This window comes from Pinus tabuliformis, chromosome 3_1 (genome assembly GCF_031772625.1).
Source record: "Pinus tabuliformis cultivar Carrire ecotype Pingquan chromosome 3_1, CPIR1, whole genome shotgun sequence".
NCBI classification, from domain to species: domain Eukaryota; kingdom Viridiplantae; phylum Streptophyta; class Pinopsida; order Pinales; family Pinaceae; genus Pinus; species Pinus tabuliformis.
Window position 1 is genome coordinate 791,650,642 of NC_142301.1, and position 72,089 is coordinate 791,722,730.

The 72,089-nt window shown below is 37.9% G+C and overlaps 1 protein-coding gene across 1 annotated transcript; it reads left to right on the forward strand.

Annotated features, from left to right (window-relative positions):
• Window positions 1-27,054: 27,054 nt before the first annotated feature.
• Window positions 27,055-55,478, forward strand: LOC149189822 (ABC transporter G family member 22-like). Its single transcript, XM_089410353.1, has 9 exons — window positions 27,055-27,150; window positions 27,280-27,542; window positions 27,651-27,806; window positions 27,946-28,129; window positions 28,266-28,688; window positions 31,482-31,757; window positions 32,837-33,121; window positions 33,408-33,515; window positions 55,170-55,478. Exons 1-9 carry the CDS (start codon window positions 27,055-27,057, stop codon window positions 55,476-55,478), a joined length of 2,100 nt encoding a protein of 699 aa, XP_089266479.1.
• Window positions 55,479-72,089: the final 16,611 nt, after the last annotated feature.

A 72,089-nucleotide genomic window follows, 5' to 3' on the forward strand; every position in this document is an offset into this window, starting at 1 on the left:
CATGTGATATTTAAAACAAAAAATATTTTACTGACAACCATAAGTAAAATATTTCAATGTCCATATTAAATAACATAATTTTATAGATACTTTATATAGAGAAAAGTAAAGTAATTTAAATTGAAATTTTTCTTATATTTTCACTTTAGTGAGAAAGATTGAGAAAATTCTTATTCCATTAATAGTTTCTTTCTAATTCAATGTATGAGGGATATTTGTAATTATGTCAATGTTTAATATGGATTTGATATATAATATATTACAAAATATTAATAATTAAAATAATTAAATGTATACATACAGGTAGATATTATGAGAGGGCATATTTTAACATTTTAATGTGGAGAATGTGAATTATAATTAGGATATTTCAATGTCAACTACATTTATATTATACCAATCTAAATCCATATCATCCTATTATATGAGCTTAATTTTACAATCATAGTTTCAACTATACTAAACTTTGTAATTTATAAAAGTATATTTTCATTTTTTTTAAGTCGTTTTGCATGCAATTTCATATATAAAACTTTGATATGAGGCACCAATAAATAATCTATAATAAATATTATTTCATAAAAATAAGCATCATGATGATAACCATCTAACAATTATAAACATCATCTAAGATACACATTTGAATTCACTACCATCATCTAATTATATACACCTCTAACACATATAAATGTCATTAGCTAGCACACAAATCTAATAATCTAATAGGGCATCATCATCATGATCATATCTAACAAAACACAAACATTATAATCTAACATCATCACCACACACATCCTCAAATTAATATAAATCTCATGTCAAATAATTTCTATCACATACACATCTATCTGCAAACACATTAAATGAAAATATCTAACATGACCTAACAATATACACATCAACACCAACATATAAATTAAGTACATAAACATGAACAAAAAAATGATATATATATATATATATATATATATACACAAACAAGTCAAATAAGTGCAATCAAATATCCAATAAAACAAACGTAGTGCTAGGCTGGTTTGCAGTAGAAGACGATGGATGGTCAACTACTATATGATCAACGTCTGTCGAACTTAGCTGAGGTGGAGAAGGACGTGGTTGGTCTACATGAGTAGAAGACGATGGATGGTCAACTACGTATGCAATGCAATCTGGAGAACTATGAGGTGGAGGAGGAGGTAGTTGGTCTTCTTTGTCAGGAGAAACATGAGGCACATCCTCTAGATCTGGAATCTCATTACTAAGCGACTAACGAGGAGGTGTACTATAGAAGGATCACTGACACCCTAACGACCATGATCCAATGGGGTGGTACTACCAAAATCATCATGATCACCACCCTCATGATCATGATCATGATCATGATCATCACCTTGATCATCATCATCACCACCCTCATCTGATGTATCTATAGCTACATGATGTTGGCCTACATCCCTCATCATTGTCAGTACCCTAATAGCTCTGATGATATGCTGCATAAGGGACATCATCTCGCACAGACAGTACCCATACAAACTCGTGAAACTAGGATTTGTGGTGATATCTCGAGGCCTCGCAAGGCGGATTCCCACATCAATCAAAACTCTAGCCAATCTATCGTAGTAGTCCATCTGAACTCACAAACCAAGCCTATGGTCCTGGACGCCCACACCCCCCTGGGGATGTGCCACACCCTCTTGGGCCTCGCCCATCTCCTTATCTCCTCCGGCATCCGGTGGGGGAGGAGCCATGTCCCCATCGAATGTTCCAATATATACAAAATATATAGTACAAATAAATAATTAGACAAATTCATTAAATAATTTAATAAAACAAGTTAAATAACATGCTAGAATAATTTTTATTCTAGTTCATTAAAAGAAGAAAATGAAACTAGTTGATTAATTTAAAGAAAACACTAACATTGCCTCTATCATATTGAGGCTCAACCATTGTGAATAAGATGTTGGGACACCCTCTCTAATCAATCCCCACGTACGGGAATGCCAACATGACAAACACATGGCCATCCTCACTGGACAGTAGCACCAGTGTCTCGGGAGAAATCATGGTCGAATACTCTGGCATGCCCCTCTTGGGCATCATCTACCCCCAGATGCACATCTAGACCTTAGTGTTTAACCTATGAGGGTGACGGTCAAATTTAGGCCTCGTCTCTGGAAACCTCTCAAAAAATAAACAAAAAGCTCAGAAGCGAAAGGGAAGGTCTCCCTCCCATGTCTCAAAGCACGACATCTATCTAAAGCCATGCAAAACTGCCTCAATAAAATGGAAAACCATTTGATGCAATGTGAAACCTAAATCAAAGAATCAACATAACACAAAAGAGGGCAACTAATGTGTTGCTCATCACTAATAGAGTGTGCAATTGTGGTGACTAATAATGAGAGGCACCTAACCTCCTCTGCAGCAAAAGAAGAAATCTTTAGCTATCCACCACACACCTGAAAATATGATGGACGAACCGCATGAGGCCCAACATTTCTCTAAGTGTATGCAAGTGGAATCTTAGATGCAACCCCATGGGGGACATAAGGGAACTTGGGATAGTGGTGTAGAAAACTTGTGCATTGGTGCGCACCGATAACCTTTTCACACCGATAGGGAACGTTCAGGTTATTGAACACACCGAGCTATGCCTATATTTTTAAAAATTAAATTTTCAGTGTGTTTGGTAAATATAAATGCACCATGTGTGATGCACTAACGTACAATTTGTCGCATCAATCCTAGTGTGTTTTAGTTTACAAAACGCTCTGCAACAACGGTAGTGTGTTATGTTCATGCACCAACTTGTGGTGCACCCTATAAATTTACAGGGCGTACAGACTTGCGATGCACCCTATAAATTTACAAGGCACATTGCTATCAATGCGAGCCAAACGTATCGAATGCACCACACAATGAAAAAAAGAAGTGGAAAATTTAGCCTAATTTACAATTCTAATCCGCTAAAAAATAAAATTGCAAAGAAACATAGAAATTACTTGGACATTTTGTCGTCGAGGGGGTATTGTGAACACGTAATGGAGAAAAAAATAGGACGGTTTGAAAATTTTGAAAACTCAAACAGTGAGCACGGTACAGAAGGATGGTGAGCAAGTGAAGCATCGGCGTCAGAACGCTTGCATGTGGCAACAGTGGCATCAATGCTTCAAAGCTCTCTCGCACTACAGATTGTAAAAATGAAAATTACTGTTGGGAGGGTTTTTTTAATTTAACCCTCCTCCGATGCATTTCTCCAAATGCACTGGTGCGGGATATATCCAAAAGCACCACAATTTTTTTAATTAAAAAATATTGTGGTGTTTTTCTTGAGACACATCAAGGTGTTTCTATACAGGTACCGCACCGATGTTGTGTTTTTACTATAGCACCGTTATTTTTTTAGAATTTAAAAACCACCTAGCGGTGCTCTTTAGAAGATTCCCCGGGGAGTTTTGTTAATTGTACCACACTGGGGCTTCATTGGAAATAACACCACATGCCTCTGAAATTTAAAACTATGGCGGTGATCCTTATTGGTATGCATCGAGACATTTTACTATGTGAAGGGCACCAGTGTTATCGACTATTCAAGCATCAGTGTGTGATGTTATGTAGCGCATCATGTTTTTTTTTTTTTATAAAAATAAATTATCAACAGTGCACCATTTTATTGACCATACCAGTGCTTGTATGGATAGTAAAGCACCAGTTTGTATATTTTAGACGCACCGTTAAAAAAACATCTGCCTGCCTACCTCCACCAGTGACCTCCACTACAAATGGATTTTTGGGATATTTTCATAGGGTCTTCCGTAAAAACCTCTACTAGAGGGTCTTTTCCTTATAGTGGCACAATGTTTTTCATCTTTCACGCCTGAAAAAAAAGCTTTGTGGTAGCAGGTGATAGCTACTATAGAGTTACCACTAGTGGATGATGAGGGACATTTGATTTTGACACTGAAGGTTATCTTGCAGGAGATGGAAAGCAAGCTTAAGAGCAAAAATATTAGGGAATTCCTTGTGATGTGGAAAGACTTGCCTGAGGAGGATGGCACATGGGAAGAAGAAAAAAAAAATCAGCATCCAACACTACAGTTGCTTGAGGACAAGCAACATTTGGGAAGGGAGGACAGTTATATCCCCAGCAAATAAATTTAGCTAAGATGATTTCCCAATTTTGTAATTTTGACACTTGATAAATATTTTGGCATTTGGACTTAGGAGAAAGGAGTTAGGAGACTAAAATTTATTTTTACAAAAAGGAAGAAGGGAAAATTAGGATTAAATGATAGATTAAGAGGCTGGTGGGTTGTGGGGGACACACAAAGAGGGAAATTGAACCCTTAGGAGGAATTCGACCCATAAGGATGGAAAAGCACATAGGGGTTTGAGTTAGTGGGGTCCACAAGGAAGAGAAGGAGCGACAACTATAAAGAGGAAAAGTAAGCTCATCTTGGGGTTCCTTGTTTTGTGCATCTTACATTGAGAGTTTCTTTGAGTTGTTTAGCCAAGTTAACTAATGTTGTTTAGCACAGGGATTTCCAAGCAGAAAATCCCAACTCTCCTTTGGAGAACTTAGAGTGTCACCATAGGAGAGATTTTTGACTTGATTGGACAATTGATTGTGGCTTGTTGTGAGCTTATTCGGCCATTTTCTCAGCCAGTTTGAGCTTCCAAGAGGATGCAGGGTCAGAAATTTGTACAACTAAGTTGAGGGCATTTCGGTGGAGTTCCAGCTGGAGAATTTGGAGAAATAATCGTTGAGGGAGGACAAGTTTTTGAAGTGAATTATAGAGTTGGGAACCACTACTATAGGGAGAACCAAATTCATCCTTCCTAGGACCTGCACAATAGCTGTGTTTGGTCAATTTAGTGAGGTCTAAATTACTACTTTAAAATGTCAACCCGGGGTTCGTAAACTGACGAAGTGAAGTGTACTATATGTACTAGATAACCATTTCCTTAGTCTTTTGTCGTTTTTCGTTTTTTAAGTTTGTTTTTGGATTTATCTCTCCCTAATGTGAGATGATGAAAAGGTGATAAAGCAAGTGAAACATGGATGATTATGGTGACCTCTAAGTGGTTTTTTCAAAACTAAAAAGAAAGCAAGCTTTAAAATGACTGAAATGAAATCAATTCTTAAAAAGAAATAAAGACATCAAACAATGAACTAATGACATCGGCCCAGTATCTTTGTTGCTGAATGAAAATGAAAGTGAAATCTACACTAAATTCAATTAAAAGCAAAAACAACTAATCCACACTATTTCAACTTTTCAATTCAATCTTCCTTGTGAAAATATATCATGAAATGTTAAGCAATGTGAAATCTAAAAGAAGTTAAACTGCATAAAAGAACTAATCACACTACTTTAACTCTCTTGACCTTTTGCCTTTCAGCTTAATTTACCCTGTGAGAAACAATCATGAACAAGTCAAGCAATGTGAGGTCTAAAGTAAACTAAATCAAGCTATAATGAGTGATATTCTGGTTCCTAATAAAGTTACTTGATTATAGAAAGAGACCATTAACAGATGAATAGCATGATATCTAAGAACAGAAAATAAATGTACTACTCAAGGAAATGACAGTACTGGAAATCAAACTTCAGAAAACAAGAGTCAGCAACAAAGACAAGATGATCTCGTATGCCAATAGTGATAAAAAGAAAAGGTGAAAAATTGCCCCAGGCTGCCTAAGAAAACCTGCAGAAAACACTGATCAGTTGTAACCATAAAAGAGTAGCAATGAAAATATAAATCAACAGAAATCAAAAAGCTTTGTTATGTACAGCTAATATACATGATGAAATAAAACGCAGCATTTAAATGACAACTGTACAGCTAATATACATGAACAGAAAAAAAAAAAATGCAAGAGTTAAAGGACAACTGTACAAGGCTTTAGTAAGCAGGGGCCCTCTGCCACTTCAGCCGATTCAACAAACAGCTATGAGCGTAAGTTTAAACCAGTCTTCTCATATATTAAACAGCAACGTAAAAGTGCAGTGGGGGAAATACAACAATCTTCAAATTACATTAACAAAGATTAACTTTACAGCGTTCATGGACGTGTTATTTATAAGGAAAGAAAGCTAAACAGATTAACTACATCTACACTATTAACCACGCTGCCAGAGACACGTAAATCCTCTTTAGCCCGAATCTAGGTAACTGTCATCATGTTTATTAAATCCGAGAGGTATGGCTGTTGGATTCGCACTACCAGGATGTCTTCGTGGCTAAAGACTGTGCCACGTAGCTTCACGTGCTCAAAAATAGAGCTACGCAGAGCCGTGCCACCGCTGAGCACTTTCGTTGACTATCCTTTGCCCCCTGTTTGACCTCGGGCTTTTATGGTCGTGCTGGATGATCTGGAGGGACACATTCCATGTCCTTGACTCCTGGAACTTTCCCATGTGGCTCGTTCCTTCAGAGGACACCTGTAGCATGGTGTTTGACAAAACGGCTGCGGAAACCTGTGTCAGCTGCAGAAACCTGGGTCGGCTGCGGAAACCTATGTCGGCTGCGGAAACTGAGAAGCTTCCGCAGCTGTCTGAACAAAATTTTAAACCAAACAACAGTCTTCAGCGTAGCTAGAAAATCATGTCAAAAGCTCCTTTTTAAACTAAAATACAATGATTTAATCAGCTAGGTGGATGAAATGAGTGGAAAAAGAAGGCTGAGAGGGTGTATAGGAAAGTGCAGGTTCGAGGCTCAACATACCCCCACTGTGAAGGTGTTGCATGTCCTCATGCAACCAAAACTTAGTTATTTTCCTTTAATCCATATGCTCTGAGGCTTCTGCAAGAACATCTAGCCTTCTTCTCTTTCTCTTTGATGCTAAAATGGTCCTTGGTTTTCTGACTAGACATTTGAACTTAAGATTAATCAATTCCCTGCTCAACTTTTTACACTTTCTCTTCAGTTTCATGTTCTTCTTTTTCCATGGTCCTAAATGGAGCATAGTGTTATCATGGACAATCTTGTCTACCTTACTCTGCTCTTTGAGTGCTTCGTTTTCCTGTTTAATGTGCCTATTTAGGAATTCCAATTCAAACACTTCCTGTTTTAAAGACTGTACTTGTGCATCAAGTGGCAAGGTGGTGCTTGGTCCTGCAGCTGATTGTTCCAAGGACTCTAGGTAGTTATATACCTCTTGCTGATTAGGATCTAGTTCTGGTGTTTTTCTTGGGCTAGGCTCAAAATCAAAATCTGGTGGAGGAGGAAGACTATCCTCTCTTTCTGGCCGAAAAGGGCTTTCATCACGTGGAGGACTTGACTCAATGTCTGGCTGAGCTGGAGCTTTTTCAGGTGTTCCTTCACCTAAATCAATAAAGTGTGATTGTTTTTCTTGGGTTGCACTTTTCTTTCCTTTTAGCCTACTGCTCCTCCTCACATGTGGACTAGTGCTCTTTTCCTGTGCACTCTGTTTTCCTTTTTGTTTCTTTGCTATGGCAGCAGCTTGAAGATGTGCTAATCTTTCTGCCAAAGTTTGAGATTCTTCCTCTATGGATGGTTCAGGGGATGGATAGGTTTCTTGAATGATTACTTTGCCCTTGTCCTTCTTCTGTTTCTTGTTTTTAGCTCCCTTTTCTTCTTCTTTCTGAATAGTTTCCTGAATGTCTATTGTAGGAGAGTCTTGGGTTGTAATATTCTTTTCTTTCCTCCTACTTCTCTTTGGAATTTTTGGGGGACTGCTTCCAGAGGCTTCAGTCAGTTCTTGGAAGTGGTTTCTTGTCAAAAACTTTTCCCAAGTATCCTTAGTGTTTTTCAACTGTTCTTCAATAAGGATTTTTATGAACCCGTGATGGTAAAGATGGGGTTCAATATTGCCTACGTGTTTTTGAACAGTAAAGCTCATTTTCTTCAAGCTTGATAACAGAAAATAAGGCAAATTAAGGGTATAACCTTCCATAAAATTCATCATTAGCCTGGCATGATACATGTACATGGAACCAAAACGACCCTAGCATGTGATAAATTTCTGGATAAGTAATAACAGAGGGGACCATTCTTCTTTTATTGTATGCACAGGGATTCCTTTTGTAAATATAGAGGTATCCATACCTGGGTTTTGTAGCATTGTTCTCCATATTTGATCTTCCACACTTCTGTTTTTGAACCACCTTTCACCTTCTTGCGGAAGACTTGTTGCAGCTGCTATTGTGGCCTCGGTCACTGTAAATTTCAAGTCTCCAACCTCCACTGTTTGTCCATTAAAAGACCTTGCAAAAGATTTAGTCACTTCTTTGTTATAGCCCCTGAACTTTTGAATGAATTTCAGCCACCTTGCTTTCTTCAACGACTCCTTCGTTTGAGGATAACCCTCCAGGTATTTTGGCCCTTCCGGTTCAGCTCTTAGCAGTTTTCCCATTCTCGGCTTTAAATTCCGACTGGAAATTCTACTGCGTATGACGGTTCAGGAAAAAAAATGGGCTGATTACGGGGTTCTTAGGGTAACTGGAGTGGCCGTAATCGAGGTTCGGAATGTATGTGGTGACTGTGGCCAGGGTTTGGAGCAAGCCGTAATGGATGCAGCGGAAATGGAGAACAGGGAATGGTATGAGTACCGAGGGAGTAAACAGTAACGAGTTCAACATCGAATGCATGCGGGAGTGAAGTGATAAATGGGCAGAATAACGGCTGAGTCCTTTTGGGTCGGATGACTTGCGCACACGTCTCAGCAGACAGCTGCGGGAATTATGGTGAAGGAGAGTCGTAGTACAGTCGGTCACGTCTCCAAAGTACAGCCAATAAATGGGAGAGCAGTCCATCTCGAGTTTAAATTTAGAATGATCGTGGGACCGTTGTGGAATGACATCGTGGAAGAGGAGTGATATGGGGCTTGCCGTATCAAATCATTGCATTTAGTGGAACTTGCCATGGTTAAATAACTATGCATAATAATGACATTAAATTGTTATTTGGTAGAGATTTTTGATCATACCTTTGGAAGTTTATCATTTCTTGATTAAGGTTTCTGACCCATTGTTGTTCTCTAATCTTGAAGATGCCCCATGTCTTTGCTGCACTTGGTGATGATGACACTAACCTTTGACTGTGATTTTTTTTTTAAAACAGCGTGATGCCGGCTGTAAAGACAGAGTGATGCTGGCTGCGGAAATCGTTTCTGGCTGCGGAAACTGGTTCTCGCTGCGGAAACGGTTTCCAGCTGCAGAAACTAAGACAACACCCCTTTAACTGCACAAAGATAGTTAGAGAAGAACTAACTAAATAAAATAGTCCTGAGAGGGACTTTTATTGATGGAATGAAATGAGATGAGTGGAATGAGATGGAAATGAAGTGGAGTGAAGATGGAGATGAAAATGAGATGGATGAACTGAAATGGCAAATGAGGTGGAGTGAAAATGGAAAGAAAGAGAGACTCTTTTTTTTTTTTTTGGAAAATATAGAGTGTCAGGTGCCCCTGATTTTCACTCTACATTTTCTGTATAAGACTGCCAATCTATGATTGGTTTTCAGGCTTATACAAAAGATTTTTTTTCTCTTTTTTTTTTTTCTTTTTTTTTTTTTTCAACTGAAAGAAACAAAGACTAGGCTGATGGAGGAGAAGGATTCCTCTCCACCAGCCTCATTGCAGAATTTTCTTGAAACATTTTGACAAATTCCTCTTTTGAGAGTGGCTTATGATAAATTTTCAATCGATGGCCATTCACAATGAGAGGAGTTTGAAACTCATCAATGGTCTTGACTCGAACTGCTCCATTGCTAAAGACTTCGTCAATCTCATATGGTCCAAGCCAATGAGTTTGAAATTTTCCTTTGAAGTCTTTAAATTTGGAATCAAACAGTAACGCCCAATCTCCCTTTTGAAACTTTTTCTCTTTGATATATCTATCATGCCACTTAGTTCTTTGGTGCTGAACTAGATCAGTCCTTAAAATTGCATCTTGTCTTATTTCATCTAGCTCATTTAGCTGCTCCATTCTGTGCTTTTGGGCTTCTGATAGATTCATCCCCAACTGAACTACCATCTTGAAGGTCTTGACTTGAAACTCAATGGGGAGCAGGACTTCTTTCCCATAAACAAGTTCATAGGGAGAATGTCCTGTTGTATTCCTCCATGTAGTTCTATAGGCCCATAAGGCTTCAGGAAGCCTTTCTGCCCAATCTCTTCTATGTAGATGAACAGTTTTGGTGATGATGTTCTCAAGGACTTTGTTTGTAGACTCCACTTGGCCATTTGCTTGCGGATGGTACGGAGTAGATTTTCTATGCTTGATTTTGTATTCCTCCATCAGCGTCTCCATCAAATTAGATGTGAATTGACTTCCCTGATCTGTTACAATTTCTCTTGGGACACCAAAACGAGTAAAAATATCCTCAAAAAGAAATTGAACAACTGAATTTTCAGTGGCAGAAGGCAATGCCTTGGCTTCTATCCATTTAGTAACATAATCAGTGCAAACCAATATATACTTCTTTTGTTTAGATGGTGGATTAATAGGTCCAATGAAATCAAAAGCCCATTTTTCAAAGGGTTCGATGAGTACCTGTGGCTGTAATGTCATTTCATTTGAAAGAGTTGGTCTCCCAATTCTTTGGCAGCTGTCACACCTCCTGACATATTGTTTTGCATCTTTGAAGAGAGAAGGCCAATAATATCCTAAAGAAAGGATTTTATAAGCTGTCCTCTTGTCAGCGAAGTGCCCTCCGCATGGCTCATCATGACATGCCTTGAGGATGTCAGGCATTTCATCTTCCCGAACACATCTTCTGATCACACAGTCTAGCCCTGTTTTGAACAATTCATTAGAAATCCATGAATAACTCGAACTCTCCTGAATAATTCTTCTCCTTTCATTAGGAAATAAATGTGGAGGTAGTTTCCCTGTAACCAAATAATTAGCAATATCTGCATACCAAGGAGTTTTAGTAGTTACTGCAAACAAATATTCATCTGGAAACTTATCCTCTACAGGAGAATCTTCGTTAGTATTTTGGATCCTAGACAAGAAATCAGCTACTGTATTTTGTTTCCCTGGTCTATCTAACATAGTAATATTGAATTCTTGTAAAAGTAAAAGCCATCTTGTAACTCTGCCATTAGTAACAGGTTTGTTCATGAGATATCTAATTGCAGAATGATCAGTATGGACAAAAGTTTCATAGCCTGTTATATAATGTCTAAACTTGTTGATTGCATGAACAACAGCTAAGAACTCTTTTTCAGTCATAGTATAATTTAACTCGGTGGGAGTCAAATTTTTATTGGTGTAGTAAATGGCATAAGGAACTAAATCCTTTTGACCCAACACAGCTCCTAGAGCTGTATCTGAAGCATCTGTAGAAATATGGAAAGGAAGTTTCCAATTCGGCCCTCTCAAAATGGGTGCTTCAGATATTCTTGTTTTTAAAGTTTCAAATGCAGATTGACAGTCAGGATCCCAATTGAATTCACAGTCTTTTGTAAGTAATTTGAAGAGTGGAGATGCTATCTTAGTGAAGTTTTCAATAAATCTTCTATAATATCCAGTAAATCCAAGAAAACTTCTAACATCTCTTTGACAATTTGGAATAGGCAACTTGGAGATGACTTCAACTTTTGATCTATCAACTTTAATCCCATCTCCTGAAATATGATGTCCTAAAACAATCCCTTCAGTAAACATCATAAAGCATTTCTCATGACTTAATGAAAGGTTTGTTTCTTTACATCTTATAAGGACTTTTTCCAAATTCTCTAATGCCTCTTCAAATGAATTACCATAAACTGTAAAATCATCCATATAAACCTCTACACAATCATGAATTAGATCAGAAAAGATTCCTAGTACTGCCCTTTGAAATGTTGCGGGTGCATTACATAATCCAAAAGGAAGTACTCGGTAAGCAAAAGTTTCCCATGGACAAGTAAATGTGGTCTTGTCCTGATCTTCAGGTGCTACCTGAATCTGATTGTAACCACTAAAACCATCCAAAAATGAGAAATACTTTTTGCCTGCTAAAGTATCTAATACCTTATCAATAAAGGGTAAAGGAAAGTGATCCTTCAAAGTTGCTTTGTTTAATTCCCTGTAATCAATGCAAACCCTCCATTTACCATTCTTTTTAGGTACTATAACCAAGGGAGAAACCCATCGGCTATCTGAAATTGGATAAATGAAGTTTGCATTAAGTAACTTTTAGAACTCTTCTTTCACTATCTCCCTAAGGTTTGGATTCATCCTTCTTTGAGGTTGTCTGATTGGCCTACTGTTTTCCTCAATGTAGATGTGATGAATGCAAGTCTTAGGGTCAATACCTTTCATATCAGTATACTCCCATGCAAATGCAGTAGAATGTTTTTGCAAGATTTTGGTTAGCTCTTCCTGTTGTGATTTTTCCAAGTTTTTGTTGATATTCAATGTTTTTCCTGGAAAAATCTCAATGGCAGAACTACCAAACTCTTCCATAGAGAAAAGAGACATTTGTCTAGATGATAGACACTCAATGTCAGAATCCAACTGAAATTGTGTGTGGTCATATTATGAAGATGGTTCAAATTTTTCTAATGTGTTCAGAATTTGACTATCTTCACTAATCTCAGAAATGGTAAAGATAGGTTGTATAGTATCTTCATCATCGACCCACTCATCTTCTTCTATTTCTGTTATTGCCTTTGTTGGAGGATACAGATTGAAATTCTTTATTGAATTACCATCCGAAATATACATATCCCCAGACCTACAACTGATAAAAGCATCAGCTGTCGCTAGCCAAGGTCTTCCTAAAATAAGAGGATGTCCTCCTAGATTACTCTTGGGAGTTAATATCATGAAATCGACTGGATATTCCCAAGAGTCTAAGGAGACTGGAATGTCTTCTAATACACCATCTGGTTTGATAATTGATCGATCTGCAAGTTGCAGTAAAGTAGGTGTAAAGAGAAGGTTAGGAAGTTTTAGTTGTTCCATAGTCTGTCTACTCATAATGTTGATAGCAGCCCCTAAATCAATCAAAGTATTTGGTATTTCTACCCCATTGATATGTGTTTTGACAATTGGACTACCGGGATCTACATATTTTTGCATAGTAATTTTTCCCATCATGATATCTACAATTTTTCCTACCAGGTGGATTCTTCTTGTGTCTCTTGGTTTCTTTCCTGGTCTTTTAAGGCTCAACTCCTTTATTGTTTTTGCTAGAATAGGAATCTCTTTAATGGCTTGTAACAAGGGAATCTTGATACAGACATTCTTCAATTCATCTAGAAAATTATAGTCAAGCAACCAAATTTGTTTTTCCACTCCTTTGTCAATTTGTAATCTTTCAGGAAAAGGAGGTGTAGATAAAGATGCAGGTTGCTCAACTATGGGAGTTGTGGGGGTTAACTCTTTTTCTTTTTCTTTTTGAGTACTTGGGTTTTGAAGAGATGCTTCAGAACCCTTATTGGCTTCAAGAGAATCTTCCTCAAAAATGCTTTGCTTTTGAGCATTTATAGAAGGCTTATCTAAGACTCTACCTGATCTGAGTTGTACATCATTGAGAGGAACAATCATATAGGCAGGAAATTGTTGACCTTCCATCATGTAAGCATTTTGAGGGTTTTTGTTATTGGGGTTTGGCAATGGCTGAGAGGGAAGTTGATTTGACTTTTGTTGGAATGGAAGCAAGAGTTGAGAATTTGGATTCTGTTGAGAAGGTTGTTGTGGAAATGGCAATGATAGTTGTGGATTTTGATTTGGAAGTTGTGGAGCTTGTTGGTTTTGAAAAGATGGGGGATATTGATAAAATTGAGCAAATCTCCCATAAGGATTTTGCATACCTTGTACCCATGATTGAAAAGGATTTTGAGGTTGGGACCAAGGTTGTTGCCAAGGATTCCAATTTGGTGGGGGTTGAAAATTCATAGAGTTGCTAAACCCTTGATTTTGTTGCCCCTGCCAAGGTCTCCTTGCAACAAAACAGAGAGATTCGATTGTATTTGGATCTTCTTGAAAGACAACTTTGAGCCCAGGAATTGAAGGACAATCCTTGGTCTCATGATTCTCTGAACAAATTACACATGTTTCTACAACTTTTGCATCCAAGGGACATTCCCTTAGAGCATGTTTCTTCCTACACTTTGGGCAAAAGATGGCCAAAGCTTCAGCTTCTGCTTTCTGCTTATTGTGAATCTTAAGGGTGTCTAGTTGCTCACTAAGACTCCCTAAGATGTCAGTTTTGAATTCATCAAGCATGTTGCCAATCTCAGCCCTACTTACTGATCCAGTTGCAAATTTGTCTGCTCTGATGAGAGAAGGATCTCTAGGCCCTTTTTGAGTTTTAGATTTCCCCCTTGAGAGATGGACACATAACTCTGCTATATCAGAAAGTGGAAGTTGAGATATATCTCCCTTTCCCATCATGTTCAAAATATCTATCCATTCATCTCTAATGGCTTTTAATAGAAGGGCTTTCAAGGTCTCCTCATCTAAGTTACTCATTTTTGCTCTTTTCAGGTTGTATTAAAATCTTTCAAGTAACTCCTCCAAGTTTTCATCTTCTTTTTGCACCATTTTGAATACCTCATCCTTGTGATTGGTGGGCATACAATAGTCCAGGTACCTATCCAAAAATGCTTGTTTCATATCATTCCAAGTCCTACTGGATTGAGTGAGTAATCCCATGAACCATTTCAAGGCTGCTCCTTTCAATGTTGAAGGAAACAATTTGAGTTTTTTAGAGTCTTCCAGATAATCATAAGTTCGACACACGACTTCAAACTCAAATAGAAATATTTCAGGGTCCTCATTCCTGAACCCATGGAAGTTTTGGAGGACAGATGGTGAGATGTTTTTCATTGTGGCTTGGGAGTCCTCATCGACTATAGGAAATCCGAATGAGTTATCCCCATCCCTATTTCCCCCAATGTTACCTCTACCTCCTCCATTGTTTCCTCCTCCTCCTCTACCTCTACCTCTACCAAATCCAGTTGCTCCTTCCTCTATCATGATAGTTTCCCTGGAGACCTCAGAGTCTTCTGGTTCTTCTACTAAAGGTGAATGAGAAGGAATTTCTCCCTCTTCTTCTTCAGATGATTCTACTTCTTCAATTACAATTTGTCTCTCTGTAGAAGGAAGGAAAGGATTTCTTTCTAGTTCAGATTCGATGGAAGGTGTGGGAGAGTCGACTCCTGCCTCTTGAATTCCAGGAATCCTAGGGCTAGGAGTGTAAGTTGGAGATGATGGAGGTGTCTCTTGTCTATTCCTTGAAGTAGATGGAGTTGTAAAAATCGAACTTTTGGCTCTAGCTAAAAACCTTCCCCTAGAATCTCTTGCTCTATGCATGTCATTTTTTATTTTTCTTCAAGTCGGGCTAATAATTCTCTTTCTGATCTTCCAGGTCACTCTAGGTGCAAGAAGAGAGCATACTCAAGAAACTATTAAACCAATAACTTTCTCTTTTCTGATCCTCCAGATCACACTAAGTGCAAGAGGAGAGCATACTTTGAGAGGTTATCAATTTTCCTTTCTTGAAATTTTCTTGTTTTTTTTTTAGAAATTGGCTACCTAATTTCACTTCCTCGGCAACGGCGCCAAAATGTTTGGTCAATTTAGTGAGGTCTAAATTGCTACTTTAAAATGTCAATCCGAGGTTCGTAAACTGACGAAGTGAAGTGTACTATATGTACTAGATAACCATTTCCTTAGTCTTTTGTCGTTTTTCGTTTTTTAAGTTTGTTTTTGGATTTATCTCTCCCTAATGTGAGATGATGAAAAGGTGATAAAGCAAGTGAAACATGGATGATTATGGTGACCTCTAAGTGGTTTTTTCAAAACTTAAAAGAAAGCAAGCTTTAAAATGACTGAAATGAAATCAATTCTTAAAAAGAAATAAAGACATCAAACAATGAACTAATGACATCGGCCCAGTATCTTTGTTGTTGAATGAAAATGAAAGTGAAATCTACACTAAATTCAATTAAAAGCAAAAACAACTAATCCACACTATTTCAACTTTTCAACTCAATCTTCCTTGTGAAAAGATATCATGAAATGTTAAGCAATGTGAAATCTAAAAGAAGTTAAACTGCATAAAAGAACTAATCACACTACTTTAACTCTCTTGACCTTTTGCCTTTCAGCTTAATTTACCCTGTGAGAAACAATCATGAACAAGTCAAGCAATGTGAGGTCTAAAGTAAACTAAATCAAGCTATAATGAGTGATATTCTGGTTCCTAATAAAGTTACTTGATTATAGAAAGAAACCATTAACAGATGAATAGCATGATATCTAAGAACAGAAAATAAATGTACTACTCAAGGAAATGACAGTACTGGAAATCAAACTTCAGAAAACAAGAGTCAGCGACAAAGACAAGATGATCTCGTATGCCAATAGTGATAAAAAGAAAAGGTGAAAAATTGCCCCGGGCTGCCTAAGAAAACCTGCAGAAAACACTGATCAGTTGTAACCATAAAAGAGCAGCAATGAAAATATAAATCAACAGAAATCAAAAAGCTTTGTTATGTACAGCTAATATACATGATGAAATAAAACGCAGCATTTAAATGAAAACTGTACAGCTAATATACATGAACAGAAAAAAACAATGCAAGAGTTAAAGGACAACTGTACAAGGCTTTAGTAAGCAGTGGCCCTCTGCCACTTCAGCCGATTCAACAAACAGCTATGAGCGTAAGTTTAAACCAGTCTTCTCATATATTAAACAGCAACGTAAAAGTGCAGTGGGGGAAATACAACAATCTTCAAATTACATTAACAAAGATTAAATTTACAGCGTTCATGGACGCGTTATTTATAAGGAAAGAAAGCTAAACAGATTAACTACATCTACGCTATTAACCATGCTGCCAGAGACACGTAAATCCTCTTCAGCCCGGATCTAGGTAACTGTCATCATGTTTATTAAATCCGAGAGGTATGGCTGTTGGATTCGCGCTACCAGGATGTCTTTGTGGCTAAAGACTGTGCCACGTAGCTTCATGTGCTCAAAAACAGAGCTACACAGAGCCATGCCACCGCTGAACACTTCCGTTGACTATCCTTTGCCCCCTGTTTGACCGCAGGCTTTTATGGTCGTGCTGGATGATCTGGAGGGACACGTTCCATGTCCTTGACTCCTGGAACTTTCCCATGTGGCTCGTTCCTTCAGAGGACACCTGTAGCATGGTGTTTGACAAAACGGCTGCGGAATCCTGTGTCAGCTGCAGAAACCTGGGTCGGCTGCGGAAACCTGTGTCGGCTGCGGAAACTGAGAAGCTTCCGCAGCTGTCTGAACAAAATTCTAAACCAAACAACAGTCATCAGCGTAGTTAGAAAATCATGTCAAAAGCTCCTTTTTAAACTAAAATACAATGATTTAATCAGCTAGGTGGATGAAATGAGTGGAAAAAGAAGGCTGAGAGGGTGTATAGGAAAGTGCAGGTTCGAGGCTCAACAAGCTGTATGGGCAAAAATTCGTGAGTCAAGAGTACAACAAGTGAGGGTTGATTTGGAGCAGGGATTTTGGCCTAAATTTCCATAGAGGAATTTCAAAGTTTTTCCAGCCATTTGGAGGGAGGAATCAAGGGTAAACTAACAATTATTCATTAGGTGGGACGCAGAGCCAGTGAAGGAGGAATTTGCACCAATTTTGGGTAATTCTGAAAGGTCGAAATTAGCGAAAATTATTTATGGGTTTTGTTGGTCTGGTGTCAAGGAGCTTATATCTAATTTTGCAGAATTTTTGGAGTTTTGGGGCCCCAAACCACAGGTTGCCTCTAGTAGCAGTTGCAGAAATTTCTGGGTAGAATGCACAGCCAGAGTGAGCCATTTTGGGAGGAGAAACTCACTTATTTTCACCAGGGTATTTGCTTGCTTGTTGTAGCAAGCCCAAGTGCACACTTTCCATCTCATTTGTACTCAGATTTTCCATGGAGATTTAATAAAATGGCTCAAATTCCTTATTTCTGCCCAATGGAGTCCTGATTTCTAATTGCATGTGTGTGTTTCAGATTTTGCATGCTATATATTGCTGCAACTAGTTCATGTTTTGTTATTTCACTAAAAAAGTTCTAGTTTGAACATTACATAAATTAATAATGATAATTATCAAATATCAATAATTAAATCAGTCATATCCATCTTAGTTCCAAATTTACCAAGTGTAAGAGGGATCAAATCTCTTGAGGTGCAAGGAGATTTGATCCTTCTCGACACTTGGTAGATCCAGAGTTAAGATGGACCTAGGTTGGTATTTATAACTTTTCCATTTCAATATGTTTTTATAATTTTGGATACAATTTGTTTTAATAGTTATTTGTAATTTCTAGATATTTTGTTGTTAATTAATAATTAATAAAAATTAATATTAGTAATTTTGATATGTTATTTTCCTATCTGTTAATATTATTAGTTTCTATTATTTAATATATTCTAACTTCATATTAAATAATAATAATAATTAAAGTTAATATTTATGCGTAGGTGTTGAATATATATATATATACACACACACACACAATTTTATTGCACAATAAGTTTATAGATATCTTCAAACCATTAACATACATTTAAACATTTTTATATTCAAATTGTTTGGCAGGGACTACGTTGCATGTAGCTCTTGTTATTGGAATACACTTATCATGCCTCTCCTTTTTTCAACTCATAACCTCTCCAATGATGAACAGAAATAGGGTTTGAATTTACTTAATATAGCTTCTTTCGTAACATGACCGTTTTTTTTATACATGTCTAAGGTAAGTTATATTGTTTTTATTTTTGGTCAAAAAAAATTGACTTTCAATTAGTTTTGAAATTTTTAAACAAATTCTATGAAGTTTATTAAAGTTTTGAAAAAAATAATGAATATTTAAATATATATATATATATATATATATATATATATATATATATATTTTTTAAATGTAAATTATTTTTTTCTAATCGGTTAATGACTATTTTTGCATGGTTTAAAATTGAATTGTCAAATATAAAAATTATAAAAAGGTCTAAAAAAGTTTATATTCGTCAAATGTCATATATAATTTAGGCTTTGTTACAATACCTTAGGCCAATACCATGGCTTATTATTAATGCATGCTCAAAAACCATAACTCATTTCAAAACCAAAATATTTATTAATATTTTATTTTGATTTGATTTTATAACATTTTTTAAATTAAAACTTAATACTTACAATATAACAAGATTCTTAACCATGGATGTTATTAACTTGTAAATAGGCTTTGTTACAATACCATGACTTATCAATGCCACTTGTCTAAAAATCATAACTCATTTCAAAATAAAAATATTTTATTTTAATTTTATTTTAAAATTATATTCTCTAATAAGTACACAATCTCTAGCAATATGTCTATTAACAATCTATTATATGAGTGATTAAGTTTTTTTTAATTTAAAATAAAATTTGATATATATATATATATCCAAAATAAAGTTTGATATATATAAACTCCTAATTAAGTTGTAGAAAAAATTCTAATCTCGCAAAAGATGTTAAATTTTTATATTACTTTTTAATATTTTATTAATTTAAAATTATATTAAAATATGTTTAATTTAGCTTTTATTATGTTAAATTTTTATATTAATTTTTGATATTCTATTAATTTATATTTATTATGTTTTATATTTATTTATATATATATATTCTAACTTATAAACGAAATAGTTTTTTCCAAGGTATTTTTTTTGTTCATGTGTCTGTGTCTTTGTGTTGTGTGAAGTGTTCCTTGTATCGAAGAGTTGACTAACTAAATGTTTTTATTGATTAGTAAATTTTGGTAAAAAAGTGTATATTTGTGAGTGTTATAGCAATATTTCAAGTTTCTATAGGTGATTATTATCCATAAAAATTCTTGTTAACCATATTTTAGGAGAGTTTTAAAAACTTGAGTTTAAGTTGTTAAATATGTAGAATTCGAGTGCCCCAAGGGTTTTTCAGGGCATTGGATAGATTTATGCATTCAAAAAATTATTTAAAATAACAAAAAATCACAATCTTACTTGAAGTTGTATCACCGGATTCCAGTGAAAGGATGGCATAGTCCAACTTTCACTGGAATCCGATGATACAACTTCAAGTAAGATTGTGATTTTTTGTTATTTTAAATACTTTTTTGAATGCATAAATGCCAAATTATATATATATAATTTAAAATTATTAATTATTTTTTACATAAGAGGAGCTACTAAGTAGTAATTTTGCATATTACACTTGTTTGAATGAAAATCAAATTCAAAACAAAACATGTGTCATCTTTTAATTTGCACTTAAGTTATATGCAATATAACATATTCAACTCTCTTACCCACTAGCATTAATTAATTGTTAGAATTGCATCAAAATTTGGATAAACATATTGTGAAGGTAAGGAAGGAAGTTTTGAGATTAATTAGTTTACCTTGTAATTGTTAAGAAGTGGCCACATGAATAGAACATTTTCTTGTTTGAGGCAATGAAATTTGTTTATATATATATAAACACACACACACGAAAAACATTGATCAAGCCTTAAATCCACTATTAAAGGTAATCATTTAACTATTTTTTAAAATAAATGTTAATGTTAACACAAACGTTCTAGTTTTTTTTGTGATGTTTCTTGTCACAAGAATATTGGTCAAGAACATGAGTTCTTCGGTTTGTGAAAAGCATGTGTCCTCATTTTATTTGTCTATTTTTTTTCTTGAATATGGGAAATGAGTGGATTTAGCTTATGCTTGTAGGGTGTTAATTAATATTGATTTCTATTTTTCATAAATGGTTACAATATGAAGAGAGGACCCAAGAAAACAAGCATACTCACCTAAAACCAATCAATGATTATGTTAGAATGAGGTATCAATCCCTTCTCGTTGTCTCTATTAGCATAAGGATATGAAGACTCACTTTGTGAGGAGAGGGGAAGGCAAAGTATCAAGCACACACCCTACAAACATTCAACCATCATGTTTGTGGAAAACACTAGGCACTCCCTAAGGATCATGGCATATTGAAGTTTATATCATAATGTAGATCATGTTTTTAAACAAAACTGAAAATATATTTATATTTCATAAAATGTGTTGGAGGGCACAACTTTCCAGTCTTTACAAATATTTCTTGTTTGTCTAGATTGATCAACACTATAGTAAGAGACCAAATTCTAAATTGTGATCCAAAAGTATGCGTTGGAGTAGGCGTAGGGGCATTATAGTGTTCTAAAAAAGTTGACATGTACATCCTCCAAAAAAAACAACTAAAACCTGACATTTACAAAATGTGGTTTATAGGCAAGCTTAAGGCACTGGAGTTAAACTTAGAACCCCATCCACTTTAAGGTTTTATTTTGCTAGATGCCCCCCCTCATTCGCAAAGAGGTATACCTACCTATTGTTGTACCTATGGACATGAATAAATGATTTGGAGTTGAAGCTTCCTAGCATATGATAAATCATTTTTATAATAGCTTGAATTTTGAGGTGAGACAGAAGAGAGTCATTGATAAGGTGGCACAAAAAAAGGGTAGTCACCAATGATAATGAGATCTTGAATGTTTCTCTTCGTAACCAAAGAGAGACGTTACATAAGCTTGTAGGCTTCTACTTAGTTGTTTGTGCCTATTCCTAGGCCCTATGAGAAGGGGCATTCTCATTAATCTTTGGGCTGATAGATCAACCCCTCACTCCTGCCACCCCTATAATATAAGTCAATTATATCAACCTTTGTGGGATAATGAATTATTGAAATAAAGGTATGTATGTTATAGAAATCATTCGAGATACATTATAATTAAACTTATAGCATTTAAAAAACATGTGAACAATTCATAAAATGGAGTATGGTTGGTTAGACATTTCTATTTTTAGGTTAAGAGAAAGGAGGTGAGGGAGGCAAGCAGGAACATAGTCACCCTACAATCAACCAACCATTAGTTGTAGAAAACATTATTATAAAAATTTGTCAAGCACTTAATTGTGTAAGATAGCTAAAATGTAAAAATCCATCAATTGTGTAAGATAGCTAAAATGTAAAAATCCATCAAAATGCCATGATTATGTCCACCAAACTCTTCAAAATTAACAAAAAGTAAAATTGTTTTTATTATTTATATAAGATAATAAAAACTTTTTAATATAATTCATCAAAACTAATTTACTTAAATTCGAGCCTTTCACATCTTATTTATATAAATATGAAAAATAAATATTTAATGAAATAAATAAATATATATATAGTAATGCTTAGCAGGACCATCTGTTTTCTATTATATATATAAGGCAAATTTACACCACACAGTTTTACTTGGTGGCCTCAACTTGCCTATATATATATATATATATATATATATATATATAGTAATGCTTAGCAGGACCATCTATTTTCTATTATATTTATAAGGCAAATTTACACCACACAGTTTTACTCGGTGGCCTCAACTTGCCTCGAGGGAGAAACCAAGTCTGTTGGCCATCGGTCAGCATTATAGGTCATCCATAAACATAACTTCTTCAGTCTTTCTAGTAAGGCTAGATAAGTTTCAGTCTCATGACCACAAACTGTATAACTAAGACAACTGACATAGACAACTGGAAATCTAAATGTTATCCGCATAAACAAAAACTAAGTATAGGAAGACTAATCTTTCTTGACATTCTGCTCCTCAGAGTCTGAGGCTACTGGGGCAGGATCATTAGCAGTTGCTTTTGGTATTCCGAAGAGCTCCACAATTCAAGGGATTTGTCGGTCAATACGGTCCATCCTAATGTCCTGTTTGTGCAGCTGAAATAGGATCTTCTCCATGTCTTTTTCGTATTTTGGAAGGCCCTACATTGTAACTGCCTTCCCCACAAAAATTTGCTCCATTGCTTTGCCGAGCAGACTTTTCATCAGAAAATATAGGTACAGGGTGTGCTTGAATTGTGTAATTCGCCCTCTTGTGGTCCCTGGGTCAGGCGCCATTGTTCTCCAAACTTCTATTTCATCATCTGGTTCCAGTTCATGCTTTACCTAGTCTTCCCAATTATCTACCAACTTTTGGATACCCTCATCTGTTTCCTCCTTGTATGCAGTTGCTTTTGGCATTCCTGCATTGTAACTGCCATCCCCACATAAATTTGCTCCATTGCTTTTCCTAGAAAACTTTTCATCAAAAATTATAGGTACAGGGTGTGCTTGAATTGTGTAATTCACCCTCTTGTGGTCCCTAGGTCAGGCGCCATTGTTCTCCAGACTTCTATTTCATCATCTGGTTCCAGTTCATGCTTTACCTGGTCTTCCCAATCATCTATCAACTTTCAGATACCCTCATCTGTTTCCTCCTTGTATGCCGCAGCTGCCTCAGCTATGAAGTGCTCGGCAAACTTACGACCTTTCGTCCTACTTGGTCGTTTGGTTACTTGGGGTTCCGGGCCCTTGTTGCCACGACCACGACCACGTCTTGTTGGAGCCATACCTCGTCGAATTGTAACCTGTATACATTCCAACATTGTTAGTTTCACTAAATCATTCATCTCATCACAGCGCAACTACAATAACCATACTTCGTTGCCATGCCTAGCATGTTACTGGAAAAGGTATCCCTATGCCCACAAGTGGCCAGTGAAAGAGGGATTCGAGTCAGATTCCCCTGGTTTATTTCCATGCCTCTCGCCCTTACTAAGGTTTAGAAATTGGTCACCCCCTTGTGGCCATGACCTGGCTCTCAGACCCATCTGGAGCTAGGTATTGCTAGTGTTATCATACTTGCAATTTCCTGTCCACTTTCTACTCGCCTCTCTACCTCTCGGGCCCACCAGGGTCCCTGAATACTCCCGGATGGTTATGCATTGCCATTTTCTCGGGTTTGCTCAGCCAATTGCCCACCCTGCTAACGTCCCAACCCCCTGCCTGCAACTCTCCCTTGCCTCGCTCAGCTACACACAGTCGCCCAAGCGGGGCTTGCCCTTTAATCCCTATACCCTCAGGCTGGTCGTTCAGGTCAGGTCTTGTTTCTAGGCTCTGCTCAGTATCAATCATGCCTTCCCTGATTCCTCCCTAGCTGGGCTAAGCTTCAATGGGGTGGCCTTGCGCCTCTCCCTCCTCGCCAGTGACTCTCCCACCAACTCATGGAATTTCCCCTTGAACCCGACTAGAACTTATGAATTGAACAAGGCCAGGACCAGTCTACATACCCGAGGGTCGTCGCTTGCCCGCAGACTTGGTTGCTTCACCTCCCTTCCGCTTTGCAGTTCCGGCCTTCTCCGTTATACCATTCACCTTCCCTACACATCGAATACCTCTCCCCACTCTGCCAACTTCCCTTATGTCCCCCTCTGTCACCTTGCCATCCCACCTCCCATGCATTGAAGACAGAGGACACCGCACTCCTTACCTTGAGCATGTGAGGTGCAGCTGTAATGAATTCTATTGTACTAACCATGTCAACTCAGGCCTGGCCCTCTGACACCGCCCTTATCACGATCTAAAAAATGAAATAAATATATTTAATCACAATTATAAATTTGATATTAAACATATCATATTCAAATTTAAAATTGGATATATATATATATATATATATAATTTAAAAAAATATCAAATTTAAAAAAATTAATTAATTTATAACAAAAAAAAATTAATTAATATATATATATATATATATATATAATTAAAAAAATATCAAATTTAAAAAAATTAATTAATTTATAACAAAATTAACTTATTCTACAAAATCAATTTACAATAAGTTAACTAAATGTTTGTAAATAGATTTAATCAAAAATTATAAATTTAATATTAAAAATATGATATCTAAAAATTATTTTATTTATAACAAAATTAAGTCAAATTAACTCACTCTTCAAAATCAATTTACAATAAGATTAACTAAATGTTTGTAAATAGATTTAATCAAAAATTATAAATTTAATATTAAAAATATGATATTTAAGAATTAATTTATTTATAACAAAATTAACTCAAATTAACTCATTCTTCAAAATCAATTTACAATAAGATTAACTAAATGTTTGTAAATAGATTTAATCACAAATTATAAAGTTAATATTAAAAATATGATATTTAAGAATTAATTTATTTATAACAAAATTAACTCATTCTTCAAAATCAATTTACAATAAGATTAACTAAATATTTGTAAATAGATTTAATCAAAAATTATATTTATAAATAGATTTAATCAAAAATTATAAATTTAATATTGAAAATATGATATCCGAATTTAAAATTAATTGAAACCTTTATATATTAAATATTTTGATTAAATATAAATTTATAACAATAATAATAATAATATATATAATTAACCTACTTCTCCCTTTTTAACTAAATTTTATCTTATCAAACTTGAATAATCTATTTATAACAAAAAAAACTCAAATTAACTCACTGTTCAAAGTCAATTTACAAGCAGATATTAACTAAAATTAAGTCACGCGCCTCGACATATATTGCATATTCAATTGCATGCAGCCGTTTTCCCAGTCTTACACAACGCTCGCAACAAAATTAACTCGAATTAACTCACGACTCTCGACATCTATTGCATAGTAAATTGCATGCGGCCTTTTTTCCACTGCCCGTCTTCCACTCTGGATCATCGCTAACTCCTGACAACAGTTTCTGCCTCTCAATAGTTTTAGGGAAACGCCCCAGAAATAAATTCAATAAACCCATGCAGCGTAAACTGACACTCAGCATGCTGGTTAAATTTAGCATGACTCCAGAAACTAGAAAATAAAAAAATATAAATTATGCGAACTGTGCTAATTATCATACACCAGATAATTGTATTGCAGAAGCGCGGAAGCGACGAATCATAATTATCATACACCAGCTAATTGTATTGCAGAAGCGCGGAAGCAACGAATCATACCACCAGGAAGGATTCAGTAGCAATTGTACTGCAAAAGCGTGGAAGTATTGCATCGTCCCACCTGAAAGGATTAGGAACACACGGTTAGTAAGCACAACTCTGCTTTAACTTTTTTGTTAGAGAAAATCGATTTAGTAGCAATTGTGGTATAAAAGGGTAGAAGTTATGGTTCTTTATTTAAGCTAGTGTCATGATCTGTCTTTTCATCGAAGATGAAAGATATAGATGGTTTAAAACTGGTTAGTAAAAATTCTTCTATATGATTTCTATCAAAAGTTATTTTTAATTCAATGCGGATTACAAAAAAAACTGAATTCAGAAAGTATAAATCATCTCATAGTTTTTGTATATGAATCACAAAAACATGAATTCAGAAAGTATAAATCTTCTTATAATTTTTTATATATGTAGGAGGTTTTGCGAGACAGATTTCAGTTTGTGATGCTGGTCCAAAATACATGTTTATATATCTTGATCTGTTGTACAGAAATAATGTAACCTCATAATAGCTAGTACTTTTCTTTGTTAGCTTTTTGTCACACAAGTATCTGGACAGATTCAAGAAGAATGTATAGGTATATGTAAAATTAATTTTTCCTCCCATATGAAGAAAAGTATGGTTTTCTTTGAAAGAAAATTAAAAAATTAATAATAATGAATCATCTCACTGAAAAGGATTCAAAATCAATAGGTTGAAGAAGATCTACATCTATTTATTTGTTAGAGAAATTCGATTCAGTTGCAAACAATTAGTGGGCAGAAGCAAAATCTATCACAGTGAGTGATTTCTTATTTCATTGTTGGGCAAGAGGTGCAGCCAAAGATCTCATATAATTTATTAATTCTCAGTGGGATTTATTGTGGCACAGCAGGTAGACAAAACGATAAAGCTTGTCGATTGTGATAGAGTTGGAAGAGTATCGGAAGACACAGAAAATACGAAAAGAACCCTCCGTATAGTAGTTGTTTGAACAAGTTGGTACTGAGCGGAGGAAGAAAAATACCGCCTTTGCCAGCTATAATTCATTGGAAATCTTGACTGAGGAAGTGTAGGTTATACACTTTTCAGTGGAAATCATGGTAGGTTTAAATATTTTGCTTTGGAAACTGTTGAAGATTCATTTTTAGCAATGTTTTCAATGCTAGAATATGGTCAATAAATTTGAAAATTTTGTTGGGATATATCTGAGCGATAGGGTGTGGGATTTCGCAGTTTCAACAATCGGTTATGCCTGCTGACAATCCTCACAATGCGGAGGATGACTTGGAAGCTGGAGAAGAATTTGTTTTCCAGAACAAGCCCTCTGTTCTGCTACATCTCAGAGTATGATTCAGAGTGATTTTTTTGAATTTTGATTATGTGCAAACTTTGTAAACACTTGAAAATTTCGACAACAGATGCATTATGACCATCTTTATTGTTGTGTTTTTTTTATTATTCTTATGTTTGCAGTTTCATGATTTGAACTACAAAATAAGGGTAGAAGCAAAGAACAAGTCGTTTATAGGATCTGATCCTAATAAGAAAGTATATGAAAAGCAAATCCTCCATGACTTGCATGGGTCAGTAGCACCAGGAGAAATGCTAGCTCTCATGGGTCCCTCCGGAAGTGGAAAGACTACTCTATTAAACTTGCTGAGTGGAAGATTACAAAACAGCTGGAGTGGCACAGTTACTTATGGAGGACATGCATACAACACAGGCCTCAAAAAAAGGTACAGCATTTGATCTAGGAACTTGAAATATGTTATATGCATTGATTTATTTTTATTGCAATATAATTTTAAGCTCTGGATTGATAAATCATTTTTCCAATTGCACAGGATCGGTTTTGTTGCACAGAATGATGTTGTGTTTCCTCATTTGACTGTCAAGGAGACAATTGTTTATTCTGCTCTTCTAAGGCTTCCTCGAACACAATCCAAGGAACAAAAAACCCAACGAGCACATGAGATATTATCTGCACTAGGCTTAGAAAGGTACTGAAATTCCAGTTTTGCTATTAATGTTAAAGTTATCCTATGATATGATCATCTTAACTGGGATTGTTTTGTATAGGCTTGTAGTGGATATTAGTTTCAGCTTTTAAATTGTAACATAGAATTTATGGATATGTAGGTGTCAAAACACCATGGTGGGGGGTATGTTTGTTCGGGGAGTCTCTGGAGGTGAAAGGAAGCGAGTCTGTATAGCACTTGAGATTCTAACGGAACCTTCCATCTTGTTCTTTGATGAGCCTACATCTGGTTTGGATTCTACGATTGCCTTGCGTACAATTGAGATTGCAAGGAGTCTAAGTAAGGTTGGTTGGCAAGATGATCATGAATTTGTAAAAATATTTATTTTACACTCATTTTTTTTCTTATTAGAGGACTACACATTTTTAAAAAATTTCAACCTTCATGGCGTTTAATCAATTGCTATAATTCATGTTACAGTGTGGTATGGTTGTTGTGATGTCAATTCACCAACCATCTAGTCGAATGTACGAGAAGTTTGATAAGCTGATGCTCCTGTCAGAAGGACATTGCACGTACTTAGGGCAAGCACAGCATGCCATGAATTACTTCTATGGACTTGGGTTCAAGCCATTAATAGAGATGAACCCACCTGAGTTTTTCTTAGATTTATGCAGCGGAAATGTATCTGCCATCCAAACACCAGAAGATTTGATTGGCAAACACAAAAGGAATTCACAAAGTGATGACAGTCCTCTTTCGAACAGAGAAGATTTGAATGACAGAGAAGATCGAAAGGTCGAAGATCCTGAGGATTTTACTAACAAAGGCAGCAAGAATTCGCAGAGGGATGATAATAACCATTCGAATAATGAAGGTTTAAATGGGGAAGAAGGTCGAAAGGTAGGCATCTCACTTTCATACTGTTCGATTTTATTTCTATTTATTGAATTTAATTTAAGATGTTATTTATTTGCTTGTGAATAGTTATGTCATTGTTTAATTGGAATTTCTATGTCAGTACCAATCTCTTCCAATAAATTTATTACAGTTAAATATCTTTTAAGAAATATATCTTTGAATTTGTTATATGAAATGAGTTCAAACATTTATTAACTTGTTGTAAACTCTATTTTAATATATTATATTAATATTTAAAGGCAAAATCAATAATAAATAATTAGGTGTCCTCAATCTTTCCATTAATTCTTTTGTGATCAGTTGACTTTTCGAAGAATGAGAGCTTATTTGGAATATCCAACTTTTCCATAAACAGTACTATTATTTTCCAAACTCTTATTACCTTTTGCCTAATCAATTATGAGTTTGAAATCTTCGCAACACTAGGAAATTGCTAATACCTCTGTCCACAAGAAGTTTGAACTTTGGGTTTGAGTAACAACATACTGTAATAGTCATACTATATAAAACTCATTTTTATTGTTACATTCATACTATATACAACTCAGTTTTGTTGTTAGTTATAGGCCCACATTCTCATTTAAATGAGAAAGAAGGCACTATTCACCCTATTCTGGCCTCTTCTGGCCTCTGATACGGATTAGACCATACCCTTATTTGGTTTCCTAGGAGTAGACCTTTTATCTACTTATTAGTAGACAAATACTTGATATCTCCAATTCCACATAGTTTTGAAAACCTTGGGTTGCCATGTCAAAACATCCCAAAGCTTTAAAATATTTATTAAAACTTTAAAATACTTATTTATAAAGTTTTAGGAACTCTAGGTTTTTTGAACTTTTAGCTTCCAAAATCTCCCATAACCCTATTAACCCTATAAAAATAATTGACCATCTTACATTCCTGAATTTTTAAAAACCCTTTGCACTACAATAACATTTAATTCTAATAACTCAAATAACTCACACAACTCACACTCCTCTATAAGGAATCATAAACACTATGTCCCACCCAATATCCATTTATCTTTAACATTTTATTGCTTCTAACCTAATTTATTTTGAATTTGAATAATGTATAACAAGATGCCGTGTTGATTTATCACTCATTTCGTGCAAAATATATCTATTTGAACCATACTACAATTTTCTTTACCATTATCCTAACAACTAATTTTGAAACTTAAAAAAACAACTAATTTTATTTTATAAAAGAAACAACATTACAATGATGGACGCCCTTTGCATTCAGCGAGCTGATAACCAAAAACCATATGTCCACATGTAACACCAAAAACTAGCAACAGTTTAAAAAAAAGACCAGTTTATAGCTTTAATATAAAGATCAAAATATACATCAGCAAAAATGGTAGTTCTTATTCCTAGCCTTCCAAAGGAACTGAATGTTCAGTAGTTGTCTTAAAGTAAATATAGCTAGTCATAATTGCAGCCAAGAGACGTGAACGTATTTTGAGTGGACAGCCTGGGTTTCTTTAAAAATCTTCCATGTATTTCTGTCTAATGCCAAATCACCTTTGGAGAGTTGTCTATATCCTCATTCTTGTTCATGTACACATGATCAAAAGTGATGTTAGAGAAATCATTCATTTTGTTTTAAATATCTTAGAATCAAGAAGAAGAGTATAATTTTGCATCAAGAAGTCCCCTTTCATCCGTTCATCCCATTTATAACAAGTGATGAGTCACCGTAAATATGCATCTGAGAAAGGCCCATTTCATAGGCTAAATGTAAAGTGAGCTTTATATCCATAAGCTTACTATAGTTATTTTTTGATATCCCAATACCTGCAGAGAAGGAAATGGTTGGTCATTGTGGAGTGAATAATACTACCTGCCCCTCCCTGAGGTTATCTCCTTGGCAAGGTCAATCAAAAAAATTCCCATGGAATATCATTTTGGATTGGAGTTTTCCAGTGCAATCTTGAGTAGAGGATTGAGTGCTTTGTAGAAAAGCTGATAAGATGGTTAAGCTTTGGAGAGTGCACTTTTGGCAGGAATCCTTGTAGAAAAGCTGATAAGATGGTTAAGCTTTGGAGAGTGCATTCTGGAGAGGGATACTGGTATAAAAGCTGATAAGATGGTTAAGCTTTGGAGAGTGTATTCTGGGGAGGGATCCTTGTAGAAAAGCTGATAAGATGGTTAAGCTTTGGACAGTGGTTTGTGGAGGGATCCATCTCCTCAAAAGACAATGATTCCAAGGAATCCGGATACCCCATGCTACAGTTGTGGCAGAGCAGGGGATTTTAATGATTCCAAAAGAATCTGGATAACCCATGCTACAGTTATGGCAGGGGATTCTAATTGCATAATTAAGACTAAATAAACTAATCATAAATAATTATTAGGGCTTTAATATAAGGCCTTAAGAGACTTAAGATTAACTATTTTTAATTTCAAAAATTTGTTTCATCAATGATGTTTTAAATCTTCTAACTACACAATCCAATCTAAATGGATCTCTGCATCGCTGCATCCCATCCAAGGATCGTGCCCAATTTTTATCCTATTCTCGCTGTCAATCTTTCACCCTAGCCATCTCTCTAGCCATGGAAATGATTTTGTAGTATTAATCCTATAACTGCTTATTAAATTCATTAATGTTTAATATATCTTGAATTGAACCGATGAATGCTCGTTAAGTTAGTTTGTGTTTAAGTTGAGATCTATTACTTTTCTGCACATGTTACTATAAATCATTTATTTTTGTAACGTTGAACTCTAATAGATTGTTTGTGGGCATCAAATATTATTGCAGCGTGTCAAGGAGTACATCATAAATGCTTACACTTCTAACGCCAGTGACAGAGCCGAGGAGATAGCTGAGATCAATGATAAATCAACTGATGAACCAGCGCAATCTGGAGCATCTTGGTGGACCCAGTTCCGAGTTCTGGCTGCCCGAGATTTTCAAGAGAGACGCCATGAATATCTGAATAAGACACGATTTGTAGAGTTGATTGCTATAGCAGTTATTTCTGGATTGTTATGGTTTAAATCAAACTTTGCAACTGATTCAGGATTGGGAGACCAGGTAAATACATTAAGACTTCAATTTTCTCCAACTTATTACATGTAAAGAAGAGATGACTTGGGTAGCGTTGCGAACCTGTCCCACTTTTCTTGATATTTTCAATTCTTTCTTAGCGTTTGAAGTTATTTATTTTTCCAAGTTTATTATGCTGCTTGTGAATATTTTTTTTTTTTATTAGGCTGGTTGTAAATGTGTTATTTTTTAAAAGTTTTTCTGGTGGGTTTTTCTAGTCTAATATCTTTAAAATTAGGCGGGAATTATAGAAACTACAAATTTTATGGGTAAACCCTGCACAGTCCAAGTGCCCCAGGGATTTTTCATGGTGCTGAATTTATATATACAATCAAAAAAACCAGTTTAAATAATACAAATCAAGATTTCACCTCAAAATTTTCCGCCATATTCAAACACCTGAAAATTCAAAAACTCACACTAAAAACAACTCCTTTGCAAATATCTCTCATTTCTTCTTGTATAAATAAATTTTCTTAATTTTTATATTATTAATTTCTTGAAATTTATTTTCTTAATTTTCATGTTATTAATTTCTTTAAAATTTATTTTCTTATTTTATGTTATTAATTTTTGTGAAATTTTTTATACATTTTTCCTGAATTTTTTCAGACATTTCTAACTCTGGTTTTGTACGTGTTAATTTTTTCCTCTTTATTAAGCTATTTTTACAACTCCAATGATATTATATCCCTAAAACTATATTTGTAAAATTGGAATATTTTGCTCCTTAATACGCTATTCTCTGCACTTCAATGGCATTATATTCCCAAAAACTATATTTACAACATTGATTTTAAGTGAGACCTTTAGTTATATCTCTATGCATTCATCTTTCATTTCAGTTCAGTCACAAATCTTTAGTTGAATATAACTAAAAACGTATATACTATCAAGAAAATGAACAAATTTCTATTAAAATGGATTTATGTTACTATTGTTAGCTCCTCGTGATTAATGTATATGTTGCTTGTTTATTGACATAACGATTGTGTTCTTCTATGTAGGTGGGCTTAATATTCTATGTTGCTTGTTTATTGACATAACGATTGTGTTCTTCTATGTAGGTGGGCTTAATATTCTATATAGTGATGCTCTGGGGAATTTTTCCTCTTTTTCAAGCCATTTATGTATTCCCTCAAGACAGACCAATGCTAGCTAAGGAGAGGGCAAATAATATGTATTCTTTGAGTGCCTACTGCACGGCTCGAACTTTGGTAGATGTGCCTCTGACTTTAGCCACGCCTACGCTTTTCATTGTAATTCTTGCTCCAATGGCCGGCATGAGAGGTTCTGCAAGCATTTTCTTTGCTCGGCTTCTCGCTATATACTTAATTTCCCTCACATCTAAGGTATGCATAACTCCTTTTTGTTCTTTACTCATAGAGATAATCTAACTAATCTCTTACAATATCCCATGCTTGATCCATGGGACCTCACATTTATGAACACTCGAAGGTTTGCACCTGAGATTTTGTTAGTTTTTACTGGGATGAAGGAAGCTACTTGATTATTTTAACTTCTTAATCAAAGAGTAGAAAAAATTCGTTTCAGGTTAGGTTTCCGTATTTTATTATGTTTGTATGTTTGAACTTGCTTATCTCACATCAATTTGCATTTGAACATGAACTTTTGTAGGGATTGGGATTGCTCATTGGTGCATATGTTATGGATGCAATGAAAGCTAATAGTTTGGCTACAATTGTTCTTATTACTTATGTTCTCACTGGTGGCATTTTTGTTCAGGTTAGTTCAATCTATTGAACATTTCATTGTTATTTTTTTTTTTTTTTTCAAAATATTTTTGTATTTCAAAATTCATTAGTTATCTAGAATATTTATAATAGGTTCTTTAAATCTTTCAATATATTTTTGCACGGACACTTTAATATAATCCATTGGTTTATTTTTTTTTACAGAATATTCCTAAATTCATCAGTTGGCTCAAATATATATCATTTCAATACTATGGCTTCAACCTTCTAATGAAGATTGAGTATGCTCCAAGCATGGTTTATGACTGCGGTCCACATGGATGTTATACCTTGGGAACATCGCCGGTGCTACATGGGTTGAACTTGGATGGAGGCTTGCATGAGGGATTAATTCTATCGGCTATGATGGTCATTTATCATATTTTGGCATACTTAGTTCTCCGCTTTCAAAAGCCCTCTCCTCCAAATTAAGAGAGTGTTGTCTTATTCAATTACAAATGATGTTGAAAATTTATAGGATTTGGCAAATATTTAGATTATATTAGTGGAGTTGAAGATTTTGTTTTTATAAACCAGAAGGTTTTAAGGATGATACCAACGCACACTGTCACAGATGACTTTATTTATATAAAATAGGGAAAAAAAAATATTGGAATTGTATAACTGTTTTACTTTCTGAAATTATTTGTCTTATATTCCTTGATTTTGATGATGATCTGATTAAGGATGATACCAACAACAGACTGTCTTAGATGATTTCATTTATATAAAATAGAAAAAGATTATTGAAATTTTCTGACTGTTTTACTTTCTGGACTTGTTTTTGTAGTATATTCCTTGTTTGATGATGATTTGATTAATTTTGCTCATATAAATCTAAGAAATAAAACAGTTAAGTATTTTTTTATCAGAAAACTCTCTCAAATACATGAATGACATGACTAATTATAAAAGGAAATTTGTCATGTACCCATTCACTAAATCATCAAACAGAACTAAACTTTATCATCCACACACCATCTTGCACACCCTCATAATTGATGGACAGGTATTGTAGTCCTGTTTTGTCAATGCTAAAAACAAATCATAGCTCAGGCTATTTTGTAGGAAGACTTGGCAATCTAAGTATCATTAATACCATATTTATCGATGTCTTATTTTGTGTTCTTTCCAGATTGGCATACCAGGGAACACTTTCAATGCATACTCAACCTCACCATGAAGATCCTTTCAAAAAAAAAAAATGTGGCCGTACATTCTATCATATTTTTCTTTTGTCCAGATATTTTCTAAGAACGTTTTTGTTTCTTTCAAAATTGTTTCTATAGAGAACATAATATTGTTTCTCTATAGAACATAATGTATCATGGATTCAGAATGACTAGGTTTTGGAGTATGTTTTAAAATTGTGGTCTTATATTCTCATTTTTTTCTTTTGTCCAGATATTTTCTAAAAACGTTTTTGTTTCTTTCAAAATTGTTTTTATATAGAACATAATGTATCATGAACTCAGTATTACTGGGTTTTGGATTATGTTTTAAAATTGCTTGGTTTGGCTAAGAGCTCATCTTCCTTGAATGTAAGGAAACAGGTTAATAACCCAAGATATCTAGCTTGCCTTTACAGATCACCAGTGCGTAATTCCAGATAGTCTAGTTGTCTTTGAATAATGTTGATGAATCAACCTATATTCATAGATAGCATACAGTAATTGATGTCTTACTATTAGTTCGACACATGAATTAGGAAAATTGTCCACTATTGGTTTGACAAATGAATTATGAAAAGTTTCCCACTACTTTGAAAAATTCAAAACCTCAGCATTGTTGGGTCAGCTTCACCAATTTGTTGGATAGAATGGATGTCATAACAACAAGATACATATGCAGGTACATGATATCCATGCAACCTTAAAAGCAGGAAAGCAATGGAATTGCAAACTATGGCTGTTGTTGGCGATTATACCTCTCTGCTTGTTTCTTTCTGCGTCCAGCGTGTGTAGACATCATCTAAAGCGTGCATTATCTCGTTTTTAAAATGTCTTGCTAATCCTAATTGTTGTAGTCGATCTATTATTGCGATCATAGCATACAATATTATTGCGATCATAGCATACAAAATTATGGGATAAAAACTTAGCACACTATTATTGCGATCATAGCATACAAATTTATGAATTCTCTCCACTAAATAGATTAAAGATCAGTCATGCAGATTGTCTATTGCTTTGCCCTTCTCGATGAGTGAGCATGAGTTTGATGTGTGTCAAATCATAAGGATGTTCCGAGCACAAGCCTTTGCCTCTTCTAACATGCCAGGGAAGATAATTTGAGATCCAATAGGGGCGTATTCATCCTTGCAAACCATCCCTTCAATGTTTTCTCTTAAAAATTGTAAACCTGTTTCAGCATTTTGATTTCCAGCACTCCATTTTCTATGAGCAATTACACACTCTAGAGTGTGACAGAGACGGTCCTTAATAATCAAGTATGAAATCTCCAGGATCCATTCAAGAGTTGATTGTTTATTATGCGGGAAAGGCATTGTGGTAACTGTTGCTGCTGAGAGCTATCCAGAAATGGGACCATGGCCCCACTCGTCCTGCATCATAAGCGGAAGGCTGAAGCAGATGCCTGTATGTTACGTATTTCTCAGACTATTCTCTTTATCCTTAAAATAAGTTCTTCTACCATGCTTTCTTTCTCATTCAGAATCACGATGCAGAGATATTGTAAAGCGGAACCCTGCCAATTGCAGATTGGATTGGCAAGAGCTCCTCCATATGATATCACATGACTGCAACTTTATATTTCCCATGCTCCATCAACTCCTGGCTCTAAATCTCAAGACATACGTGCTTCAGGATGATAGTTCTTTTGCTCCCCGATATTGCTATTACAATAAATCTGAAGACATACATGCTTCAGGATGATGGTTCGTTTGACACTGACAATGGCAACATTGGTTATTCTGCTTCCTGATATTGCTATTACAAGTTGTAACACCCCCGGCCACCCAGGCTGAGGTGCGTTACTTCCGAACCTTGCCCCTGACACCATAATTTGAAATTCCTTAAACTTGGCTGATAATTAGCTCTAATACCATACATATAAATGTCTACCAGGATCAAACCTCAACCAGAAGTTCAATTAGTTGCTCTGTAATGTGGCCTGATCACCCTACTAGGTCTATTTTCTATCAATTAGGTAGCCCCGGTACCTTAATTAACCTAGGTTCATGAGGTATGCTTACCTCATGCAACTAAATGATGCAACATATCAAGTACCCATAATAGTATATTAAGCATGGAGAAAATGCATATAATTTCATAATCAGGATATAACTATAAGAAATAACACAACTAAAAAGCATTTTAACACATAATAAGAACAAGTATCTTATAAGATGCACCAACTTGTTGTAGATCTCAGATGTTCCACCCAGCCATAGATCTCACTACTCTATTACTCTCGGCAGTGAGTCGCCCTTGAACTGCTGCTATGACTTTACCAAGGCAAAGACTCACCTAAAGCCAACTATGGTCCACATTCAGAGCAAAACATGGTCAACGCTAAGGTACCAAACTCTATCAATGCTCCAACTTACAATACTCATTCCCCATTGGCTTGCACAACTCAAAGGTAGTGCACCCCCTTCTTTGTCGCTGCAATCCCTCAGGTTGTGCCACTACCCTTCAAGAGCTCCCAGCACAAGACAGCCAAGAAGTCTCAAGGTCTTGTGGCTCCAAGAATTTCAACTACCCTCAAAGGTGTCCAGGTACTTTTTAGGCCTCACACAAGGAATCCTATCCCTAGACTTTCCCTCAAAGGCTCTATCCTTTGCCAAGACAGTCGAAGGAGAAGTGCACTTATACCAAGCAACACTAGCAATGTCATTCTTTTCCCTAATATAAGATAAAATAATTTTATTAATGTCCAACAAATGACTACAAAAAGTGGGTCAATGGGACTAAAGGATACATCCAATGTGAGTAAAATGTGGGAGTGCAAGTATACTAGTTAGAGTGGTGAGAATGAGAGTAGAACGGAGAATTACTCCAAATCCCTACTTTTTAAGTGGCACATTAAGAAGCCTCCTTAAGATCTTAGGATAAAAACATGTGATTTATAACTTTAGGCTTTTATTTATTATTTGGCTTTAGTCCCCCTTCACTTGGCCCTTAGCCCCCTTTCCCACTAGTGGAGTCTTGGCCCCCCATCTCGCTTGTTTGACTTGGTTTATAGCAGCAATGTATTTTTATTAATATGTGTGATCACATATTACATAGCTAAGCTCACTAGCTTTTTAGCACTTAGGCCCGCTGACCTAAAATCACATAGGCACTCTAACCTCACAAACATGATATACGTAGGCACACAATCCCAACAAATATATATACACACATAGGCTCACAAGCCAAACAAAATCTTGGCTCACCAACTTAATTACAATATGCACAAATATACACAACAGATATCCTAGGGGTGTTACATTCCCTTCTCCATTATTTATGTATTATCCTCAGTACATTTGTTGGGAACAGGTCCCCTAGGGTCAATTTTGGGGTTAAAAGCCCAAGTTTTGGGGCAGAAGACCTGAATTTTGTATAAAGAAATGTAAAGTCTCCGCATTTTTTGATCACGGAGCACGAAGATATCAAGAGTCAAAAAGGGTTTCCACCCTTAGTTTAGATAGGTTGTGTCAACTTGATGAGATCCACCCTTGGTCCACGGACCATGGAATTGTATAAAAAGGAGGTCTTAGAGGAGTCTAAGATAGTTCTGTTCAGCGGAGTAGGGAGACAGAGTCATTGATGAGTCTGTGAAAAGCTAAGAACGAGAGTCTTAGCGTAGGAAAGTGATCCAAAATGGATCCAAAAAACCCTCTAAGTCTTCAAAGTCTTCTAAAGATCAAAACTATTGCAAAAGAAGAACTCTTAGAAATGGCGGATAACACTATCGGGAGTGAAAAACACAAGGAAATAGCGGAAATAGAGCCTATCAGAGGCTTGGATAGTGATGCACAGGAGCCATCGGATCTGGTTGATCAACGGTCCAGATCCGATCGGCATATCGCAATCGGTGAAGGCAGATGGAGGCTATCAGAGGCTACCACATAAATATTGCGACAGCGATCAGTGCAGTCAACAAAGATCGTCGATCAAGCACACAGAGCGATGGCCCAAGTTGAATCACAATATCGCGTCGGCAAACCACAAGGGAGCGCTTACCAACGGCCCGGGGCTTATGCGATTGCGACAAGTCACATCGCAAAATCGCGTCGGAGTAATACAAAGGAGTGGGGCCATATGTATATGCGACTAGCGATAGTCGGACCCGACGGAATTATGGACCAAATTTAATATACATTGAGTTTCGTAAAACGGCATTTTTCTATGTATTCGTTTTCGTTAAACAAACGAAATGCGAAGGGAATGCGTCGATGTGATGAAACCGGACCCAAAAGGGTTTGTAAATGTAGTTGCATAACATTTCAAGTTTGCCATAAAGCCATTTTGCGATGTTTTCAGTGTTTTCATGTATTTTTCAAATACAAAGGGAAACCACAAAACGAGCGAGATTTCGAGCGGGCCATAGGCGGCAAGTTGTTTTCGCGGGCTCCGCCTGAGCCCATACACTGGCTACCACGTGGCTAGGCACCAGAGAGAGAAAACCACCCTTTTTGGGTGGGTAATCCCTGTGTGTGTTAGCCACCCAAAATCAATAATAGTCATTGATCTCGATTACTTGCAATGGCACCCGAAGACAGATCCGAAAGGATATAAGGCGGAATTAATGATTTTTGAAGTCCGATAAACTGCGTTTGGGCAGATTTTTATAGGTTTTCTGTGTATTCTTTGTGTAAACAGAGAACGACCATTTTTGGGATTTCAAAGGCACCGATGGTACATTCTATTACAGAACAAGTGGCCACCATCCCTGAAGGTGTTAGCAATGATTGCTAACGCTCAGAGGGGGATTTGAGCGGACAGAGGCTGGAAGCCAGAGAGCCCAAAAGAGGAAATGAACAGACAGCGCAGATTGGCTTTAAAAGCCACAGAATGACAGAGACAGAGGCAAGCAGTGCTGAGACAGAGAGCGAGTCTGTGTACTCAAAGAAACTTGAGGGATTCAAGTAAACTCCTGTTGTTTTGTATCTGTGTGTTGCGACTCAAATTGAGCTCACTTTTGTAAAACTCTACTCTTGAAGACATAATAGAGAGGCCACCACTGAAGGCTGGACCAGGAGACGTAGCCCAGGAGTTTTGGGTGAACTCCATATTAACTTGTTGTGTTTATGTGTGTTTGTCTATTATGTTTCTTTAACTGCTTCCTTGTCTATGTTATTCGCAATCTTATCGATCCATTGCACTAAGTAATATAGGCATATCCATGCACATAAGTCTGTAATACCTTAAAAGTAATCTAAGATTTTCATTTTCAGATCAAGTGGTATCAAAGCTTTAGGTTTGTTAAGGTTAGACAAGCTTGTGTTGGATTGTTGAATGCTAACTAGGTCAAAGCTCAAATTAGGAGAAGGAGAACTGGTTGAGGCTAATCCAGAAATTGGAAGAGTCTGTCCTAGGAGGAAAATGGCAGAACAAGTCCCATTGGAATCAAAATCTCAATTCATGGACAGTTTCATGACCATGAGAGCCATGGTAGAAGAGATGTATCGAGAATTCAAGAAGGGTCGAGGTGAAAGCACTTCGACACCCAAACAAGATAAAGGAGTAGAGGAACCTTCTCTAGATGCCCCAAAGGGCAAAGGGAAAGGGGAAAATCTTCCTCCATCATCTCCTCCACCATCACCTCCATCATCCTCATCTCCTAGCCCTGAAAAGAAAAAGAAGAAAACATCTTTGATTAAATTAGATGTAAAGTTTGATTTGCCAATCTATGATGGAGAATTAAATGTAGAAAAGCTAGATAACTGGATTAGATAGATTGATGTATATTGCAGGGTGCAGAACATCAATTCAGAAAGGAGAAAGATTTAGTTGGCTAGCCTTCGCCTTGGAGGAACTACCCTAGTGTGGTGGGAAGGCAAGACACACACTGATTTGAAGAAGCATGGTAAAATTCTTTCTACCTGGAGTGAATTTGCTTCTGTCATTAAAAAACAATTATATCCACTAGTTTATATGTAGCAAGCAATGATGAGTTGGATTCGCCAATTAAAGGGGCAAAGTGAACAAAGCTATACCCAAGAATTTAGAAAAAGAGCTTTAATTCTAGGCATTTCGCTAGACTCACCTAAAACTTTGTTGAAGTATATAGGTGGTTTGCATAACTATTTGAGGCACACCATTCTCATGTTTAACCCTACTAGCATAGATGAGGTATCAGTTCAGGCTACACATCTAGAGGCTAGAGGCAAGGATGTGAACCCAGAGATTGGGGGATCATCAAAACCCACTGCAAGCAAGAACAAGGAAAAGAAGAAGCAGAAATGGAAAGAGAGGAAGGCAAATGCTATACAGAAAGACAAACCTTCATGCACTCACTGCAAGAAGGATGAACATGATGATGCACATTGTTGGTCTTTGCATCTGAAGCTGAAACCCAAGAAGTTCGATGGCAAGAATAAGAAAATTGATGCTGCTATTCAGAAAGATTTGGGGTCAGACTCAGGTGATGAAACAACAGTCACAACCACAGGTATAAAAGGTAAAAATTCTGAAGCATCTACTAGTAATTATGCACAATCTATTGATAATGAAGAAAATGAGAGGAAAAGACATGAGCTTTTTCATTATAGAGTTATTTCCAAGCATCAAAAGATTGATACATTATTTGATAGTGGATCACAAGTAAACTTGATTTCTGAAGCAATTGTAAAGAAGTTGGGATTACTAACCACACCACACAAGAAGCCATATCCATTAGGTTGGTTATGTGATAAAGCAAAGCTACAAGTGACTAGACAATGTAAACTTAGGTTTGCTATTGGGTCAGCATTTGTAGATGAGGTTGAGTTAGATATAGTTCCCTTGGATATATGTGGAATTGTTTTAGGAAGTCCTTACTTGTATGATAGAAAAGACATTTTCTATAGAGCTGAAAATAAGTATCAACTCACTGAAGATGGAACTATATACATTGTAAGAGCTCATAAACTCAAAAATAACTACACTCTCATAAACTCAAAGCAGATGAAAATAATTGTAAATTCGTGCAAGCAATTTTTACTAATGGTTGTAAAGGAAAAGAACCCTGATAAAACCAATGTATTTGAAGGTTGTGATGCTAAACAGAAAGCTGATTTAGAAAAAGTTGTTTCAGAATATGATATCCTATTTCAAGAACCTAAAGGTCTGCCACCCAAAAGGGAAATAGTACATGATATTCATTTGCAGCAAAATGCTCCATTGCCTAACATCGAAATGTACAGGTTATCCGCTTTAGAGAATGTAGAGATTAAGAAGCAGGTACAGGAGCTGCTCGAGAAAGGGTTCATAAGACCAAGCACAAAACCATGCAGATCTCCAATCGTGTTGGTGAGGAAGAAATATGGTTTGTGGAGGATGTGCATTGATTACAGAGCACTGAATAAAATAACGATTAAGAATCGTTATCCTCTCCCTCGCATTGATGATCTATTAGACCAACTGAAAGAAGCAGTTTACTTTTCCAAGTTGGACTTGCGTAGTGGTTATCATTAGGTTAGAGTAGCAGAACAAGATGCATGGAAGACTGCTTTCAAAACGAAGCAAGGGCTGTATGAATGGTTGGTTATACATTTTGGCTTAACTAATGCTCCTACCACTTTCATGAGAGTTATGAATGATGTACTCAGGCCTTTTATTGATGATTTTGTAATTGTATATTTAGATGACATTCTTGTTTTCAGTAAAACATGGGAAGAACATTTGAAGCATGTAAAGCAGACTTTAGATGTTTTGAAAAGGGAAAATCTCTATGTTAAGTTATCAAAATGTGAATTTGGCAAAACATCTTTAAATTATTTGGGTCATATTGTAGGGGGTAGTGAATTGAAGATAGATCCCTCTAAGGTTGAAGTCATTGTGAACTAGCCTAAACCCAAATCTACTACAGAAGTGAGGGGTTTCCTAGGAGCAGCACAATATTGGAGAAAGTTTATTGCTAACTTTTCCTTGATTGTGGCTCCCTTGCATGCTTTAACAGGATTGAACAAGGTGTTTCAGTGGGGAGGCAAACAATAGAAAGCCTTCGACACCTTGAAAGAAAAAATTAGCACTGCACCAGTACTAGCATTGCCAGATCTTCAACGACCATTTGATATTGAAATAAATGCCAGTGACTATGCCATGGGAGCAGTGTTGATGCAACATGGTAAACCCATATGCTATCATTCTGAGACATTTAATTTTGCAGTAGTTAATTATCCCACATATGATAAAGAATTGTATGCATTAGTACAAAGTGTGAAAAAGTGAAAACATTACTTAATGGGCAAAGAAACAATTATACATACTGATCATCAACCACTTCAGTATTTGCACTCACAAACTAAATTGCAGCAATCAAGACACTATAGGTGGATGGGTTTTCTACAGCAGTTTCATCTAGTCATCAAATATAAGAAGGGCATACACAATAAAGTTGTAGATATGTTGTCTAGACCAATCATAAATGCATCTACTATACTTAAGCATAACTCAGTAATGCATGAAAGCTACATTGAACAATATGCTCAAGATATAGATTTTAAAGATGTATATGCAACTTTAAGTCATGGAAAACAAGTAGAAGAATTGGATTATTATGTTAAGGACCAACTCTTGTATCATTTTGGAAAGTTATGCATTCCACAAACTGAAAGAGTTAACATAATCCAAGAAGCACATACTTCTCTTATATCAGGTCATTTTGGTGTAAGTAAAACAGTTGCACAACTGCAAAGGTTCTGCTATTGGCCAAGAATGCATGAAACAGTTTCTAGATATATTAAAGGGTGTACTATGTGTGCTAAAAGCAAGCCCAGCAATAGAAAATTAGGCTTGTACACTCCACTTCCAGTTCCTTCTCGTCCTTGGGAAAGTGTTTCCATGGACTTTGTTGGGGGATTGCCAAAATCTAGAAAAGGTCATGACTATTTATATGTTATTGTGGACAGGTTCAGCAAAATGTGTATTTTAATACCTTGTAACAAGTAGATTACAACTGAACAAACAACAAAGTTGTTCTTTCAGCATGTCTGGGTTCATTTTGGGTTACCCACTTCCATTGTATCTGATCGAGATTCCCGATTTGTTGGGAATTTTTGGTCAAGTCTGTGGGAATTGATGGACACCAAACTAAAGAAGAGCACAACCTTTCATCCACAAACAGATGGTCAAACAGAGGTGGTCAACAGGACAGTGATCCAGTTGCTCAGGGGCTATTGCAGCAAGCATCCCAAGCTTTGGGATGAACATTTGTGTTATGTGCAACATGCTTACAACCATGCTAAACACTCTTCTACACAAAGATCTCCTTTTGAGACTTGTTTTGGTTTTACACCAAAGTCTCCCTTGGATTTTGTCTTTGGAAAAGACATAGCAGTTGATGGACACAGTGATGTGGACAAAGCAACCAAGTTCATTGAACAGATCCAAGAAATTCACCAGGCAGTGCAGGAACTATTGGAAAGAAGCTAGGCCAAGTATAAGGCAAGGCATGATAAGCATCGAATTGAGCATATCTTCCAAGTTGGTGATCAAGTCTGGTTGTACATCAGCAAAGACAGAATGCAAGGTGAAGGTAAGAAGCTGAAGCCAATAAGGTATGGGCCTTTCAAGATACTTGAGAAAATTGGTGAGAACGCTTTTCACCTTGATTTTCCAGCTTACATGCACATCTATTCAGTAGTTAATGTAGAGAACTTGAGACTGTTTGAACCTTCATTGATTGAAGATCCCAAAGAGCAAAGTCAGTTGCCTTCTGTTGATGATCTGTTGCCTGAATATCTCAGTGAGTTGCAGGAAGATATAGTTTTGGACAGGAAGGTGAGAACTACGCACAGAGGGGATGTTGAGTACCTCAGAATCGGACTCAAATGTTCAAAACCAAGCAGTGCATGATGGATAGAAATTGGACAAGTGAGGAAGTTGTATCCTCACTTGATCGATGCTTGAAAACCAACTTTTAGTGGTCCAAAAGCATTTTCAGTGGAAAGGCGTGATCCAAAATGGATCCAGAAAACCCTCTAAGCCTTCAAAGTCTTCTAAAGATCAAAACTATCACAAAAGAAGAACTCTTAGAAATGACGGATAATATTATCGGGAGTGAAAAACACAAGGAAACAAAGAAAATGGAGCCTATCGGAGGCTTGGATAGTGATGCATAGGAGTCATCGGATTTGGCCAATCAACGGTCCAGATCCGATCGACATATCACAATCGGCGAAGGCAAATGGAGGCTATCGGAGGCTACCACATAAATATTGCAACAATGATCAGCGCGGTCAACAAGGACCGTCGATCAAGCGCGCAGATCGACGGCCCAAGTTGAATCGCAATATTGTGTCGGCAAACCACAAGGGAGCGCTTACCAACGGCCCGGGGCTTATGCGATATGTGATTGCAACAAGACGTATCGTAAAATCGCGTCGGAGTAATACAGAGGAGCAGGGCCATATGTATATGCGACTAGCAATAGCCGAACCCAACGGAATTATGGACCAAATTTAATATATATTGAGTTCTGTAAAATGGCATTTTTCTATGTATTTTTGCATTTTCATTAAACAAACGAAATGCGAAGGGAATGCATCGATGCGATGAAACCGGACCCGAAAGGGTTTGTAAATGCAGTTGCATAACATTTCAAGTCCGCCATAAAGCCATTTTGCGATGTTTTCAATGTTTTAATGTATTTTTCAAATACAAAGGGAAACCATGAAACGAGCGGGATTTCGGGCGGGCCGTAGGCGGTAAGTGGTTTTGGTCGGGCTCCACCCGAGCCCATACACTGGCTGCCACGTGGCTAGGCGCCGGAGAGAGAAAACCACCCTTTTCGGGCGGGTAATCCCCGTGCGTGTTAGCCACCCGAAATCAATAATAGTCGTTGATCAACGATTACTTGCGATGGCGCCCGAAGATGGATCCGAAAGGATATAAGGCGAAATTAATGATTTTTGAAGTCCGATAGACTGTGTTTGGGCAGATTTTTATAGGTTTTCTATGTATTCTCTGTGTAAATAGAGAACGACCATTTTTGGGATTTCAAAGGCACCGATGGTCCATTCCGTTACAAAACAGGTGGCCACCATCCCTAAAGGCGTTTAGAAATGATTGCTAACGCTGAGAGGGGGATTTGAGCAGACAGAGGTCGGAAGCCAGAGAGCCCAAAAGAGGAAACGAACAGATAGTGCAGATTGGATTTAAAAGCCACAGAATGACAGAGACAAAGGCAAGCAGTGCTGAGATAGAGAGAAAACAGAGACAGAGAGAGAGTCTGTGTACTCAGAGAGACTTGAGGGATTCAAGTAAACTCCTGTTGTTTTGTATCTGTGTGTTGAGACTCAAATTGAGCTCACTTTTGTAAAACTCTGCTCTTGAAGACATAATAGAGAGGTCACCACTGAAGGCTAGACCAGGAGACGTAGCCCAGGAGTTTTGGGTGAACTCCATATTAAACTTGTTGTGTTTATGTGTGTTTGTCTATTATGTTTCTTTAACTGCTTTCTTGTCTATGTTATTTGCTATCTTATCGATCCATTGCACTAAGTAATATACGCAAATCCATGCACATAAGTCTCTAATACCTTAAAAGTAATCTAATATCTTCATTTTTAGATCAGAAAGAGGCTCTGCGGCTGAGTGCGCAGAGGCTTAGGGTAGAAGTCCGTAGCTGAGTGCGCGGACCCCTGCAGTTGTGTGCGCAGGGTAGTCAGAGTCTGTACTGGAAATCTGGATCATCAATAAGAAGAGTATTATGAAATTACTGTGTATTTTAATTCTGTCAATTGCATGCGATTATGTTATGTTAAGCACTGGGTTTATGTTTTATTGCTAAATTGAGGCGCGACTCTATATGTTTTCCTCTATTATATGAACGCGAGTAGAGATATATGTTTCCGTGAAGATAATCTTAATTGCATGATAGAATTGGCAAACACTTAAGATAATTCAGGGAACTATACATCAAAGTAGTTACAAAGGCGTGTAAGTGTTGAGATTGCTTGTTAGGGTTACGCGAAGGACGATCGCAGACCTTCGCGGAGGTTCTGAAAGACTAAAAGAGAAGTACATTGATAAGCCCTAAAGGCTTATCGATCTGCTCAAAGGCAGAGTTAAAGTGTAACACCGACATCACAACCATCTCAGGGTGCGGAAACTTTGTTCCTGCATCCCCCCATACTGCTTTGGGTGAGACTTCAATCTGCGCTCCGCGAATTGATGCCGAAAAGGCCAGTAGTGTAGGGATTTGCTTGGCTAACTAACACTGAACCTGGGTTAGGGCCCATCAAGGCAACAAATGGTTCTATTGCCGTGATCGGGATCTGCATAATGAGATGTGTGATGTCGCATAATTGGAATCCAACTGAGAAGGAGATTGAAGACTAGTTGGATAGAAAGATCCATGAATTCATGGCACAAGAAAACAGGAATCTGCGATTGACAAAAGAATAGTGGTTGGACAGATGTTTGTACACAAAGATACATGAAATCTTCTTCTGTTCCTTCCTTGTTGAATTATACGAGTGGATCATGAACTTGGCAGATGACCAAGGGAGGTGGAGCCCTGATGGCCCGATTGTCTGGACCCCAGAGTTAGTACGGAAATTGGAAGCCTCTGAAGATAAGATTGTGCACGTTGTCGATCATTGGCTCAACCGTATCATAGGAGGGTTTGTGACAGAGTTCGCAGTCGATACTTCGGTCAGTTATAGCGAAGCAGAGCGCCGCTTCTTCAAGGGGTCGCGAGGTAAGTATTTGAAATCATTAAATACTTGGATTAAGATGCTCTTGTGTGAAAAGTGGGTCATGCAGTTACCTTGATGTTTGGGGCTACGCGAAGTGGAAGGTATTTCAGGGACGGAGGAAGAAAAGGTCTTGAATATAGCCCGTTGATTGAACCTCCTCTGAGTGACGACGAAGGAGCAGCACAGGCTTCTCCACTGAGTGCTATTCAGTTGATAAGACAAGGGTTCCTACGAATACCCACACCGCCTCCATCCTCACCTCCACCGCTTACCCCCTCACCCACACCACCGCCACCTCCACCACCATTCAACATGGCGAACTCCATAAAGCTACCTGTGTTCAAGGGCGTAGGAAATGAAGATCCAAACCAGTTTTGGTTTGTCGCGAAGGTTGTATGGGAAGCTCAGGGTATCACGGATGATCAAATGAAGAAAGCAACATTGGTTAGTGCTTTGCAGGACCGTGCACTAACGTGGTACATTAAGTACAGTACTGATAACCCGACGTCTGCGTTGGCAGATATCCAGATTGCACTGAATAGGGAATTCAGTAGACCTAAGTCTCAAGCACAATCCATTATGGGATTCAAGGAGATCATGATGAAGCCTGGAGAGACGCCCTAGGATTTGGATCAAATATTGAAGTGTACGATCCGTGAAGCCAACATGAATCTGACTGATGGGAAACACCGCAAATGGTTTGTGGCCTCGCTCCTGCCTCACCTAAGGGTTGCGCTATCACAACAGAAGAACGAGACCCAGGCAGAAACTCTAGAAATCGCGATGATGTTGCATGAGACACCAATGCAGGATGTTAATCTGGTGGTTCAGCAGATTCATGCTTAGTTGCAAAACCTTTGCCTCAAAATGCGATGCTTGAAGAAAGACATAACAGCTCGGCTAGAGGCACACGAAAAAGTCTAGTGCCTGAGATGCAAAGATCAGGGGCATGACAAGGATCACTGTCCAGTCCTTGCGAATTATGTTGTAGCAGGGGGACCGATGCCTCTGAGGCCGAAGGCTGCAGCAGGGCCAAGTACAGGGCTCGCGCTATGGTGTGTTATCTGCCAGGTAGTTGGGAAACATGCGATCGACAATTGCCGTTTGTTACAGAAATTCGTACAGACACCACAACATCTCTTCTGCAATTTCTGTCAGTCAGTGGGTCATGACGAGCATAATTGTCGTAGTTACGAATTAATAATGGACAGGACACCTGCATATAGGGTGCAGGCAGAAACACGGCCTCCGAACCAAGGCGCTCAAGGAGCGCGAGGTGAGTGTCAGGGGCGCGACCGAGGCTGAGGTGGAGGAGGACCTGGTAGAGGTCGAGGGCAACTTATTTGTTACAATTTTGGAGGATCCAAACACTACGTGAGAGACTACCTGAATCCGACGCGACTGTCATGCCGCTATTGTACTCATTTTGACCATGCGACTGAGGATTTCCCTATACTGTTGGCTAAGATTCACGAAAAAGGGGCGCAACCTCCGCAACCGACTCAGAACCTACAGATGATGAGGGCTAAGCCTCGCGAGAAAGATGCTAAGGTAAACATTATGTTGCGAAGTGGAACGACAACTGGTGAGGATAAGGGGAAGCAACTTGCAGAGGGTGAGTGGGTCCGCAAAGTACCAGAAAAGGAGATCGAGTTTGATCTGGAACATGCAAAAGAAACATTTATGGAAGCGAAGAAAATTTTTGGCGAGGCCTCTACCTCAGGAAGTCAGGAGAAACCGGTTGGAGAAACGGACCCAACCATGATTATCACGTTCTTGGAAACCTACATGAAACTACTCTGCGATAGTAAGGTTGTGAAGGGACTACAGGAACTAATCAATCGGTGCACTGGCAAGGAAAATGCTACTAGCGAACCACGCGTAGTCAGAAAGCTTGGTAAGCATAAGGCAAGGACTGGATGTGAGATGAGACTCACCGCGCAGATAGGAGAATACGAAATGGACCAAGTTATCTTGGATCTGGGGTTCAACGCGAATGTTTTGCCAAAACAAACATGGGAAAGAATGGGGAGACCTACGCTACAGTGGTCTCCGATCCAGTTAAGGATGGCGAATCAACAGAAAATCATCCCAATGGGAAGGTTGTAGGGGGTAATAGTTGACATCGAAGGCGCGAGCGCACTAGCGGATTTTGAAGTAATAGAGATTGTGGATGATAGCAATCCCTACCCCATGCTCCTTGGGATCGATTGGGCCACTGACATGAATGGGGTAATCAACCTGAAGAAGTGAAAGATGATATTTGAGAAGAAATCACTCCACGTAGTGGTGCCATTGGATCCTGCAGAAGGACCGCACTATACAGAACTAGTCCGCGATTATGAAAGTGATGACAATTTGGACCAGATTTACAAGATAATGACACGAGACCAAGATTGGGTGAATCCAACAGCAGAAAGACGTATTGCATGGGACCGTGAGAGCTCCTGAATGATCCGCGCGATCATTTGGCCAAATGGACTGAAGTATATGGAGCGAAGTCTCAGCCGAAGTGGGTCCATCTGTTTTGTCATACCTTGGATGTTATACCAATGAATTGGTACTTGGAGACAAAACTTTGTCATGGCACCGAAGAATGGGATGTTTTATGCCAAAGATTTCTGATGATGTTCAGTTTTGAGGATGGATTTCAATCTATCGATGAAGCATTGTAGGAGGTTAAGGCAGCCATCTTTAGGATACCGTAGGATCCTCTAGACCTGATTCAGCCTGATTGGACTACCCAGCTGAGCCACGAGCTAGAGTGTTACAATGTAACAGTGGAAGAAGCAGACGAAGACCCGAGAAAGATTAATATCCCAGAGATTGAAGGTCACCATAGAGTCAAAGGACCACAACTAGAGAACCCTGACATAACAGAGCCGCTCAGAACTAGACAGGTGAACATTAGCACGGAAGTAGATCTGAAGTTTGTAAAGATTGGGCACTATTGGGACGACATGACAGTAGATAAGGTCGCCGAACTGCTCCACGAATATCAGGACTTGTTCCCCACGAAGTTTTCCAATCTGAAAGGAATAATAGGAGACCTAGGTGTCATGAAGATCACCCTAAAACCGGACGTGAAACCTGTGAAACAAATACCTTACCACCTCAATCCGAAGTATAAGGAAAGGGTCCGTGTTGAGTTAGATAATATGCTCGCGGAGAACATCATTGAACCGATGGAAGAATCTGATTGGGTAAGCCCAATAGTGGTTCAGGAAAAGAAGCAGAAGGAAGAAATAAGGATATGTGTAGATCTCAAGAAGTTGAATGATGTCTACGTGCATGATCCCTTCCCAACCCCGTTCACCGATGAGGTCTTGGATAATGTTGGTGGCCAAGAAGCGTATTCGTTCACTGATGGGTTCTCTGGGTACCATCAAATCAAGATCGCGTCGGAGGATAGAAGTAAGGTGACCTTCATAACTGAATGGGGATGATTCTAGTATAAAGTGATGATGTTTGGGCTGAAGAACGCACTGGCGATCTTTTCGCACATAGTCATCGCAACATTCAAGGATTTTATTCATAAATTTCTAGAAGTATACTTTGATGATTGGACAGTTTTTGGACTGGTGAAGCGCCATGTGGCAAGTATGCGCTTAATGTTAGATACATGTCGGAGGTACTAGATCATGCTCAATCTGAAGAAATGTTTGTTTTGTGTCCCTTTTAGGGTCTTGTTGGGCCATGTGGTATGCAGACAAGGCTTGATGGTAGACCCAGCTAAGATCGCAGCCATAATCAATTTGGAGGCGCCAAGGAGCGTGAAACAGTTGCGCGCAACACTGGGTCATACGGGATACTATAGAAAATTCATCAAGAGCTATGCCCAGATTACCGCACCGATGGAAAAATTGTTAAAAAATGATGTTACGTTAGGTTGGAATGAAGAATGCCAGAAGAGCTTGGATGTGTTGAACGAGAAGATGGTCACTGCGTCGATCCTAGTCTTTCTGGATTGGAAGAAGGAATTTCATTTGCATGTGGACATGTCATGTATTGCGCTAGGAGCAGTACTGACACAGGCCGATGAAGGGGACTTGGATCATCCTATGGCGTTTGCAAGTAGGAAGTTGTCCAAAGCAGAGAAATTTTTTTCCACAACAGAGCGCGAAGGATTAGCTATGGTGTATGCGCTCCAGAAGTTCAGGCACTATTTGTTGGGCGGACACTTTAAGATGTATACAGACCATTCCGCGTTGAAATACCTGGTCAACAAGCTTGTGTTGGGGGGGAAGATATGCAGGTGGTTGTTGTTGTTCCAGGAGTATGATTTTGAAGTTATTGTGAAACCAGGATGCTTGAATGTTGGACCGGATCATCTGTCGCACATCGAAACGGGAGAGGAACCTACTAATTTGGAGGAGGGGCTACTTGACGCGCAACTCTTTGCAATGCACGTCACGGACAGTCACTTTGAAGATATTATACACTTCCTAACGACAAGTATGGCTCCGGAAGGATATACAAGCCAATAGAAGAAGGAACTAGTGGTGCGCGCGACAGACTTTTCTATCATTGCAGGGCACTTGTACAAAATGGGATCAGATGAAATATTGCGATGTTATGTGCCAGAGTTTGAACAAAACAACATCCTCACTGAGGCTCATGATGGAGCCGCAGGAGGTCATTATGAAGGAAAATCAACAGCGCAGAAGATTCTACACGCTGGGTTATGGTGGCCGACCTTGCATAAGGATTCAAAAGTGTATTGTAGGACATGCGACGCATGCCAAAGGATGGGCAGACCCTCACGCATGGATGAAATGCTAATGAATCCGCAGATATCACTACAGTCCTTTGAGAAGTGGATGATTGACTTTGTAGGACCAATTCAACCTCCAGGGAAGAAGACGGGTGCGCAGTACATCATCACCGCGATTGAATATTTAACCAGATGGGCGGAGGCGCAGCCTGTGAAGGACTATACAAGCGCGACAACAGCAAAATTTATCTTTGAGTACGTGCTAACAAGGTTCGGTTGTCCAAAAATCCTAATGAGCGATCGCGATACACACTTTCTCAATGAGACGATCAACGCGATGACGGAGGAGTTTCAGGTTTACCATCAGAAGAGCACACCCTATCATCTGCAGGCTAATGGGACGGTGGAAGCATTTAATAAAATATTGCAGATCACACTCATGAAGGTGTGTAATGCTCAAAGAAAAGACTGGGATGTTCGTGTACCCACAGTGCTCTGAGCTTATAGAACGACTTGCAAGAAGTTTACTGGACAAACGTCGTTCAGACTGGTTTATGGAGTGGAAGTTGTGATGTCGATGGAGTACATTGTACCTAGTCTACGCATAGCGACATTCACAAGAATGGCGGATCGCGAAGCCCTGGAAGAAAGGATCGTGCAGCTAATGGAACTTGAGGAGGATAGATTTCTAGCTAGATTTCATCAACAAGTTCAAAAAGAGCACAAAAAGGCATGGCTTGATCAACACCTCAAACTGTGCACCTTCAAGGTAAATGATATAGTTTTGTTATATGATAGCAAGTTTTATAAATTTCCAGGGAAATTTAGGATGCATTGGCTGGGGCCCTATGTCATCAAGGAGATTACCGATGGTGGAGCAGTTTAGTTGGTGAAATTGAATGGAGAACCATTCTAGGACGAGTGAATGGCAACCGATTAAAGCCATACACCAGCGATCCGGCTAGATGATCTAAATTGGATCCTTAAACTCTCTTAAAGTTACCCAAACTATATAAAGAAACTCATACCGAAGTTCATAGTCTTGTGGATATCAAGCTTATCAGAAATAACCTTTGAATAATGGTAATTTGCAGCCAGCACGGAGCAACGAGGACCTTCGATCAAAGCGCTTGACCGTTGGCCCATGGAGACTGTGCATGGTGCAAAAATGGCAGTTGGGAAGCTCAAACCCAGAAACGGACGCTGTTTCTGATGTGCGATTAACGCAAAGCACTAATCGTGCATCACTGGGCAAAACCCTCGAGAAGGAAAATCCCCGAGCGCTCGGTCACAAGGGGAACCAGAAAACTGTGGGAAAAGCACTAAAATCGACAAGCAGGTCCTGTGCTCCAAAACCAGAGAAATATCGGAGGCGTTTTGGGCAATAAGCGGGTTTGTCAGAGGACCAAGCAATGCCATATGTTGAATGACGCGTGTCCGACGGATGAGAGATAAAACCGCTCTCATCGCGGGCTAACGATTGAGCAAGTCAACCGTGCGCTAAGAGCGATGACCGTAGGATCTGGAGGCCCCAGATCTAACGGTGGATATTGCACCCGATGGGTGACCAGACCCAAGGGAGAAATCAGGTATGGCACATAAAGATTTGAAGTCCGACGGGGATGATGAGTTGGCAGAGATTCGTGTTTCGCGGGCATTCTTGGAGTAAACGGAAATAACAGTCATTTCAAACGATCGAGTGTTTCCGGTGAACTGAAACTTATCCGTTATGGAATAGGTGGTCACTTCCCTATGAGGTGTGATGCAGTGAATGTAATAGCTGAAAGAAGGGATTCAATTGGATAGAGACAGGGAACGAGAGATCTGAAAGCGGAAACGAACAGTCAAGAAGCAAATGGCTTAAAGCCACAGACTGACAGAGATAGAGAAGCAAGGGGAGGACAGAAGAAGAGAGGAGAGCGAACAGCGAGAAAAAGTGAATGCGCAAAGAGTCTTTGGAGTCACTCAAAGGTCGAGTGAAAATCTAGAGATCTCAATTGACAGCAGCATATTGTTGTTGAAGTTGCTTGGAGGTCGAGCGACACACAAAGGCATGCAAAGGCCGAGAGAAGGAGCTTAGAAAAGCCAAAGCAGAGAGCCGAGATCCACAGGCAGAGCGAGCACCAGAAGCGAGATCTGAGAGCCAGAACCAGAGCCCGCGCCAAAGAGCCAGAGCTAGAGTCAGAGCCAAGAGCCAGAGCCAAGAGCTAAGGGATAAGATGGTGTTCTGAGCCCAATGTTCCTGTGTAAAACATTGGAGTTGAGTGTGGAACTTGTAAAAGACCTATTTCCATAATCGAAGGGAGACTAGTCAAGTTGACTAGAGCTCAAGGAGACATAGCCCAAGATATCAGGGTGAACTCCATATTATATTGTTGTCTTATGTGTTTGTTTTTAGTGTTGCTTTAACTACTGTTATATGCATTTATATATTAGTTTAAGCACATTCCCATATCAGCACAAACAACAGATTTTAAAGTAAATAATCAGCTGAAAACAAATACAAGCATACACCCATATTTTCAAGCATTTCTTAATTCCGCATTGGTTAATCATTAAGACTTGGGAAAATTTAAAGCTTTGGAAGTGGGAGAGGTTCTTGTAAGCTAAACAAGAATCCTGAGAGCCCCATTTTTAGATCACTAGATGACTACATGATGGCAGCAGAGTCTTAGCGCTCCAGACATCTGAAAGGAGACACAAGACTATAAACTACACTACCCGGGTTAGGGAGATGCGCGATTGGGGAACTGCGCGAAATGACAGAATGTCACAATGTCAGCAGAAACGCGCAGGGAGCTACGCTATCCAAGAACAGACCGCGCAGGGCAGCCAGAAAGTGACAGTTATGGTCATTGTTCATGACTTGACACTGAGAAAACGGCCAAAAGGAGCGGGGGCGGCATTTAAGTCAGAATTTAAGGGCAAGATCTGTGAAAATCTACCGCCAATCTAGCATTTATGAATGAGTTATGGGGGGAACGGTCGGATTTGAATTTGAAAATGCCTATAAATTACAAGTGGCTGCCCAGCGAAAAACACTTGGCATTTTGAGAATTGAGGTATTAAGCTCTCAGGCGCATATGAACCCTGAGATATTTGAAGCCCTGATAGCAAGTTCAGTGTTTGAGAAGTTGCCAACAGAGACGCAGGTGTTGTTGTCTAGCATTATGTCGGCGCCCGCAAAAACCGTGAGTGCAGGAGAAGCAATGACAGCCGAAGGAACTACCCCGGAGATAATAATGGCAGTTGAGGGAGTTGCCCCGGAGGTAGAAAGTGTTGAAGTACTGGTAGAAGTGCCAAAATCCCCGAGGACACCCAGGCTAAGGCCTACTCCAACCAAGGAGGGTCCAAAATCAAAGAAGGATAAGAAGAAAACGCAATAGTCGGTGTGCGCATCACCTAGAAAGCACCCACAGACGGGAAATCCCACCGCGCAAGAGAAGGGCAAGGTGATTGACCTAGAGCCTAAAGCCGATGTTGAAGAACTCCATGTGGGTGCGGATGACATTGATATGGAGGGGGCGAAGGACATTGATGTGGAGGGGTCTGACCCCATTTCTAAATTGCCCGAGTACATTCCTCCGCGCAGAGGCAAGACAAAGGTTCCAAAGGATATTGATGAAAGTAAGGTCACACTGCACACACCCTTACTACCGGACCAAATTGTCTTTGAAGGACCACGCCTAGGGCGCATCCCCCTTTTAAAATTGGAGGACTGGGATTTGGCTGATGCGGAACGTTTTCCCCACTTAGCGATAGACCAACTCATGCACCGCGTCTTCTACAAAGACTCTGGTGTGACCACACTGGAGCCAAGGAAGTGGGTAAAAGGGGTGGATAAGGCGGGTCTATTAAACATGTTGTGGGTACCGCATTATAACCACACACCCATAACCATGGTAGTGATCAAGTATTTGTTGTTCTTGGTGCACAATGGGTGTCTGTGGCAAGATGAGTCGATACCCATCACTGACATGCTGATCCATAAGATCACTCGGCTGCCGCACTCAGGAGAAAATCCGGCCATGGCGTTTGGCGGAAAGAAAAGCAAGCGCGACCTTGCTGAAGCAATGAAAGACAAATTCAAACTCGTTAAGAAGCTACGCGGCTATGCCATCACAAGTATAACTGACCCTGTCGTCAAAGTAGCAACAAAAATCTTGGCAGGAAAGATTATGTGAAAGTGTCGCGCAGACAAAGTGTGGGCACCAGTAGTAGCCTTACCGTCCCAGTGCATGGAGGGCGTACAATTTAACTGAGCGCACTACCTTTGCAGGGAGTTCCTCGCGAACTACAGAGAGGCAAAGGATCACAGCAAAACATTACACTATGCCTGGTTGTTGTTGTCCATAGTGTTGGTCGAATGGGAGTTACCAGAAGATAGCCAATTTCCTCCCGTCACGCCCGACCTACCAAAAGCAACGAAGTTCGCTTCGCTATGGGCTACGAAGGACCCTCAAAGGGTCAAGGACAGCAAGGTCTTTTGGATCTTGACGGAGATGAGTATCCATATGGCCATCAACCGCAAACCACGGTTGTCCCCAACTGTTTTTTAGAAGTTGCATGAGCATGTGGAGTTCAAGGCCGACTTACACAGGGTCTCAATACGCGCGTGAAAGGATCCTGAGTAGAAATGGTATGACCTACCATACCTGGCCACAGACGATGCGATTACAGCGGTACTTGATTGCTAGCCAGCAGATTGGTGCACTGCCTTAGACTTGACAATTGGGTCTAACAAGACCGTAGCACAGCAAAAAAGGAAGAGACCAAGCTGAAGATGGAATAGTTGGCTGCAAAGAGAAAAAATGAGGCTGAGGACAAGGCCATCGCAAAGCGCAACACCGGGAAGCAGACGGGAGGATAGGCGGAAGAAGAGGAGCGTGGCTCTGACAGGAGTCAAAATTCGCCATCCTCAGAGACAGAGGAGGAGGACCAGGGAGGAGCAAACCCAGAGACTATTATGTTTCGCGTTAAGCGCAATAGAGATCTAGAGAAGGTAGGGCTGCAAAAGAAGTCTAAGTCCAACAAGACTTCTCTCGATCCGATCACCTTAACAGAAAGTGATTTAAATGATATTGGTGATATGGTAAGGGATGCCACCGCGGAACTGCTTAAGCAATTCGAGCTACAACAGAAGCAGGCCTTGGGTGCCATTCAGATGGGTCTGCTCAAGCTGTAGATTCAGGCCTCTGAGGTACAAACCAGCATGGGATGAAGCAGCGTGGCGTCAACTAGTTTCGCGCCTGGCACATCGAAAGCAGCAAGGATGATGCGCACACTAGATCCCCGGGCAATTATGTTGCTGGAGGGAGCACTAACCACAAAGACTGAAGCTAACAGGCCCACTGTTAGCGCCCTCAAAGGAGTTGGGCTCAATTTGGCCGCGCTTCACAATTTTCAGGATGGCGTGATCGCGGAACTTTGGGCCTGTGAACAACGTGCGTTAGAGGTAATTAGTGAACAGCGCGCAATGAATTACCTCTAACACGCAATGAATTACATTATAGTCCAAGGAGAATTACAATAAAAGACTCTTCAATCAGAGTGTAAAACTGATTTTCTAAGTTAATATCAGAGCTATCATAATTTAACTCGGATCATGGGCAAGAACTATAACACAAGTGTTATGTCTATCATGTGTGTTGTCGCACAAAGTGTCCAGGCACCGCAACAACGCTCAGAGCAAGGGTTGTCACTCTAATCCTTACTCACTCTGTTTAGACTCTCTCCTAGACAAGTCAAGAGGGTAGTCCCTAAGTTGAATGGATGAAGATAGCCTGTGGAACACGGGCTCTAAGATATTTTAAAGATGAACAACTTGATGAAATTAGAACAAGTCTTTGACAATTGAGATAGATAGGACAAAATAAGACACAACCATAAGATAAAATTGATTATAGACCAATGCCTTTATATTAAATTAACCGTAGACTAAATAAAAACAGGTTATCTTTAGCAATTTATAATGTGATGAAAACAACGATCATGAACGATTAACTGTAAAATGCTCAAAACTTTAGCATGCAACAAAATTTATCTTTCTCCAAAAGTGAGTATGAATTTTTTTAAACATTTATTACTCTTGACAATAGAGAAATCACAAAAATTGAATTTAACACCAAAAACACCAAGGAAATTTAAATTAGAATTTTAATTATTCCTTAGGCAATACCTTTAATGTGATAAATGAAGAAGTAAAACAAATCAAGGGGTTAATAAATTAAAATTTTAATGGGCCACAAACTACATTAAAATATTTAATGTGAGAGCGCAAGTCCTTTAATTTGTTTTTTTCTAAATTCTAAAGCCAAAAAATAATTAAAACTTTTTAGATTTTCTTAATTTTTTGAATTTTAGAATTTTAGAATTTTTTATGTTTTTCAAAACAAAAAAATCAAAGTCATAAGTTATAAGTTATAAAAAAAAGGTAAAACAAAAGTAGAGAAAATAAATAAATTGAAGTGTTGGGTTTGTGTTTGCAGGGCTTGACGGCGGCGACTAGCAGCTCGACAAAGGAGAAATGGAACGAAGGGCGAGGATGGAATCGTGGGTTTGGAGACGGTACGCAACGGAATATGAAAGTAAGAGAAGGGAAACAAAGTGTGATGCAGGTAAGGAAACGCAGCAAGGAGGAACGACAGACAGCGAGAATGGGAATACAGGTCGAAGGAGAGGAAGCGAGGGAGCCATGAATGGGATATGGAGAGCACGTAGAGTAGGAAGAAAGGGTTGGGCGAAGGGTTAGGAAGTTGTGATGCAAGTGGGTTAAGATGGATGTTGAGATGTGAGAATGGGACAGCGAAGAGATAGGGAACGAGATCTGCAGGTCAAGAGGGAGAAGCCGCGAATAGGGAGTTAAGAGATGGAGAGGATTGGAGGGAAAAGGGAGATGCAGCAGCGGACGTGGATTTGAGTGATGCAGGTTAGGAGAGAACAACAGAACGAGCTCGAGCAGTGGAAATGGTAGCAGAGAGGAGGGTTTAGGCAGAGGAAAGGAAACCCCAAATTTTCCAAAAAAAACCCAAAATGCAAATAGTAAAAAAAAATCGAAATTTTCCGGAGGGGAAAAATGCAATAGACAGAAAGGAAAATGGTAGCCCAATAAAACTATTAAAAATTTCCCAGAAATTTCCAAATAAAATGTTATACTTCTGCTTCAGATTTATCAGTGAAATCCTTATGAAAAATTTCCATATTAAAAAAAAAAAAATATATATATATATATATATATATATATATTCAAAACCCTTGGACTACAAAATAATGCCCCTGCAAGATGGTATTGAGGCAAGATCTTACCCTCAAGGGCCTAGATCTGGCTTCAAATCAAACTTTTCTTTTAAATCTGCAACCTCTACCTGAAAACAAAAATACCCGAACCCAGATATACAAACAAACAAACAAAAAACCCAGAAACCCAAATCAGAAAACTAAAAAAAATTATAGATCTATGCACAAGAATGGTAGACCTATCAGATCTAACGAGTATGAGTTCAACTATGCTCCTAGATCTAATAATCTAGGGCTCTCAATAGCCAGATCTATCAATTTCCCACACAAAAGATAAATTTTTAAATTTTAATGGATGTGCTTAACTCAAAACCCTTACTGTATATACACATAAACTTTTATGATAAGCCCAGAGCTAATTTGGTTGGGCTCTTTAGAAAACACAAATCGGGAGTTGGTTGGTCCAATTGAAAACTTCCCCTAACGGCTGAGGACCTAAAAATCAAGATTTTCCTGCAAAACTCAATCCAGCCATTAAAATAGAGCGAGAAAATGATAATAAAATTCAGATAAATAGAGATACCTACTATTACATTCAAAATTTAAATTATCATTTAAACCTCAGCGACTGAGCAAGATACCTGTACTCAAATCACTCTTCAGAAGCTATCATCAATGGCTAAAAAAAAATATGCATGAAAACAACACATCTTACAGTATTTCCATGAAGAGTAACACCAGCAAAATTTAACCCCAAAGTCTTTCTTTATTATTTAGGAAAAATTACACAAGAGCTTTTTGCTTAGCACACGACTCAAAGATCGGATAGATCGATTAACAAATGACTTCCTATTTAAAGATAAATCCTCCAATGGCTAGTTTGAGTGATCCTCGTTAAAGCAATACTGACCATTGATAAAGATTAAAATTCCTTTTAATCTCATTCGTCAAAATATTTAAATATTTGGGGAAATTCGATTTTTTCAATTAAATTCATTTTAATTAACTCAAAAATTAAGTTTTTGAGTTAATTTTCGCAAAATTTGACTTTGACTTAACCCCAGGGATCAACGGTTTAAATTTATTAAAATAATTAATTTACCTTAGTCCTTGGGCCTCTTAAAATTTAATTTTTAAGGACCGACGAATTTTCTCTTTGGAGAATTTAAATTTACCTAGGACCTAGAGTTGATTAAATTTCTGGCTTAGGATTTTAATTAATTTTTGGCGAGAAACTTTAATTAATTAACCTATGAGGGGATAAATTATTTTTCCAACCCTCAAGACACTTTACATTATGGTTTTCATATTTTTTACACAAGGGGGAAAACCCATTTGTAATAGACCCTCACAGACTACCCATTTTTGCAACATAAATATAATCCAACAAACAAAGTAGTTTGTAATAAAATAACCTAACCAAATAGTTAGGATTATTCCCAAATCACTTTTACATAGACTCGATCTAGAACACTATGACTCGCCTAAGATCCCAGTGACAAAATCCATTCCGGATTTGGGGTAAGACTGAAGGAAAACTTTGTCGACCATCCGAGAATGGATCGGTGAGACAAAAAACCTCCCAGAATGTAGATCATCACCAGAAAAGTAAGTTTACCTGGGCCATTACATACATGACACGGGTCTGGTGAGATTATTTACATCATATATATGCATAATGGGTTTACATTATAACATGATGATCAGGTTGATGATGATAGCTTGACGACACGGACACATCGATCAGGCGCTATCCCTTTTGCGAGAAAATAAGGTGTACTGCTATGTGTCGTTGACATGTAGTGGTCAACATCTGATGGGAGAAGAAGACTGCCAGAGAGGAAAGTGGAAAATGGAGTCGTTTGAAAGCAGTGAGGGGTTGAGGCGTAGGGAAAGACTGCAAGAGTTGTAGCTGCAGGTTTGTGTGGAAGGAAGAGGCAGCACGAAATAACATATGAGGGTTGTGGTTAGATTTTAAGGATGAACAAATTGATGAATTTAGAATAAGTATAAACAGAGTAAGGATTAGAGTGACAGGCCCTTACTCTGAGCATTGTCACGGTGCCTAGACACTTTGTGCGACAACAATGTGAAATCAAATAAGTCCCTTCATTTTCCAAAGTTCAATAGACTACCAAAGGGTACTAAAAATTTTCACTAGGAGAGGCCCTGTGCCAAAATAAGGGGTAACATTAGGCACCTACTTAGAATCGTGTCACCTCAAACGTCTAGTGCCCCTTTCCTCTATGTTTAATCATCATCCAAAATCGGGACACATTGAAGTATGAATACTGGTATGTTGGAATCTCTATCATTGCTAGGCTAAAAGAAGACCTGGGCACCTGCACTTCAAAAATATCCTCAAACATACACAAACCTTGACCAATGTATCCAAGATTGAGGAGGACTGTCAAAATTATTGTCAAGCTGTAAAAAAAACTCCATGCCTAGTTATTAGCTTCAAAACCTTTCTGCCAAATGAGAATACGCCACACTATTGGAATGTGTGTTGTTGCATATGTAATCTGAGGGCTAAAAGAGAAAACTGAACACTAGTTATAGGAAAGAGTAATTTTTGGTGGTATCATGAATGCAAATATCTGCCCCACAAATTGTTAGGAAATTCGCTATATCTAATCTCGAACCCTTCAAGAATTTTTGTGATTCTTCTTGTAAATTAGAGGCAATCTCAAAAAGAATTTCAAGCACAGAAAGCTCAACATTCCCGAATTATGTGTTCCTTAGGATTTTAGGTGAAGAGATCCCAACTTCAAGAACATGCAAATGAGTGGAATTAGTCTCCTTTTTGTGCACTTTCTAGCATTCTAGTGTACCCCTGAAATAAGGTCACAAAAATGTTTGTTTGAAAGGTGTGTGTGGAATCCTCCATAAATGCCTTCCCAACCATGCTTATTACCTTATTTACATGAAGGTAAGCACAAAAATACAAGAATTTCAGGAGGTGTCTTGGCTTTGAAAGCAATTTGGACTTTTCGAAAGGCTACACTCAAGCTTTCAAGACAATTTGGATGGCCATTACCCATACCAACCATGGACTTACTCTTTGCTATGACAATTGCATTGCTTTTTACATGCTTGACACAATGCCAAGTGAGATTTTCATCATTCATTTCAACTTCTTATATGATCCCTTTAGATACAATATTGAACTCAATATCCTCTACTATATAATCATCAAATCTTGCAATGGCCATTCACCTCCAATTTGTTTGAGGGACTACTTCTCCCTTTTGAGCATACTTGCTTCGATTATCGAAATAGTTTTTTACTTCCCTTGTAATATCTCAAGATCCCTTTCTGTGTACTTTGGAGCAAATATAATTTAGTAGAAAATTCAGGCTTCTTCATCTATTGCGTAGAAGATCCTCATTGACTTCTACATCGAAGGTTACAATCCCACCAAATGTACTAACAGGATTTGCTCTCACTACAATGAGGTATGCTTCCAAAGTACCTAATCAAGATGCTACACCACATCCATTTGCACGTTTTATAATCACACACATTGGACTTTTGAATTCTAAAACACAATTCCACACTACATCTGCATCCAAATAGTTACTATAAAACATTTCCTTTATATTATGTTGTACAACAGTTGCAATGCCTCTAGTATTCACCTCCCGTAGAGATATATCAATGTAAAATGCAACCTTTAGATGAATACTTTCACCAAATTTAATAGGATACTTTATTGAAAGTGGGATAGTTAAGCTTAGTGAAAACTCTCTACCAAGCTACTTCCATAGTCATACTAACACCATTGAGTGTTAGCAACATGCTGAAAAGCTTTCAATGCATTCTTTCCTAAAAACTACTCACCTCCTTTATTCACTTTACCGTGCAAATATCTTAAAAGAGGAGGATAGACTATGATATCAACAACCAACACATCTTTGTGGTTCTTTGCAACGACCCCAAATAATCCACACTCTCGTCCCAAAAAATCTTAGGCAATTCCATGATCACCTTGTTCAAGGCACCAAATACAAGTGAATGGAGGCTAATTTCCAACCCACAAGAAATGGTGAAAACCGGATTGGATTTGATTTGAAGTGGCCAAGGGATATAATTATCAGAGCTACACTACCAAAAAACTCTTGATCATCCTCAATCCAAAATTTGACCTCTCCTCGTATTTCACCTTTTGACTTTACATCCATCATAGGGTATGAAATCTCTAATGTAATATGACCTAGTTGAATATGAAGACCTTTAGCTAATGCCTCCATAGCAGAGCTATAACCTCCTTTAAACATAGAATGGGCTCCTCTAAAACCCCTATAAGCATCATCCCGATTTCAGCAAACACACATAACCATACTCCAAATTAGCAAAATGCCAATCCACAATTCATCACTCTAGTGGACTAAGGTTCTATTATTCCATGCTAGAATTGTTTGATAAGTTTAATTTATCAAGTTGAGATTCCATTTTAATTTCATTTTCCATATCTACGACTATTGAAATGTTATTTTCAGAGATTACCTTTAAGCAAGATCAACTATTGTTCTTGATACCTTTAATACTCCCACTAACGAATGTCAAATTGTGCTTTGACTACCAATATCATTAAGAGCTCTACTACTTGCCTTATGATCTTTATCATAAAGGTTTTGCATTTCAAATCTTCTTTCTTGCCTTCTTCCAATTCTTTTAGAAAATTTGTGAAAATTCCAATACCGGAATCCTATTGCAGCAACTGGAAATTATTCTCCTAATCGTTAATTTTATTTAACAATTTGTTTGTTGTTTGCTACAGCAAATACTGAATAAATCACACAACAACCTACACAAATAAAACTACGGAAGAATAAACGTTGGAAGAAATGCTAGCACACACACATAAAATAGCACAATTGTTTTTGGACAAAAGTCCTCGGAAAAACCCAACTTGGGAAAACTAGTGCAACAGCTAAGGGTTTTATTATTAAGTAGCAGTGAAATAATCTGAGTACAATCTAGATGCTGAATACTAGAAATTCTATAGAGAAAATACTGACAAAAATCTAGAAAAGAATTTTCCTCACTCCACAGGAAAATCGGGGCTCTAACCACAACTCCAAGTGAGCCATCCAACTGCCTCTGCACAACTATTGCATCACCCTAGCGTAGTCACTTCTTCACACAATCTGAATCAACCTCTCCTCAAGCCTTCTATTCTGCAATTGTTTAGGAAAATGTCTCTCTTGGCCTCCAGAACCTCTGTCCAACTTCTGGCACTGAAACTTGTCTTTCCCTAGCAAAATCGAAACTGCCTCTAGAGGCTACTACGTTGCCCCAGCGTCAGCCTCTCTGTGGCTCTTTTGCCTCTCTACAAATGCAGTCACCAGATACAGAAATCTTCCTTCGGCTTCACTATCTCTGCCCCTATCTCACTGCTTCGATCTCAAGCTATCTCTCTGGAAACTAACTATTGCTACTCTGGAAATTGATTTGCTCATGAAATTGAACCTCTCAAGTGCCTTCTCCACCACCAAATCGATCTCCTCTTATAATCCTTTATTGGAGCACCAACGACCAAGATTAAAACATGATCGATGGCTAGGATCATCTTTGGGTCGATCCGTGGGAGTTTCTATATGATTCACGCCTTGACTTAATTAATACTAATTAATTAACCATATTCCCTAAGTTTAGACTTGGGAAATATTAAAACTTGGTTAATAATCTAATTAAGTCATTTCTAGGTGGAATTTCTAGAAACGATTTATGGGTTTTGGAAATCTCATGTATTCTAGCCTCTCCACAAAATTATGTGTCTAGAACACATATCATGCTATAAAAACTAACACTCCCTCTTAGCGGGGAATGTTTTCTAGTGCTACTGCACACCCTGTAGCAGCACTCTGTCTCTGCATCATCTCCTATTATGTTGTTGATGTCTGGCCATCTTGCCCACCAACCACTATGCAACTCTAATATATGTTGCATCTGTGTTGTTGCTAACCCTGTTGCTGACCCTGCTGCCAGCATTGCATCTGCACTGCAACTCCCTATCATCTATTGTTGTTGAAACTAAGAACATCCTAAATATTCAATCATATGTGATTATTATGATGCATTTGTCTCTCGAGTCTCTGGCTGCTACTAGTATCTACACTGTCACTGAAGAATATGTGTTGTTGTTGACTCTGCACTGTGCTCCCCATCATCTCACAGCCACTAGTCTCTGCAACTGTCACTCTGGCATCTGACTACATCAACTGTCGCTGATCCATCCTACTGTTGAATATTGTGGGCCCCTGTAGCAAGGTATTGATCCATGAGGTGGATTCCTCAAGGACCCTGCCAAACTGGCACACTGGAGTCTCATACTCCTCCTGGATCTAGTGCCTCACTATCTCCTATCAAGCCTTGTCACTGGTTGGGACCCTTCCTTTCTTTGCAACTTGCACTACAAAACTCACACTTCCTTTGGCATCTGCCTCTGACAACTGGAAGTTGATATGCTGCCCAGATCTGCATTCTGGCTAACTTGCACAACCTCTTATGGAAATCGCGTACGGCCATCCCTCCAAAGCTGCAAAAAATTGGAAACTCAAAACTGGAGAAAATAAACCTCAAAAATCTCCCTCTCTCCCCTATGCTCAGATGTTTCTGTGTTATTCGCACTCCCTTATGGAATGTGTGGCTCTGATATCTGCAACTGGAAATTTGAACTTCTAAGACTCGAAGTTCCCTGAGAGAAAACTTTCCCTCTGTTTTGTGTGATTTTCTCTTCCACCTGACACAGATTTTTCTCTAGCAAACTACTGCAAAGACCATTGCGTCATCTGCTCAACGAAAAATTTGAGTTTCTCCCTCTACCACTGGAATCACTCGATCTGGAAGGATTGATTTTTCTGCCCCACACTCAGTAAAATCGAACCTCCTCAAGTAATTCGGCCTCCTGACATAATGACTACACTACCCTTGGGAATTTTGGCCTGCTACCCACAATGAGCAATGAAATTCCTTCTCTCCTAGCCTCTAAGACCTCTGGCTTATCAACTGCACTTTGATACCATGTGAAAATTCCAATATCGAAATCCTATTGCAGCAACTAGAAATTATTCTCCTAATTGTTAATTTTATTTAACAATTTATTTGTTGTTTGCTACTGAAAATAATAAATAAATCACATTGCAACCTACACAAACAAAAATGAGGAAGAATAAACACTGGAAGAAATGCTAGCACACACACATAAAATAACAGTCATTTTGTGGACAAAAGTCCTCGGAAAAACCAAACTTGGGAAAACTAGTGCAGCAGCTGAGAGTTTTATTATTAAGCAGTAGTGAAATAATATGACTAAAATTTGGATGTCAAATACTGGCAATCCTGCAGAGAAAATATTGGCAAAAATCTCGAGAATAATTCCGCACCCCATAGACAAATCCAGGCTCTGACAACGGCTCCAAGTGAGTCGTCCAAACTGCCTCTGTGCGGATACTGCGTCACCCTGTCACAGTCCCTTCTGCGAACAGTCTGAATAAGCCTCTCCTCAAGTCGTCTAATCTATTGTTGTCTGGGAAATTGTCTCTCCTAGCCTCCAAAACCTCTCTCCAGCTTCTGGCACTGAAATTCGTCTTTCCCCAACATAATCGAAATTGCCTCTAAAGGCTACTGCATTGCCCGAACATCAGCGTCTTTATGGCTCTCCTGCCTCTCTGCAAATGCACTCACCTGATCTAGAAATTTTCCTCTACCTTCACTGTCTCTGGCTCTCTCTCACTGCTTCAATATTAGGCTATTTGTCTCACAACTAACTGTTGTTACTCTAGAAATCGATCTACTCATGAAATCGAACCTCTTAAGTGTCTTCTCCATCACCACATCGACCTCCTCTTATAATCCTTTTTTGGAGCACCAACGGCAAAGACTAAAACATAATTTACGGCTAGAATCATCTTAGAGTCAATCCATGTGAGTTTTTAGATGATTCATGCCTTGAATTAATTAATACTGATTAATTAACCATATTCCCTAATTTTAGACTTATGAAATATTTAAAATTGATTAATAATCTAATTAAGTCATTTCTAGGTGGAATTTCCAAAAACGATTTATGGGTTTTGGAGATCTCATGTATTCTAGCCTCTCCAAAAAAAATTGTGGCTAGAACACATATGATGTTACAAAAACTAACAAAAATGTCATATTTTTTCAACGCACATTATGCCCTACCCTTTCCATATTATTATAGTTTGCATTGTCAAAGTTGTCAAGCCTTATCTCAAAATTTAAGTCTTCCCTTGTAGTGAATAAGTCATTATAAAATGCATAATGGCTTTCTACTCTACGTGAATGCCTTACAAAAGGTTTACTACCTACATCTCGATCAATATTTGCATTTTATTTTACTTTAGACTTAATAAAGGTAGTCAAAGTAGAAATGCAATTGTAGAAGAGCTAACCGAAGGATCAAATATGTGAGATGAAACAGAACTTGTCTTGTTGATTTTTTCTGAATGATCAAATTTACCTTTCCTTGGTTCACTCTATAGCTCATTAGACCCTATAAACTGAGAAGTCATCTCTTGCGTATCCCATCCCTTTCAAGGCCAATATATTTATTTTTATAATCTTCATGTTACATGAATCTATCACCTTTACCTACAAGGGTTTCATAATCTTAGGCTCTTCCTCATCATTTTGTTCAAGTGCCTCTTCTGCTTGAAGCTCCATAGCCTCAGGCATCAGTTGAATTAAGAAGGTCACAATATTATACATGACAACAAGCCCCTTTAAGATCTTATAACCGAACTAAAAACGTATTTGTGCATTCTCCAAAATCAAGTCTGTTGCATCTGCCTTTTTTAGTTCTAAAAGATGTCCAAGATCCTTTCCTTAAAAATATTCATCTTCAATCACACCAACGCATAAAGTATTCCATGTTCATAGTTTTTCATTGTCTTTGAGGACCACAGTTGATTCAATGTCCACCTCAGTTTCCATGATAGAGATTCTTGCAGCCTCCACAGTTGACTTACGTGTTATGTGTGGTGCAACCACTGATGTTTTGTCTATTTTCATAACAACAATACCACATTCTTCATAATCCTTTTTATCTAATTTTGTTGACCTATAATAAGTCTTTTCCAATTTGTTTTTGTTCACATATTCCACATTAAGTAGAATTATTTGGTTTTCACCTTCTACTTGTTGGAAAATGTAACTAGGTTCGATCATCATAAATATCATTTGTATCATTGTAATTCAAAATAAAAGGATTATTTTTATGCTTCTAGGTTTATTTTAGGCAAAAGCATTATATGTGAGTCAGCCCCACTTGGGCTCTTTGTAAAAGAAAAGAAAAATATTTTTGTTTTTATGAAAGAGTAAAAAACAAGACCAAGTCATCTTGCCCAAAAGTTGTGACCCTTCATATCGACAAATAACTATATATTGGCAAGAATGTTACGTCACTTGGTATGAATTCGAATGAGATTTTGTGATAGTAATATGAACCTCCAAAAAGGGAAAGTTTTCCCTGATTAGCGAAAGAAAAGAAGGACAATCAAAATTCCAATCTATGAAGAATGACATCCAAATATTTAAAAGGAAACTTGAAGTTCTACTTTATGAAGATTATGCGAAGTTCTACTCTATGTAACATATATGAAGTTCCTAAAGTTTTTCTCTGAGGAAATACGTGAAATCCTTAATCTGGTCTACTTCTAAAGTGTATGAGCTCTGGTATTTTCTATGGAAGATATGATGTCCAAACCTTGAAGAAAAGACACCACTTGGATGAGGATATGTTGATCATGAAGGTCTAAATATGTTACAATGAAATGTGAAGGAATAAGAATCTTGGTCCTAGCTTATGAGAAGTTGGGAGATGGATAAAATGGAGGGCTGACTTGGTGCTTGTAATGTTGATCTTGATCTTGGGTCCTGGATTTCTCACTTTGATGTAATTCTATAAGAAGATGTTTTTTGGGTTTTCCCCTTGGAGGGGTTTTTCCATGGCTGGAGCCTACATTCTTGTGTTTTTTTGTGATCGTCATGTTCTTGTATTATGGTAATTGCTTGGTGAGAGAAGAAAGACACAATAATAATAATGCCAATAAACACATAAGTAATTATCATGTAATGAGAAATCTCTCTTAATTGGTTAGCCTCCTGATTTCTCAAAATTACTTACATTTGATTTTGGCTAGGTGAATGGTTTTCTTTAGAAACCTTAAACTCCTCTTCTAGAGTAGCTATTGTGTCAATTTTAAGGTGGTTGATCTTTTTATTTTCAAAGTAATCATTAATAACTTGGTCATCCGTTGGGTAATGGTTTTCATATCCTCCCATGACAACATTCATTTTTGCGGTGATAAATGAACAGTCTTAAGTCTTGATGATTCCTTATATTTGGGATATTTTCTTCGGTAACACATTCATCATCTTGAGGAGGATGAAGAAGTGCTTTTTCTTGCAGGGATGCTATTGATTCCTAAAAATTACCTCATACCTTTGAAATTTATGGCCAAAAGTTTCAATGAATTTACAATAGAAGATATGCTCTTTGGTTGCAAGAATATATAAGCTAATCCTTTTATCTTTCCTCCAGAGAGTAAACAAATTGCCTCAAATCTTACCCTCCTGATGATGGACCATAATGGATGGTCTGAAATATCTAGATATTCAAAACAGATGCAACTTCCCTGAAAATCTCTTTGCAAAATGAAATTCTCTACAAAAGTCTCAAATCTTAAATAGTCTCATCAATGTGTCCTCGCGCATTACTCGGATTTTTGTTGAAAAATATGGAAGCCATGGTCGGTATTTTCATCTTGAAAACTAAATAAAATTTTAATTTAAAATTTGCCTCCAAAATTTTATTAAGTCGATTTGGCCCTTAAGAGGAACCCACTCAACCCCGCTTGAAGACTATATATAAGGGATCATTTCTCCTCATTTTGGACATGCAATTTTGGTCATACAATCTTTGACCCAAGGAAATTACAGGAGGACCAAAATTTCAGGAGGAGAGTTGAAATTTCAAGAAGAGGCCGAAATATTAGGGAGGGTCAAGATTTCAGGAACATGGTTTTTGACAAGGCATTCATCGTGTTTTTTGTTACTGGTTTAGTTATTATTCTGCTATGTTTAGTTATGATGTATAGATGAATTTGGAAACTCTCCTTCTCTCATAAGGAAGAAATTTTTTGGGTTTTCCCCTTGTGGGTTTTGCCCTGGTTGTGTTCCTGTGTCTCTTATCTTATTATTTCATGGTTACTTTACTGCTCTTTCATGTTTATTAGTTGATGTTTTTCTTTTGTATAACTACCTAAAAGATATGAAAATTAATGCTATGTGAAATATAATGTTTAATTGATCATTGAAGTAGTTATTAGGTGAAGAAAAACCTAATTCTAGCAGGTATCCTCGAAAATCAAGATGGTATCAGAGTTGGGTTGAAGAGCAATGTAAGTAAATTTCTCCTCTATAACAATCAAGTTTTTATAACAAAGCAAATTCTATGGAAAATTATTCTATAAGAAAGGGCATAATCCTATTAATCATGTGCAAGAAGGTTGTAAAAAAAAAGGTCCAACCTATAATTGAATATCCTCTGAGGTACGCAAGACACTTTTTTCCTGTTTCGACAAACGAACTTCTTGTCCTCCTAAGATATGGCACCTAATGCTCTAAATTTTTGCAGTCATGTGGCTATTTATTTGAGTTATTTTCTATGATATTTTTACTCTATGACAACTCTTATGCAAGCTATCACAAGATCCAAGATGTGATATCTATTTTAACATGGTATTATAATGATTCTCTTGAGTTGTTTTGTGCAAGTTCTTGTGGCCCTACTATGCAAACCTGTGTATTGCTATTTGGACATTACCTTTGCATAATGAAATAATTCAAGGATTGTGATCTAGCCCGAACACTATGTTTCCTAACCTTGTGGTCACTCGAGTTGTGTTGTTTTTGTATGCAAGGGAAAATGTGAGCCTATCTTTATGTGAGCTTCTCTATGATAAATTATTGTATAAGAAAACCAAGTCCGGTTATCACATCTCTGTGGGATTAAAGAAATCAAAATAAATTGCAAATTTTTTGGTTCTGAATTACAGGTTTGTTGATGGTGTTGGACCCGCCAACATTCAAGGGATCTCCCCGATATGAATTCCCAATCAAACCTCACACCATTGGTGTAGGAGTCCCATCTGGTATAAAGGCTTGGTTGTCAAATCCTTAAATATTTTCCTTGACTCTAACTGTCAACACAAGGGAGTGATGTAATGGTATCATCGAAAAGCAAGGGGAGTGTGCCTGGTGAGTGTGTAGTCCAACTGTGTCGAGGTTCTTCTACTATAAAGGGGGAGAGAAAAGTGAGCCTCTAAGTGAGAGGTAATAGTACCACCCAGGAAGAGACACACATGAACCAGACCTATCCAACATCCAACATAATAGTCCACAACGGATGCGACAATCGTTACAACCAACAAACAAGGGAAGATTTCTCTACCATCCAGCAAAATAATCCACATCGGATGCAACAGTCATTATAACCAATGAACAAGGAAATATTTGTCTAGAATCTTACGGAATAGTCCACAAGGATGAGACAACAGTAACAACCATTACAGTACATTCTCAAAAAGATAAGCACTAAAATAACTGACATAGTTCAACTATATTAGTACATGTGAAAGCAAACATGAAATACAAACGTCCACATAATAGTCTTACAAACATTCACAGTTCATGCATGAAGAATGTGTTGGCCCTAAAAGCCGTCTATA

Bases quoted from the DNA above. Each gene is read 5' to 3' on its own strand.
- LOC149189822 (XM_089410353.1), top strand. From the start codon at position 27,055: ATGCCTGCTGACAATCCTCACAATGCGGAGGATGACTTGGAAGCTGGA. The intron at 27,151-27,279 runs GTATGATTCAGA...TTATGTTTGCAG, and splicing joins CTGTTCTGCTACATCTCAGA to TTTCATGATTTGAACTACAA. The intron at 28,689-31,481 runs GTAGGCATCTCA...ATATTATTGCAG, and splicing joins ATGGGGAAGAAGGTCGAAAG to CGTGTCAAGGAGTACATCAT.